The 72089-nt window shown below is 41.9% G+C and overlaps 1 protein-coding gene across 1 annotated transcript; it reads left to right on the forward strand.

Moving 5' to 3' along the window:
* The first annotated feature begins 7047 nt into the window (after positions 1–7047).
* Positions 7048–16261, forward strand: LOC125465162 (gap junction beta-3 protein-like). Its single transcript, XM_048558368.2, has 2 exons — positions 7048–7244; positions 11972–16261. The coding sequence occupies exon 2, from the start codon at positions 12000–12002 to the stop codon at positions 12762–12764; it is 765 nt and encodes a 254-aa protein (XP_048414325.1). The 5' UTR covers positions 7048–7244; positions 11972–11999; the 3' UTR covers positions 12765–16261.
* Positions 16262–72089: the final 55828 nt, after the last annotated feature.

Raw genomic sequence — 72089 nt, forward strand, 5'->3', positions numbered from 1 at the left:
GCATTCCAAAATGACCCTGGAGCATGTGTTTTAAAGGGTGACAAGACTGTTTAGCTCCAAATTCCTTAGAATTCCTCAAGCAAACTACTCCAACAAAGAAGGGGGAACTCTTGCGTTATTTTTTGGAACTCAAAGATTCCACACGCATCTATTTCATGAGCATTTCATTGATCATAACAACTATAAAATATTAAAAATGATCTATCAAAAACCTCTCACAAATGCACTTTCAAGACTACCATGACCAGTTATGAAGATCTAAGGGAATGACATTGACGTACTAAAGAAATCAAGCTGACAGTTGACTAATTCCTAATGCTTTGAGCTGACTGCCAAATCCGACTAAGAACAAAAATATTGTTTAGACCTGCAAGGGGATGTTATCAAATCTAAGTTACAAAATAGTGTCCATAATCTCGTCATAACAAAGCAGAGCAAATTCAGCAAGCTGCATCTGATGATATCCAGCTGCAATAGCTAGGGATGATTGTTATCTGTGGATGGTGCAAACACATTCAACAGGCCTCTGAACAAGCACATTTTAAGACGAACTATGATTCTCAAGGAATGTAATTTTCAAAGTCAAACAAGTGATTATTCCACAAAGTGTGCACCAAGAGATATACATGACTATATACACATTGGTCACATAGGCACAGGAAAAGCCAGGAGATTGGCACATGAATTCATCTATTGTCCCGTATCAATTAGGACATCCATCAACTTGATCAAGTCATGTGAAACATGTCAATTTCATCAGCATCAGCAATCTGGGGAACCTCATGAAATCCACATGATATTAACACAGCAGGCCAAGCAGCATCTAAGGAGCACAAAAGCTGAAGTTTCAGGCCTAGACCCTTCATCAGAGAGGTCTAGGCCCGAAACGTCAGCTTTTGTACTCCTGAGATGTTGCTTGGCCTGCTGTGTTCATCCAGCCTCACATTTTATTATCTTGGAATTCTCTAGCATCTGCAGTTCCCATTATCTCTCACACTTTATTATCTTGGATTCGCCAGTATCTGCAGTTCCCATTATCTCTCACACTTTATTATCTTGGATTCTCCAGTATCTGCAGTTCCCATTATCTCTCACACTTTATTATCTTGGATTCTCCAGTATCTGCAGTTCCCATTATCTCTCACACTTTATTATCTTGGATTCTCCAGTATCTGCAGTTCCCATTATCTCTCACACTTTATTATCTCGGATTCTCCAGTATCTGCAGTTCCCATTATCTCTCACACTTTATTATCCTGGATTCTCCAGTATCTGCAGTTCCCATTATCTCTGACACTTTATTATCTCGGATTCTCCAGTATCTGCAGTTCCCATTATCTCTCACACTTTGTTATCTCGGATTCTCCAGTATCTGCAGTTCCCATTATCTCTCACACTTTATTATCCTGGATTCTCCAGTATCTGCAGTTCCCATTATCTCTCACACTTTATTATCTCGGATTCTCCAGCATCTGCAGTTCCCATTATCTCTCACACTTTGTTATCTCGGATTCTCCAGCATCTGCAGTTCCCATTATCTCTCACACTTTGTTATCTCGGATTCTCCAGTATCTGCAGTTCCCATTATCTCTCACACTTTGTTATCTCGGATTCTCCAGTATCTGCAGTTCCCATTATCTCTCACACTTTGTTATCTCGGATTCTCCAGTATCTGCAGTTCCCATTATCTCTCACACTTTGTTATCTCGGATTCTCCAGTATCTGCAGTTCCCATTATCTCTCACACTTTGTTATCTCGGATTCTCCAGTATCTGCAGTTCCCATTATCTCTCACACTTTGTTATCTCGGATTCTCCAGTATCTGCAGTTCCCATTATCTCTCACACTTTGTTATCTCGGATTCTCCAGTATCTGCAGTTCCCATTATCTCTCACACTTTGTTATCTCGGATTCTCCAGTATCTGCAGTTCCCATTATCTCTCACACTTTGTTATCTCGGATTCTCCAGTATCTGCAGTTCCCATTATCTCTCACACTTTATTATCTCGGATTCTCCAGTATCTGCAGTTCCCATTATCTCTCACACTTTGTTATCTCGGATTCTCCAGTATCTGCAGTTCCCATTATCTCTCACACTTTATTATCTCGGATTCTCCAGTATCTGCAGTTCCCATTATCTCTGACACTTTATTATCTCGGATTCTCCAGTATCTGCAGTTCCCATTATCTCTCACACTTTATTATCTCGGATTCTCCAGTATCTGCAGTTCCCACTATCTCTCACACTTTGTTATCTCGGATTCTCCAGTATCTGCAGTTCCCATTATCTCTGACACTTTATTATCTCGGATTCTCCAGTATCTGCAGTTCCCATTATCTCTCACACTTTATTATCTCGGATTCTCCAGTATCTGCAGTTCCCATTATCTCTCACACTTTGTTATCTCGGATTCTCCAGTATCTGCAGTTCCCATTATCTCTCACACTTTGTTATCTCGGATTCTCCAGTATCTGCAGTTCCCATTATCTCTGACACTTTATTATCTCGGATTCTCCAGTATCTGCAGTTTCCATTATCTCTCACACTTTATTATCTCGGATTCTCCAGTATCTGCAGTTTCCATTATCTCTCACACTTTGTTATCTCGGATTCTCCAGTATCTGCAGTTCCCATTATCTCTGACACTTTATTATCTCGGATTCTCCAGTATCTGCAGTTCCCATTATCTCTCACACTTTGTTATCTCGGATTCTCCAGTATCTGCAGTTCCCATTATCTCTCACACTTTATTATCTCGGATTCTCCAGTATCTGCAGTTCCCATTCTCTCTCACACTTTGTTATCTCGGATTCTCCAGTATCTGCAGTTCCCATTATCTCTCACACTTTGTTATCTCGGATTCTCCAGTATCTGCAGTTCCCATTATCTCTGATAGGATTTTCAGGTAACTGTGTTAAATCCAATATTACTTCTCGAGGCAATGGTTTACCTCTGCCAGCAACTTTCAAGACTGGAGGACAGATGCATCTACTTCTTCCGTTACACAATGTATCATTGGAAAGAAAGGAGAAAATGGTACATGAGCCTCATCAACAAGTATGCAGAGGCATCGCAACTTGAGCCAGGACAAAGCATCAGTGTTCAAGACCTTTGCATGAGTATGTGGGTTTGTGGAAAGTTGGTGTAAGAAAAGTCTAGCTCTGGGCCTGGCGGCGCAGGTTCAAGTCCCACTTCCCCCGACACGACATAATGTTTCTGAACAGGTCGGCTAAAAATCTCTGCGATCTTCAAGCGGCACTTCTTTGGTTCCTGAATTTCTGCTGCAGAATGGCTGAATGTATTTGGCATTGGGAAAATATAAGATACCTCAGTGAGTAGCTCCAAGTAACTGTGACGACAGAAGGTGGCGAAATTGAAATTGAAATTGAGAAGATGCTGGAGGAATGATACCTTCACTAGATCCACCAAATCTAATGAGAAGGGTATCATCTTCCGAAGCCATTTGCTGAGCATCAAGGACTGAAAATTCACAGCCAGCTTCATTAAACATGTTTTTCATATGCCTGACACTATATTCCTGAGGCCATTGTTGTGGGAGAAGACTCTCAGGAAACCAGTCTAAAGGTTTTGGGGATAACATAGAATCCCTAAGTGCAGAAATAGGACATTCAGCCCCTCCAAAGAGCATCCCACCCAGACCCATTTCCCTACCCCTGTATCTGCCATGCCTAAAACAACTAACCTAAACATCCCTGGACACTATGGGCAATTTAGCATGGCCAATCCACCTGACCTGCACATCTTTGGATTATGGAAGGGAACTCGAGCACCCGGAGGAAACCCACGCAGGCACGGGGAGAATGTGCAAACTCCGCACAGACAGTCGCCCCAGGCTGGAATCGAACGCGGGTCCCGAGCGCTGTGAGGCAGCAGTGCTAACCACTGAGCCGCCCATCTTTAAGGAGGTGAAACATATCTGTCACACCATGGAGACCATGCCTTGTCACCCACCAAACTGCAGCAGGCTCATTCAGAAGGCACCAAACAATTGGAACGCTATCAGAAATGAGCTAAGGGAAAGTCAAGATGTTGACGTGAGTTCACAAAACCTCCAAACAACGACCTACCCAACCCTTCAAGTGCCACCTGTACATCATGGGGAAGAATTTACAGATCACACATTGGACTTATGAAGTACCTCAGAAATCATCAAACCAAAGTGAAGAAAATCAAGTCATCCATAATCCTAAGCGAGCACCCAAGAGATATGCGACAGCACCATCAGCAGGAAAGCAACAGTAACACAACAGAGACAGTAGGAACTGCCGATGCTGGAGAATCTGAGATAACACGGCGTGAAGCTGGATGAACACAGCAGGCCAAGCAGCATCACAGGAGCAAGCTTTCCTGCTCCTCTGATGCTGCTTGGCCTGCTATGTTCATCCAGCTTCACACCATGTTATCTCAGTATCACAACGGAGCATTTTTCTTCAAAAAATTACATTTATGTAGCATCTTTCACATCCTCAGGGCAATTGATAAGGCTTCTGTCTGATGAAGCGTTCTGAAAACATTGCTACATGTTGAATGTGTCAGCCATCATGTAATCAGTAGGTTCCATGAATGGAAATGAGATAAATGACCAGATTATCTGATTTATTGGTGGAGTTGGCTGCACAGGTTGGGGGAGAGGTGATTATGAAGGAGAATGCCCTTGCTTGCCATTGGAAGGTAATTTTAACATTCACTTGAGAATTACAGATTATTTTGTAACTGAAAAATAGACCACTTGCCAATGTAGTGCCCCATCGCTACTGCACTGACTATGAACTGGGATTATTTGTTCAAATCTCTAAAGTATTTCTCAAGCCCTCAACCTACTGACTCAGAATTGAAATTGCTATTCATGAGGTAACTGGGTAAATTATTTACTCATTTTTGACTGTCCTTGTTCATATTTTCCAGATGAACAATTTACTGAATTTACTTCCTCAAAGATTTTAAGAGTAAATTGCGGTAAAGGTATTTTCTGATCACACCTCTGGGGCAGGTGATACATGAAACCAAACCTGTGCCTCCTGGTCCAGATGTAGGATCACTACCATGGTGCTACAAGAGCACTACCAATTCAGGGTGAAGTTATGTTCTAAGCAACCTGGTCAGAGATGTCATTGCACAATTCTGGAGTGGGTGAGCCTTGAACACAGACCTCCTGGCTCATTGGGAGGGTCACTACTATTGCACAACAGCCACCATACAATGACTCTGTTCAAGCGGATGGAACTTGAAACCTCTGGTTCGGAGATAGGGATACTACCACTTCAACTCAAGAGCCCTAACAGTGAAGTTTTGAGAGTCAGGTACAGGTACTATTGGGATCTGAACTCAGGATTACCTTCTTACTTGACATTTTAACCAACTGTGCCACAGGCCAGTTCCAGCTCACAGTGAACAGCTATTTTTCAATCAAACTGTTCAGACAGGACTCTAGGCACCTAGTTCAGTGGTAGGGACATTACCACTGCCCCACAAGAATCCTCAGTTCAGTGAACTTTATAATTTAAAATGAATGATGCCTGTAGACCTTCTAAATCAATTGCAGCAGGTAGACTAGATGTCACCAAGTTTCTGAACCTCAGCAAAAGGCTGATGACCAAAAGTCCAGTAAATTGTGAAGTCGTTGCTGCCCCGTATTCAGCTCCAATGCTTGAGGAAATTCTTTGATCCAAAGTCAGAAGTTACATGACACCAAGTTACAGTCCAACAGATCTATTTGATATCACAAGCTTTGGAAGTGCTGCCCCATCATCAGTTGAAGGACTTTACCCCAGTCAAACACCGGCACCTCCACATCACGGTTTTGATCCAAAGCTTAATCTTTCCTGACTCCAATTAGTAAAATGCAGCCTGTTGACCATCAAAACTGCAACAATTGCTGCGGATGCAGAAAATCCGATACAGAAAATAATGGGAACACACAGTAATTCAGGCAGCATGTGTGGAGAAAGAAGCACATTTAATGTTTCAGATCGATGACCTTGCATCAGAACATAGTGACCTTCCTGACATACATTAGGCTATGGTATATATTTATTTTAATTGGAGTATTATTTGCTTGTTATTCTCATTTTAAAGCTATGGAACTCAAGTGTCCATTCAATTCTAGGACATTGTCGTAAATTCAGTTCAGTCAAATGAGTTTTCCCTCTGTTCCATCTAAGGATTCAAAATGAAGCTGACAATACTATTTAAGAGGTCATATGCCTGTAGGTCCTAAACCCTTGGATATTACACATCTCCTGCTCCCCATACATTCTTTCAGAAATGGTCAAAATCTAAAGTTTTGACCAATTTTGGTCGTCTGATTTCTTCTTCCGTGACTTATTGTGTAACGCTTGTGAAAAACACCTTCAGATGTTTTATCATTTATCTTTTCATCTATTTGCTAATTTTAATAGGAGAGGAATTGAAAAATAGTGTTTATCATGGAAAACATCATGTCGTGCTGATTCCAATTTGATCGGTAAAATTGGGGAGCAGTGGAAGGAAAACGCAAGATCGACACAAACAAAAACAGAAATTGCTGGAAAAGCTCAGCAGGTCTGACAGCACCTGTGGAGAGAAATCAGGGTAAATCTTTCCGGTAGAGTGAGCTTTCCTCAGGACTCAAAACTATCAGTCTTGTCACAATGACGTTTATTTGGTGAAGAAAATGGAAATGGAAATTGAAGATGGATTTGCCTCACTTATGGCTGAAGTAGGGAATGCTTTCTCTAACATTCAGAACATGCTGTAACTGAACTGGGAATGTTTGAAACATTTGCTGGTTGTAAGTGGTTAAAAGATTCTGTGAAGTGCACTGAAATTGTTCTTTTACAAAAAATGTGCAATTACCGCATAGCCTCAGCAAAGTTGTGAAACTTTCCACATCCCACTTCTGCGGTTTGTGGCAATAGCAGAATTGTCTTCAAATCCTCTTGCAAATGGCTGTTTTCCAAATAAAGCAGGAAAGTTATCCTCATCGCTGTGGATTGCTATTTCCAGGGGGATATTACATTACATGTTAATGACACCTTGCCTGTAAACTTGTAGCGTGACAGAAAAGATCCCCAGTTCTCTGCTGTGTCATGTAGTGAATTACATCATGACACACCCCGGAATAATGAGAAGTGTACGTACAACTTGAGTAGAACTGAAACCCAGCCAATAGATAGTCCGCGACCGACCGGAGCCTCTTCACTTTTCAATAGTTTCTGGAGCTTGGAAGCTGCTGAATTCGCTGGTAAGTTTTTTTTCCCGTGAACACACTTTCTGCTGTCTACTTTTGTGTTCCCCCTGTCCAAATCCGACTTGGAACAAGATAGAAAGGACTAGCCTGTCTATTGAGCCCGATCTTTGTCTTAGCTAATGTTGTAAATTCTTTTAAACTCGTACTTTCACATGACACAAGTGTTTGATCAGCGTTTTAAAAGTCTCCAATCTGACACCCTACCAGTCCGTGGAAATGAAAGTAAAGCTTGGGCACGGGAATGTTTACTTACAATTAATCAAAACTGAAGTATCTCCGGAGCTCAAAGAAAAGTGTATCACTTGAGTGATTTTAATCTCTTCAGACTTTCCTTGTTGAAACACATTAAGTTGAGGGATGTTGCATTTTAATTAAAAACAGGTACAGTAACAGCACCTAAAATGCCGCTGAATTGATTCCAAAAAAATACGTCAACTAAATTTAAACGAATGGTCACCAGAAAGAATCCGACTGGCTGATTTATTTATTCCACACTTTATGGGAACTGTCTTGCGTCTTGAAGTGGTGGCTGTGATATGGAGTAGAAAACTCCCGCTGACCATCCTGCTATGTTTCTGAGGTTTGCTGCTGTTAACATTTTGTGACGAGAACCCACTGAAATGCATTTAAGGGTTTCCCCAAACAGAAAGTCCACCAGTTTAAATCATGACTTTTATATACGTTTGATGGTGCAATGACGGTAGGCTGCTGCGCCATTAATTTGTTGTTTAATTGTATTTTAGTTTGAAAATATAAAGGACTTTGAGAGAAAGCTCTCCAGCCAGAAACTTGAATCCTGATTCTTCCTATGAGAGTACAATTTTCCAAGTTGCTGTGTATCCGCTAAACTATATTCAGATACTTGGCACCACACCTTTAATTGATGAAGGGTACTTGATTAAGCTTTTTCCGAGAGGATTTTGTCTCCCTCTCTTTTTACAATTCCAGATGGCGTGCCATTAAGGCTGAAAAACAGTTTAACTCCGAGGCCTCTGGCAATCTTACTTTAAAGCTGGCTGATGCGTGTGCTATCCTTTCCTCTGAATCAGCAATGAATCGGAAGGCTTAATTCAGATTTGGCCTGGAATAGAGAGCTATGTTGAACACAATTTGAGTTTGCTGTGTTGAGAGATTAAATGCAGCTGTTGTTTTTCACAGTGCCGCTCAATAATAATCCTTCTGTTGGCAATTATGACTCTTGCTAAACCGTCAACAATATGTGAATGAATCTCCCTTTCTCTCCCTTCCTATCAACCTTCATTAAGATTTATTTCAATATCAATTTCCTTACCTAACTGTGTCTACCACTGTCAATGCCTCCACAAGTCTTTAATGGCTTTTCTATTGGGGAAAGGATGCTCACCTGACGAAGGAACAGCAGTCCAAAAGATTGTGATTTCAACTAAACATGTTGGACTTTAATCTTGTGTCGTGAGACTTCTGACTAGGTTAGAAAGTAAAGGCTTCAACATTAGCTTCAGGAACCTTACCGGCACATTGCTGAGAGAATGCTATTCTGTCAAACCTGCTGTCTTTTGGGTGAGACCTGAAGAATATCTGCCATCTCAAGTGAACGTAAATGATTCCATTTCAAAGAAGAGCAAGAGAGCTGTCCTGCAGTGTTCTGGCCAGTGTTTAGTTCTCACCCAACATCGCTAACACAGATCATCCTCACATTACTGTCTAGCCTATTGTCTGTGGAACTTTACTGTGAGCAGTTTGAATGTTGTATTTCCTACCTTATAAATATGATAAGTCTTCAAAGTACTTAATTGGCAGTAAAATACCTCAAGACGTATTGAGTTTTTGAATAAATTCTTTGTTCCTTGAACTTGTTTTGGGTCAGAGGCTGTGATTTCAGTTCGGGTAAAAAGGACTTGGATTTATATGATTCTCCTGATGACCATAGGATAGTCCAAAGCTTTTTACCAACAATTATGTGTTTCAGTGTTGATTGATCGCTAATTGTTGATGAGAATACCATCGCTAACTCACTCACTGTACTTCCAAACAGTTCCTACAATCTGTTTCCAGCTGTAAGAATCAAAAAAGCTACAATGGCGAGTGTCATTAGGCAGCCTGGTTTCCGCACCATGCTACCAGGCCAGATACAGAATTTTAACCATTAGTTCAATCTACTTTTGGATAGCAGGCAAAATGCATTGGCACCAACATGGAGACCCATTTCAAGTGGCAATGGTCGCATTAGAATCCAAATCAGATAAAATTTACCCTGAAATGGAAAGCAATACATCTTTCCTGTCAATGAGGAAGCTGGTGAATAAGGTATAGTTCATGCCTAGTCATTTAGTGCTGTAGTCCAGAGCTTCAGTGTACTGCAGAGCATCATTACCACTCATCCTCAGTAGTATGGTTGTTTGGTGGGTATTAAAGGCTTGCCGCCTAGCTATATACACATAGCATTCCAATCACCACCCAATAGGACTATTGACCTTTAAAAGACCTGGCCAAGCCTGTTTACATATATCACCAAAACACAAAATAATTTGTTTTAGGAACCTCTAAATAAGAGCAGCCCATCACCCCTTTAAGCCTGTACTGCCATTCAATTAGATCATGGCTTGTCTATATCTTATCAACTTCCTCCCACTTCAGTTTTGTGATATTTTGTCAGATAGCCAAAACAAAAAGACATGCAGTTTCTGTTTTGAAATCTTGACTTGATTATGACCCATTACCTGGGCGAACATGCTCTGAATTTAACACTCTACCATCCACGCTCAACTCCCTCTCCAGAAGGATTAAATTCTCTGTACATGACCCTTTCATTTCTTTTAATCTTCCTTATAGATTATACCAATTACATTGCTGCTTAATCTTCTATGTTCAGGAAATAGCAGTTTAACTATTTGTCCTTGTAGTTTAATGCTTTTCATCCAACATTTCATTTTGTAGTGCCGAGAATGGATTGTACTGGTCCAAATGGAGAAACCACAATGTTGTATAGCTAGCAGAAATTTTAGCACTTTTTCAATCCAGCTGCCTTAAGATAAAGGTCAATGTTCCATTGCTTTTTGTTTTGTGGCTATGCACTAATCCTTAATGGTTTTAGCACTTGGACCTATGTTCCTCTTTTCCACACCTTTTTTTGTTCATCATTTAGAAAATAACCTAATCTACTTTTGTGAATCTAAAGTGGATGCCCTCACATTTGCCCACATTAAAAACCATCTGCCATAGTTTTGCCTATTCACTTAATCTAGTAATGTTATTTTGTAACTTCATTCCCACCATCACTACTAATTGTGCCGTCTAAATTGGCGTCTTTCGCAGACTTGGGACACATTTCTTCTGTCCTTTTGTAATACTTTGGGATCTGATAGAATTTTCCCCTTCTAAGCACAATGCCAGAAAAAGGAAAGAACTTCTACATTCCCAAGCTGGGTCAGCAAAAAGTTAATAGCGAATGTTTTGAGGTTGTGGTGATCTTGTTTAAAACAAAGCAGTTGTTAAGCTTGCTACGAATATTTTGCAGCTGTTTTTCCATCACCTGTCTTCACTAACACTCCTTTCCTTCCTGACTACTCTATTTCTTGGTGGCATCATCCTTTACCACACTGACCTGGTTATCATTATGAAATGTGCAAATTTTTTCAAGATTAATTCCCAAACAACTCTTTAACAGTAAAAATATAATTTTAAATTCAAGCTCCAAAACTTTAAGAATCCATTATCAGTTTTGACTTCCTTTCTGGGATTGGCATATTAACATACAATGTTATAAAAACTAGTGTAAATCTGCACTATTTTTGCTGAGCTAAGGATCTACTCTGATTTATGTAATCTATACATTCAATTATGTTAACTTTTTCAATCATATTATCATTTAATTCTCTTTCCACACTACAAACAATTCTACCTTCATAAGCCTGTGCTTAAGTCTTGATTTTTAAAACTAGGATCAATCATAGTCCTTCTCCACTCTATATTTCCCAGAACCTCAAACTTTCAAGTGCACAACAAGTAGAACTTACAGATTTCCTTTCACCTATTGCATATTCAATGGATACTGCCATTATTCTCAACAATTCTTTCATAGATGTTGGAAAATACAGCAACATTTTTGCTGCATCATCTAATTTTCCATGGGCCTCTGGAGAAGATTCTTATTGCGTTGGGTTGATCTTAGAACAAAATTCACCAAAGATCCTCAGACAGCATCTTTTGATCCCACAGCTGCTTCCATCTAGAAGGGCAAGGGCAGCTGATACTTGGGAACATCACCACCTTCGTGTTCCCCTCCAAGACAAAATCCTGGATTTCCCTCCTTAATAGCATTGTGGGTCCACCCACAGCAGGTGGACTGCAGTAGTTCAGGAAGACAGCTCACTACCACTTTCTCAAGGGCAACTGGGGACTAGCAATAAATGCTGGCCAGCCAGCGATGCTGAAATTTGAACCCAGCTCACACAGTGAAATTTGAACCTAGCTCGCCCAAGATCAATTGACTGTGAATGTATTGCGAGCTGTTACATGTCATGGATGCCAGTGAAGTGTAAAATTAGGCAGGTATAAAATGGCAGGCAATCTAATTGTGTTTTTAACCAGGTATAATTAAAATTGTCCCTCCAAATGCTTGGCTTTCCATGTGTCATCCATTCTGTTCGCCAATGTTAATATCTCGTGGACCTAACTCATCCGTTAAACAAATGAAACACGAAAAGCATTTGTTCAGTTTTTTGCTGTTCTTATTGTTTCAGATTGACAAGTGAATAAGTTCCAGGTGCAATGGACTGGGGGACTCTGCAAGGTGTGCTCAGCGGAGTGAATAAATATTCAACTGGTTTTGGACGGATCTGGCTGTCTGTAGTGTTCATCTTTCGAGTATTGGTTTATGTGGTGGCAGCAGAAAGTGTGTGGGGAGATGAGCAGAGTGACTTTGACTGCAATACCCAGCAACCTGGCTGTCCAAATAGTTGCTATGACCATTACTTCCCCATTTCCCACATTCGTCTATGGGCTCTGCAACTAATCTCTATCACCACACCTTCCCTGATGGTTGTCCTTCATGTAGCCTACCGAAAAGAGAGGGAACGGAAGCACAGATTGAAGTATGGTGAGAATTGTTCCCAATTATACAAAAACACAGGGAAGAAACATGGTGGGCTCTGGTGGACCTATTTGATCAGTCTAGTGTTTAAAACCGGTTTCGAAATCACTTTCTTATATATACTTCATCGAATTTATGATCGTTTTTATTTACCTCGCCTTGTCAAGTGTTCCATGTTCCCGTGTCCGAATATAGTTGATTGTTACATTGCCAAGCCAACTGAGAAAAGGATCTTCACATACTTCATGGTTGGAGGATCAGCTCTTTGTACCATCCTCAACATATCTGAAATACTATACCTACTTTTCAAACGATGCTTTCGATGCTGCAACAGGAGAAATGTAAGGGAAGAGGAGAGCATGGCAAAGTTAAGAGGAAAAGAGCTTCGTAAAGGTACTCTCGAGAATGGGATTATGCTGGAAGAATGCAACCACAAGGCCTAACAGGCAATGTTGCCAATCAATACCAAAATCGTTTTCAATGACGTATTTTGGAAAAGCTTAACATGAACAATGGCTTATTTTCACCAAAAGAGATACTATGCTCATAAACAAATAGGACTCAATCAGCAAGGACTGCACAAAGCCATCTGTATCAGACTGGCGAAGAATGAATATTCATACCAAATTCAGTTTGACTGTCATCTTTCTATGTCAGGTGAAATGCTTTTCATTGTATTAAGAGTAAGTATAACCTGTAGCTTCAACATAGTATTGGGGGCAAGTCTTTGAATTATCTCCAAGTTTTTCAATCCATGTCTTTACGAATGATAAGTCCCGAATGGAACGTGGAAACATTGCTCAAGTTTGTGTTTTCGTTGGACCAGCAGATGCATAGCTTATGGAATGTTACCACTGGATAAGCAACAATATGGATAGAGTCTGTTCATCAAGAGACAATCAAGGATTTGGAGAAAATCAGTTCATCCGTAGAGTAAAAAGGACATGAGCAGAGCATAGGCAAGCAAGTGAAGTGCTGAAAGCACATCATCACGGTAGATAAGATAGTTATGGCACTACAGCCATAGCTGAAATGTACGCAGACAAGAAGAACAATTGCTGCAGGCGATGTTGAACTATCAGTGGAAACCCTAGAAGTATTGTGGAGGATTATGAAATATTTGAAATAATAGACGATTTACACCATGAACTATATAAAATGCCAGTATAGAGAATCACAGAAAATCTCCGGATTAAAAATAGAACTTGTCTCCTACACTGTATAAATCAATGGGCCTTTTTGTAAGTGAGGCAAATTTCACAAAGTGATTCCAAGATACCAGTTATAGGTATTGAGATCAGAATTTGATTTTATAAAGTCACTATCGAATATGCCTCAGATTTTCAGCTCAGCAATCTAAACTGAGTATCGCAGTTCAGTGCTGAAACAATGCTGTAATGTTGGAAGTGCCATCTTGCTGATGAGATGTTAAGTCAAGGTCCTGCCTGCCTCCTCACATGGATGTAAGGGATTTTTATGTATTATTTTAAAAAAGCACTGAGTAGATGATTCCTGACTAATAATAATTCCTGAGTGAACAACACAAAACAAAGGTGTAATTAATTTGTGGGATCCTTCAATGCACAATTCAACCCACGTGTTCTACATTACAATAAGTGAATACAGGTGCAACAGAAATTAAAACATTTCTTTCTTGCAAATTGAAAAAGGTCACAGTGAACACTTTATTCAAGATTCAGAAACAAAGATGCAGCAGTTGTTTACAGTTTGGAAATACTTCTGGTAATATATCAAGAGGTGGGGAAAGAGGAATGTCACCATACTCCTACCAAACCATAGGGCTGCACTCTTATTAGAGAGAGATGATGGGAATGTGGTTTCATGAGTGATGATTGAAGTCTCTAGTATGTAGACAATCTGTTGCTGACAAGCACACACAGCACAGAAAATGGAAAGAATGGAAAAGCACATCACTGCCTAATTAGCATCCAATTTTTATTTAGCGAAGAGCTGCATATGCATTATCAACAGTTTTACACTGTCAGGGAAGAGCCTTAGTGCAATTTGGTTGGTCTTCTCGCTCAACTATCTTTACTAAGATTAAGAGAATGGCACTATGGCACAATGCATACATATGGATACCAGGTTAAGTCATTAAGAACGCCGACTGTAACAAAAACAATTGTATTTGTACTGCTCATGAAATAAAGACTTTAGCACAAATTGCCACACTGCCTGCAGACAGAGGACATTGCAGTTTTAGACAAATAATAAACAATTTTGTATATAGTGTTGTTTCTATTACTTTACATTTTTGTTTACAGAATGTGTTCATTATCACTGGCAGAGCCAGAGCTTGTTCCCCAACATTTAACTGTGTGGCTTACATAGCTATTTCATACTCATCCAGATTGTATTGTACTGCACATTTATTGCTGACGTGCCTACTTCAAAATAGAGAAGCCTTCCCTAAAGTTTGGATATTAATGAACTCAGGGAGTTTTTACGTGGTCACCATTATTAATAACAGCATTTTAATCTCATTTTTGTTTTTAAAAAATGAAGTTTAAATAAACCAGACGGCATAGTATGATTTGAAATCATGTTACTCAATCATTAGTCATGGCTTCTGGATTACTAGCTCAATAACCATAGTGCAACTATTGCCTCACCATTGAATTTCGTTGAAAACTTGCCCTCATTAAACCATTTCAGTGGTGTACATCATAATTCTTAATACAAAAATTGCAGATAGTTACAGGTTTTAAATCACTTGCACTGTTACAATTTCCTAGAACTTCTGCAGTGGTCCACAAAGACATTCATTGAGTGACTTGTTAACATAGCATGCTCCATTCAAATCAGTACAATATTGAGGATTCAGAATTAATCTAATTGTGATCTTTGTTGTCATTTGCAACATTGCAGAGTACTGCTAGAGGGCTTAGAATCAGAAAACAACTCAATCACTTGTCGGGCTTGCCTGAGGGTATCACTTCAAATGGCTGCTGTTATAAATTCAATTGTGAATGGAAGCCTCAATTAAACATTATAACAGGTGATTTGACAAATAGGCATGTGCTGATTTCCCCAACCTATACTATTTTATATTAATATTTATTGACCTTTTTGTACTAATCATGGATTGTAGAAATTAAATATGGCTATGATTATGCACAACACAGGCCCTCATGCTTCTATTATTTATTTATAGTAGGATTTCAGTACAAACTGTGTCAAATTGGACTTGGCCTGATATTCTGCCTGTACATACCGTGATCCATGCTCTTGTTATCAAAATGGAGCCAATACTCATGAGCATATCTCTGCAAAACAGCCCATTGCTGTCTTATTAGTGGAGCCCCAGCATCTTAAATGTACATCAGACATTTTCCATATCACTCTTTACCCACTATTATAACCACTGTGATGAATTTTAATTATCCTTAAGCACTGAGATTTTGGGAGGTCACTGACCTAGCTTAAGATTCTTTCGTTCTTTCAGAACCACAACCACTTAGTAAAACTCTCTTACATTAATGTCCTATGTACATTATACCATGTACATTCCATACCATGACAATACTAAGTCAACAAGTTGCTTTTGAAGAATAATTTCATGAAAGAAATTGCCATCCTGAATTGGGTTGTAGCTGCACATTAGAAAAAGCTGAATGTTGGAATATGAGAGGGCAATGGTGTTATTATCTATTATTAGATTTCATCTCTCAATGAAAAACTCAAGTGGTGTCTGGAAGTGACCATTCAAACTTTGTACCAATAAAAGGAAATAGCCCTGGAGCCTGAATTTCAGACATAAAGACTCTCAAAAAGTGTATATAATTTTTTTTCTATCTTTATGTTACATGTTACATTTGATATATTGTTACTGCTGTGTGCAGGTTGCAAATAAATAGTTTTAAATGTATGGAGTCACAAACATTATTTGTTTTGCTCAGCAAGAAGCTTAACACCATGTTTAAGAGTTTCCAACCAAGCTGCTGAGAGTTTAACTCTCATGTTGAACCATTTTCTCAACCTCTGCACAAGTTTTTTTTTGTGTGGAGAGATGCCTAACTAAGTCCAGGGAAGTTGGGCTTAGGTTGACAGCAGTCAAGGTTTTGGATCTTATGGTTTACCTTGACCAAAGACTAAACTGGGATAGCCATGCAAAATACTGTGGCACAGAGAACAGGTCAGAGATGGGGAAGTCTACAATGAGCAACTTTTCACTGAGTCACCAAAGCCCCATGTGGGCACAAGTCAGGAGTGTGATAGAATAGTCTCCACCTGCCTAGATGGCTGCAGCTCCAATGATACTCAAGAAGCTCAACAGCATCCAGGACAAAGCAGTCAATTGATTACCATTTTATCCATCTTACAAATTTACTCCCACCCCGTTGATGCATATACATAGGCAATTGCATGTCCACCTACAAGATGCACTCATCAAATCTCTTCAGCACTTTCCAAACCCACAATCTCTACTATCTCAAGGAACAAAGGCAACAGATGCACGGGAACACCACAACCTGCAGGTTTCCCTCCCATCCTGACCTGGTACTAGCTAACCATTCCTTCACTGTTACTGGGTCAAACTCCTAGGACTCCCTTTCTAACTGTCCTGTGGGTATTCATACGCCATCTGGATTGCAACTGTTCAAGAGGGCAGCTCACCACCACTTTGTCAAGGTCAACTAAGGTTTCACCTTTAGAACAATGGATTATATAAGCTTATCTGGAATTGAGTACTCTCATGGCACTCTTCATTTCAAAGTTTCATAATGAGCCACAAAGACTTGGTGCAATCTGCTATCGGGTTTTTTAATGCACAAATTTCAGCCCAATGAGTTATCTCTTGTTTGTAATAGACAACAACAGTTTATACTTAGATTATGCCTTGAAAACAGTTCACAAGAGCCTCACTACAGCTATATAAATTATCATTCCAATTTGAGATACATTTGGGGTTGTGGGGCAGGTGATCAAATTTGGTGAAGATGTTTTTAAAGAGCATTTTAAAGCAATATAGATGATGAAGTTTACAGGGCAAATTCTAGGGCTTGGGCCCTGGTACCTGAAGGCATAGCCACCCAAAGGTGCAGCTACTAAAATTGAAAATGTTCAAATGACCAAAATGGATGGAGTAAAAATATCACGGAGAGTTGTAGGACTGGATTACAAAAACAGGGATTTGGAAAGGTGGCTGAGAATTTCAAATTAAGGTGCTGCTTGACCTGGATGCAAGGTAGGTCAATTAGCACAGTAATGTTCATTGGTGAACTTAACCTGGACTAAGGTATAGGATGAAAGTGACAGAGGCAGATGACTGAATAGCCTTAATAACAAGGAGCTTCATGATCTCCTCAAATTGATGGAGGTGAGGTTGGAGACATTGACAAAGGTTTCAGAAGTTGATTTACAGTAGAGAAAGAAGAAATCAGGGTTAATCTATGCATTTCAGGATGAGCCTAGAAAGTGAGCAATTTTGGAAGACAAAGACTTTATGTTTTCCAGTCAGATCTGGCAGTGAATGGTTAAGCCAATTGTAATCTGTATTCATTCTGCATGCCTTGGATTTAATGGAATGGAGAAAGAGCTGTACCATGGGAACAATCAGGGTGAGAAAGATTTATGCTTGGAAAAAGTACTCTGGTGAATGGAAGAACAAAGGCAAAACAGTTAGAGTTTTACATTTGAAAGTGACAGCTGACAGGTATGGATTTGAGGATACATTATGTAGATTCTTCTTGGTGGGCTCAGAAAAAGAAAAGGAACGTGAACACATTGCAGCATTCTGGTTGCAGAATGAAAATCACTCCAATTCCCATTAAATTGTAGTTTTGCCATAATTTCAAACAATAAATATATCTTAAGATGCCATAAACTTTGGGACTTCATTGTCATCATGTTTTACTGTCGTTTAAGTCACAATTGTTTGAATAAATCAAATTGCTTATGTTATCTCCACAGATTCAAAGTCTTCATTACACATAACAAATAACAATTAATCAAAATATTATGATCCCAATTGATGTTATTTTTGGGGCAATTCAGGTCGCAATTGAAATCTGGTTGGATAGATCTTATTGTGAATTTTTTTCTTTGCTTTAATGAAGCGGTGCCTCTCAGAAATATAAATCTGTAATGTTGTAGTTTTTTTACAATAAAACAAAGTTTATTATGCAAAAGAAATGAAAGTAAAATAGTCCAAACTATTTACAAATAACACACATTTGAAGATTTTGTAACAGATTATTCCATTAATCCCAAAGGCACTTCTTTAATGTACTCACACCAGATAGAATTCCTATCTCGATCATCCCATTGGAGTTAATTTAACAGTAGCTTCACCTTCCAGGCTTGACCCTCTGATAGCCTCATTCTTCAGCCATTATACAACTAAAATTACACTTTTCCAATTTTAAATAACCCCTTCAGTGTTATAACCAAACACTTCTGGTACGGAACTTAACTCCTTAAATTGAGGAAATCTATTTTTAACAATTCTGAACAGTCTTTCTTTATCAGGAGAAACTGCAGCCAAAATCAAGCTTTAGCCAAAACCCAAAGAATCATCCAACTGACACTGTGTGAGAAAGTACTTTTTTTAATAAGTTATAATCACTTCATCTAATCGAAAAAAAAAAGTCACTCCACAGTCTTTTCCAAACTAGATCCTAATACACAACTGTTAACTTTGTTCACTTGTAAAATTCTCCCCACGTAAATAAAAATCCCTTACCTCATAGGAAGTCTTACTCTCAGTGTGTTAAAACAAATTACCATGCCTGCAGAAATACTTAAAAGTTCATCATTGAACCTCTTCAGATACACAGCATGCATGAAAATAAGTTAACAAGGGCTTTGTTATTTAAGCACCAATTGAACTATGAATTCTGGTGCTCATATGTTAAGTGTGTGTTTTACGATTTCTTGTGTTAAATACCACTCTCAGTGTGATATGGTCTGAGTATTTCTCCATATGTAAGCCAATGTAACACACAATGAATTGGTCCTTGTTAAGACAAATGTCGTGTAATTTATTAAATACACTGACTAGTTACACTGTTATAAGATTTCAGGCTTCCATACAGTCTGAGTTCTGTGCTAACTGATATTACAGCTACATTATAGAACATAGAACATTACAGCACAGTACAGGCCCTTCGGCCCTCGATGTTGTGTTGACCTTTCATACCGATCTGAAGCCCATCTAACCTACACTATTCCATGTACGTCCATATGCTTATCAAATGACGACTTAAATGTACCTAAAGTTGACAAATCTACTACCGTAGAATTATGACTGTAGCACTACAGATCTCTGACAGAACTTACTACATAATGCACTGACTCCATTGATCCGTTCTGTGACTACTGAGGTGGAACAAGGACTGTTATACTGGAACATCATATGTTGGAATGTTATCCAACTGCCGTAATGGGACACTGCTTGGCTCAGTGGTTAGCACTGCTGCCACACAGCACCAGGGACCTGGCTTCAATTTCAGCCTTGGGCGACAGCCTGTGTAGAGTTTGCACGTTCTCCTGTGTCTCTGTGGGTTTCTGCTGGGTGCTCTGGTTTTCTTCCACAGTCCAAAGATGTGCAGGTTAGGTGGATTCAATGTACTAAATTACCCATAATGTTCAGGGATGTGTAGGTTAAGTCAATTAGCCATGGGAAATACTGGGTGACAGGAATAGGGTAGGAGGATGGGTCTGTGTAGGATGTTGTTCGGAGGGTAGGAGGATGGGTCTGGGTAGGATGCTGTTCAGAGGGTTGGTGTGGACATGTTTGGCTTAATGGCCTGTTTTCACACTGTGGGGATTCTATTTAAAAAACCTGATTCGGGATTTGCTATCTGAGATGCAACCTTGTCCTCTTCAGCTGCTGAAATTTGCATTGCATCATTTGAGTCATTTTTTTTGATTATGTGAGTGAACTGAAAGTCCTCTCCTGCCGTAGTAGGTGTTGGTTAAATGCACCAAAATCAGACTGAATTTGCCCATTTGTAGATGTGCTCTACATTAATTTAGCAGTGTGGCATAATTATTGACAGACATCTTCTGAAACTAACTTTAACAAGTGCATGGCTGGATTTGGTATTCCTGACAATGGGTCCTGTTTCTGACTAAATAAATCGTTGAAGACTAACATTGGTCTGATAGGGGGAGACCTGACTAAATTAAATATGTCAAGCTGTCCCTAAGAGAGAAGTCCAATGTCCCATGAGTGAAACTGGCCTGTCAGTGATTGCAGCTCATACCATACCTACCAGCGACACAGCAGCAACAAGGAAACCAGGTCTCAAGTACGTGATTGAACAATGGAGGTTCCAAGGACTAAGTCCACTGGAAAAAAGGAGAGGTGACTCAAATGCAACACCATTAGATGGCAACCACCTCCCTACAATTTCCAATTCCTTGTCTGCCAATTTGGACACTTTGCGTCATTGAGAAGAGCCGTTCGGGCCCAAGCATCTTTTGCGGAATCCCTCAGCCACTTCTACATCCCACTGAGGTCAGGGATAATGACCTTTAAGTGGCTTACTGATGGGTGCCAGGTTTCCCCCATCAGCTAGTTGCCATTGTTAAGTTAATGGGGGTCAGTTTTCCCAGCAGAGGGAATAGGATTCAGAGCTTCTCCTTCAATTGTGGAGGTGTCACCTCCTACCGAGCCTAGAATCTGACTCCTTTGGGGCCCTCTTGTGGCATAGTGGTATTGCCCCCAGCCCTAGACTGGGAGGCCTAGGTTCAAGTTCCACCTGCTCTAGTAGTTTCTAATAAAATCTTTGAACAGGTTGGTTAGAAAAAACATTTTAACAAGAAATATAAAAGAATCTCATTCTTTTAGTTTTATATGTATTGCTGGGGATAAGAAAAAATTGCATTTTTAAAACAATTTGGTTTGATTCCTGACCTCTCTCTCTCTTAATATCATATTTAATTCCCTCTGTTTTCTCTTCTATGTCCAATATGATGTTAAATTTGCTTTTCTGACTTACACTGCTAGATCAGACTCTTCAATTCTCAGTAAAAGAATTGCACTGTCCATAGAGATCACAGATGCGATGTGGAGGGGTAATTGATTGACAGGAATATTCATCAGAAAGCTACAGAATGTCTATGACCAAATGCAACAAACAACATGTGCCACTTATCCTTTGGCCACAATTAAAGCTGCAATGATATCTGTCATTATTAATCTATCGTGTCATTCAATTTACAAACACCAGTGTTATCAGATATTGATAAAACTCAATTTCTTAAAATAACTTTATGGAAAGTGTTCACCAAAGACACTTAAGATAAAATACTTATCAAACACTTATTATTCATTTGCTTTCTCCAATGTTTTAGGGATATTTTCTTCAAAACATTGAACCTAATAAAACACACGGGAAAGTAGGATCAGAGATAGTAGGAACTGCAGATGCTGGAGAATCTGAGATAACAAGGCGTAGAGCTGGATGAACACAGCAGCCAAACAGCATCAGTGGAGCAGGATGTTCAGAGTGACTGCTCCCAACAACTCAACAAAGCTGAGCAATCTTTGTACAATTGACATAGCACAACTGTTGAAATTCTTCCTATGGGTTAAATCAGCACTGATTCATACTTCCCATTTATGTCATCAATGTCTGTTGAAATGGAAAACAACACATTGAGAGGCTTTTTGAACACAGCTATGCTGTAAAGCTGGAATAAGAATGGTAAAGTTGTCTCAGTCACTGTGTAATTTTCACTGGTTATTGCTCCTTTGCAGAAACTCAGTAATTCCTTCATGCTGTTGTTGCTATTAACACTTTAGTGTTTATGCAAAAAGATTTTTATGATTGCCACTTTCTCTTAAGCAGACTGAAGTGACAGATAAGGCAAATGCTAATGAAAGCGAAGTGAAAGCTGAAATAATTTGAAAGGAAAGGCATAAAATAGAAGTCACCAGCAAAATGTTAACAGAAGATTACAGGAATTGACTGATGAAATTCCTGAGGAACAATTTCAGGATCAATGTAAGGATTTATCCAGGAGTGATGCGTAACATGACATTTGAATACACAGAAGGCCCAAAGATCATGAGGCAGAGATTCATTATTCCATTGACATCATATTCTTACGTACAGGAATGGAAATTAAAAATAAAAACTATCTAAACTATGTGCATGGACTGATCCAGAACCTCAACATAAGCTACAAATCTTCTCAAAACTCACTGATCATATGGGTTACATCAAGCTGAGGAATTCCTTTGCGTATTTGCTCTCCCTTCCATCTGGGCTCTCTTCACCAAAGACATTCTTCCTTTTCGAGTGAGAATACTTTCAACTGCACTCGCTGTCCAGTCACACTTTCGCCTACTGCTGGTAGAGGTCCTGGAGGGCTGCTCAGCTCCCTTGCTCAGTGTCATCTTTTGCTTTCACTGCCTGCCACTGGCAATCCTGTTGTCCGCATGAAATTTGACTGTTTGCTAAGGAGTTGTGTGATTAGCAGGTCCAATTGTATCATCGTGGCTAGAATATTCAAGTTCAATTAATAGGAGTGCTCTCTTCTTGCAACACCGAGCTGAGCAAGTGGTAAGGGCCATACCCAGTATTTTCTTGAGAAGACCTTCTTATCCATACAGGTGCCTTACAAGGGATCCAGGCTCTGTGGTGTATTTCCTACACTGGGGTGCAAGACAGTTGGCTATCCCGGAGTTGTATAATAGGTGATACTTCTGCATCAGTTGCTGCCTCACATGCAGTCCCCTCTGCACCATTTTCCACTGTCCCCAATCCGGATGCACTCCCTGGATTCTCAACACTGATGTCACTCCAGGATTTCACAAAACCAACTAAGTCCACTTCACTCGAGCCATCAGACACCAACATTTCAAGTTCTGAAACAATTTGGAATGAGCTACTTGCTTTCACATCAGCCACCAGACTTCTGGCCTCAGTCAAATCCCCACTGTGAATCATTTTCTGAGGCTGTATCCCCAGCTACTAGTTCAACCATGCAAATGTGGCCACCTGTGCCAAATGGCTTGATAACTCTGTGGTGTTTAGGATTCCACGCATCTTGTATCTTATTCTGAGCGCTGATATTCCAATATTGAAGGAATCCCCTTGTACTGATTAAAAGATCAGTGCTGTTGGCCGTGTGATCTGTCAATAATTTTCTTCTCAGCACTTCTCTCTCAGGTTTCATGGATGCCATAATTGAACACCTGGCTTAACCTTATGTGATGTTTAGTGATCCATTCATTGACCTAATCATCCCCATCAAAAGCTGTGGCAAGACGGTGGAAATGGTCCACTAAAAGGACAGAATCTTGCCAAAAATGACATAGCAAAGCGAACAACTCACAAGCGTGAAGCACTAGTATATGCATAAACAAGCCCCGGAAGATACTCAGGTGGGCAGCACGGTGGTTCAGTGGTTAGCACTGCTGCCTCACAGTGCCAGGAACCTGGGTTTGATACCAGCCTTGGGCCACTGTCCTTCTGACTGTGTGGGTTTCCTTTGGGTGCACCGGTTTCCTTCCACAGCCCAAAGATGCATAGGTTAGGTGAATTGGCCACACTAAATTGCCTATAGTGTTCAGGGATGTGTAGATTAGGTGGTTTTTGTGGGGATTGGTCCTGTTGGGATGCTCTGAGGGTCAGTGTGGACTTGTTGGGCTGAAGGGCCTGTTTCCACACTGTAGGAAATCTATGAAAATCACTTTTGACTACTTTCAGAGGTGAGGTGTGCAGATTGTCATGCAGAATATGGTTGAACCTTCCCCTGTCCAATACCTTCTGGAGTTAGGGAGTGGTGCAGCTTTCAACAATGGCTTAGACCTGCTAAGCTCCTGTAGGGTTTTGTTCCCAATGTTACACAGTCAATCACTCTGAATCTGACATGGAACACAAATCAATCATGCACTAAACACTTGGATACAGTTGAGGCCTTTTGGTTATGAATGAAAATAGCCTGCATGAACTTAGTGAAGATATCTATGAGTATAAGAACAAGCTCAGTCCCATGAATATTTGAATCAAGGACCATGAAATCCATGGCAAGTACCTTTAGAGATCCCTGAGTGATCAGGGATCCCACTCTGAGGTGAAGTCGTTTCTCTGCTTTGGTCAAAGTATACCTCCCATTATTTTGATAGTAGTTATCAATATTAGCAGCTGTCGTGGACCAGTAACACAATGTTCTGGTCAGGGCAGTCATCTTTCCAGTCTTTTAGTGTCCTGTTTGATCATAGACTGTTACTAACATTTGACCCTTGAGGCTGTCAGGAAAGATGAGTTGCTTCACCTCTCTCTCATCATTATGAACCGAGTGACAGAGAATTCCATCCTTGCTTCCTGATTCTCTGCCAGAACTTTATTAGTTTCTGTGCCTGTTTGGATTCCCTCATCAGCTGGGATTGTGGATTTCTCAGCAATGGTGCAAACTAAAGATACCTACGTCAATGAGCTGAAGCAGTCTGTGCTCCTTCTTTGAGACTGAAACCACACCATGCCCTACCTTTCAGGACATAGTCTTGATTTTCCTGAAAAATACATCAACGTCACTCTGCTGAATCTTGGTCTGAATGGTCTAAGGATTTAGTGTTGGAATGCTGCTTTTAACTAAGGACATGGGTATGGACATGTTGTCAGCCACAGCCCCTTCATGTCAGGCAGGGGTTGGTTCACACCCATGTTCAGTCCTTCAGCCAAGGGCATTAGCATTTTTAAAACAGTTGCTGGACTTGTATCAATTCTCGAATTGAAACTGCATGAGGTCAGTGCCCCGTTGAATCTTTGTTGCTCCCAGCTTGGTGGACGTTTGAAAGCAGTTTAGTGGGTTAAGTCAGTAAACACTTCAAACTCTGCATCAATCAGAATGCTTCAGAACCTCTGAGGGATAAGTCACCTCAGAGCTAGTAGAAGGGTCCCGACTTGAAATATCAGCTTTCCTGCTCCTTTGATGCTGCCTGGCCTGCTGTGTTCCTCCAGCTCCACACTGTATTGTCTCTGACTCCAGCATCTGCAACTCCTGCTATCTCTGCTATCTTTTCAATGTCTTGTTGTAACTGTAGACCAAATCAAGGCTGCAGAAATACTTTGCATCTTTGAGGGCTTGCAATGTTTTCTCAAACCTAGGTGGAGTGTGAACGTCCTTAATGAGGCTTAGTGCTGAGTGCCCAATAATAAGCACTAATCCTCGGTTATCTGCCTTTTGTCCTCATGAGGATAATGGCTCTTGAAAATTGGAAGATCTGTCTGGATCTGTGAGTTACATTTTATCTAAACCCTTCAAGAGATCAAAGACAATTAAAAAGATGAGATAGCTCGTAAGTTAATCACTGTATTTAAAAAAGCCTATAGGTTAACAAGGCCTTTGAGAGCTCCATTATGAGAAGTTATCAAAGATGAACATGTATTACTGGTATTATTCCATTGCCCCATCACAACTTAATAAAAAGTGTTTGCCAATATAGGGCTCCAATCACACTTTTGTGCTGTAATAGTGAGTTATAGAGTCAAGAAGAATTTGATTGATGCATGGGATTGAGTCACTGGTATAAATAATGTACAAAACAGCTCAGCGTTCACTTCCTGGGAACAATCTAGCCATTAAATCTGGTGGTGTAGTGCTCATTGTTTTTGACTGACACAGACACACACACACAAACATACACACACGCACAGATACACACATAGACACACACACACACACACACACCAGTGAACTGTGAACAGTTTAGGTCCTCTTATCTGATGAAAGATATATTGGTGTAACAGTCCAAAGAAGGTTCACAAGGTCGATCCCAGTTATGGAGGGACTGTCTTATGAGATAAATTTCAGAATGTTGGACCTGCACTCATTGGAGTGAATGATCACCTCATTGAAACATTCAAGATTCTTAGACAACTTGATAGAATAGTTCAGTGAGGTTGTTTCCTCTTGTGGGGGAGTCAAATAATCTTACAGCAATGGGTTGCCTATTTATGGCAGAGATAAGATGGAATTTCTTCTCTCAGCTGGTAGTGAATCTGTGGAAAACCTTACCACAGAGGGCTCTAGAGACTGGGTCATTAAAGGCTAAGATATACAGACTTTGTAAACAGTCATGGAATCTAGGATTATGTGAAAAAGGCAGGATAATAGAATTGAGGATTATCAGATCAGCTATGATCACAATGAATAGCAGAACAGACACAATGGGCTGAGTGGCCTAATTCTGCTCCAGCTGATTGTAGTTTAAGATCCATCTGGTAGGTTTACTGCTACCGTCCTTTCTTCTGGTTGGAATCTACAGGGCCTAGTTAGTCTACAGTGACAGAGGAAATGCCCCTGGTAGTCTAATGAGAAAAGACTGTTGTCTCAAACAAATGTAGTTTATTGCATGACAGAACCTATGTACAAGTTATTTTTGTATAATGGACATTGCTACAAAGATCAAGAGGAAGACCTCAATGTGAGGTCTTACTCCTTCAAGATTCAAATCTGTTTCCCTGCCAAAATCTGTGTAACATTGGTGCTATTTAATGTATTCCTCAGCATTAAGCATTTCAGACCCTTACAGCTTGTGCAATACCATAGACTTCACACATGTGCCACATTGCAACCGCAAGAAATGGTCCCTTGCTGAGCACGGGCAGGCTCCACATATATGATGGGAACAGTCATGATGGTTTTACTGTTTGCCTCTCTACTGTGCCATAAGCTGCCACAGGAGCTTTACAGGATGGCTACACAATCACAAGGCCCTATCTGCCATCTAGCTGCCTCATAAATCTCAATATAAAAACAAAACATGGCAGATGCCAGTATTTTTTTGAAAAAAACAGATGGAGCTGGAAACACTGAGCAGATCTGGTGGCATGCATGGACAGAGAATCACAATGACCTTTTCAGATCTCTGGGCATCATGCATGTAATATTAGTCACCCTACCATACAGAACATAAGTTCAGCAGACCAGCAGGGTGCTCAAACAATGCTTCTGCTGCCAAGACTGCACAGGAGAAGCCCAGCATTAATCATTAGAGCTTATCTCATGAGTTATTGTGGTCTGCTACATCTGAAGAATACATTCCTTTGCCACAAGTGATACAAGAAGCAGCTGAACAGCAGCAGCAGCAGGAAGGGTGGAATTAACCAACACACACCCTTTCCATTTATGCTGTCAGTTTATCTGCTGTTCTGATCATAATAAGAAAGAATGCAACGCCAAATCTCCATTCAGCAACAGTCCCACACTTCTAACTTCCTTTGTAACTGCCCATCCCTGTATTCTCTAGGGCACAATGATACGAGAGAAGCTGCTGCAAAACAACCTATTATAAATCAATTTTACCAATGCTAAATAATAAAATGCCTTGTTGCCTTAAGGAAGGTGAAAGTTGAATGCTGTTATTCTGGACCATTAATCCAGACACCCAAGTAATGTTCCCGTGGCAATAATCCCGTCATGGCAGATGGTAGAATTTAAAATCAATAAAAATTTGGAATTAAGAATATCGTGATGATTATGGAACAGGCATCAGAAAAACCTGTCTGGTTCACACCTTTAGGGAAGGAAACTCATCCTTACTTGAAATGGCCGAAATGTGACTCCAGATGCAAAGCTTAAGATGACTCCTAACTGCCCTCTGAGCAATTCGCGATGGGCAATTAATGCTGGCCTGTGAATGAATATAAATAAATAACTTCAACAAATAAATCATTCTTGTGCCCTCCCTCTGTGCCAGTCTTCCATTTCCTCCTCCCTTTCCCTCTATTCTTACACAGTGCTAGTCCAATGGCTGCAGTCTGGCTGGAGGAAGGCTGGGGAATTTCATTGGAAGAGACTGCAGATGGCTGCAGAAGATGGTTTTGAATAGCCCAAGGTTGAAATTAACTGCTGTACACCAAGATGGGCCCTCTGCGAAGGTTGGCTGGCAGGCTATTAGCAAGGACATAGTGGCTCAGTTGTCAGGACTGTTGCCTCATAGCGCCAATGACCTGGGTTTGATTCCAGCCTCCGGCAACTGTCTGTGCAGAGTTTGCACATTCTCTCCCTGTATCTGCATGGGCTTCCTCTGGATGCTCCGGTTTCCTCCCACAGTCCAAAAATATGCAGGTTAGGTGGACTGGCTGTGCTAAATTGCCCGTAGATTCAGGGATGTGTAAATTTGGTGGATTACAAGGGGATGGGTCTGGGTGGGATGCTCTGAGGGTCAGTGTGGACTTGTTGGGCTGAAGGGCCTGTTTCCACACTGTAGGGAATCTATGAAGGCCACTGGTGGAGTGGAACGACAATGCTGCCATCCTGAGAGAGAGCAGTAGGGTTTTGCTCCCTGGAAGTACTGTCATTGCCCCGGAAGCAATGCGTCAGCAATCCAAGCAATGTACTGGGTGATGGATTACTGAACCAGTGTAACAGTCCTGTTGAACACTGACATCTGCAGCCATGAGCCAATGCAGCACTCAGTCATTCCGGGGCAGAGGTGGGGAGATTAGGCTGGTGCTACTTTAGAAGCTGCACCCTTGGCCACCTGACACTACACCGTGACTGATTTCATGAGGGCGTCAATGATGCCGGCCACACTGAGCACCAAACTGTGCAAATCCTTGTGTGGGCCTACTGCTAACTGGATTCGCTCCCATTCCTTAACATGGCTCTAGTCCTTGATGCTTGGCCTACTGTGTTCATCCAGCTCCACACTTTGTTATCCAGTCCTTGGACTGAGTGAAGCTACTGAGGCTGAGCTGTTTTGTGCTCCTTCAATCACAGACCAGTTCTCTCCCATATTTGCTGCTGTTAGGTTCACTCATTAGCCTATTAGAAGCAAATAAGAGAGAGAACTAACTTCTAATTGGAGGAATAGCTTAGTTCAAAATCTTCCATTTGATGTTATGATTCCAGACTGAAACCTGGCTTGGTAGATCATTTATTCGTTCCATTTAACAAGGTGGTCTTTCAGTGACACAGGCACACAACACTACAGTCTGATTTTAACGACGAACCTACGCTATTTACAGATAACATGATTTGAAAGAATTTGAAACATAATAAAAATACAATCCTATCTACCCCATACCATCATCACAAATATCAGAGAGCATTCCCTTCTCCAACGCATTTATAGTTTTGACTTAACCATATTTTTCAATGTCCGCTCTTCAGAGTTTAATGCCCTCTTCCTTGGTAATTCACACAACTGACCCCAGAGATCCTCAACTTTGAATAATCTCTTCAATGTTCTAACCAAACACTTCTGATCTGGAACATTCAAACTGAAGTCTTAATACTTAGGTAACCTGTCTCTGAATTGTTCTGAATTATCTCCATTCATCAGGAGGACCTGTATTTAACATTAGGGTGGCTTGATGGTTCAGTGATTAGCATCACTGCCTTACAGTCCCAGGGACCTGGGTTCGATTCCACTGTTAGGTGACCTTCCGAGTTAAGTTTGCACATTCTCCTTGTGTCTGCATAGGTTTCCTCTAGGTGCTCTGCCTTCCTCCCATAGTCCATAAGATTAGTTTAGGTGGACTGGTCATGCTAAATTGTCCATAGTGTCCAGCAATGTGCAGACTAGATAGATTAGCCATGGGGAATGCAGGGTTACAGGGATAGATCGGGTCTGGATGGGACGTTCTTTGGAGGGTCATTGTAGACTCGAGAGGCTGAATGGCTTTCTTCTACACTGTAGGGATTCTATGACCTAACTCCAACCAAGATCTCCGCAAGCTGCCAACAAAAGCTTCCCAAGCAATGGGTTTCCCTCCCAAGCAAAAGAAAAATGAAATTCCTCATTCTTCTCAACTGAAGGCAAGCTAATATTTTCAATGTTTACTCTCTCTGGTGCAAACAAATCCCCATTACCTCTCCAGGAATTCTTTCTCCCATACTGGTTTAAAAAATCATGGCTCTTGAAAGACGAACAATTTAATCATTTCTCTCTCTCATATACACAGAACAAAACCAACATGCCATTAGTTTCAAAACTCGAAAACGGACAAGATGTATCACACAGCTTGCATTATAGTTGCACTTCTTCTTCAGAAAAATAAAGGAGGTGATCACTGACTGCCGGAAGTGGAGTGGAGGGTATGCCCCTGTCTGGATCAATGGAGCTGAGGTGGAAATGGTTGATAGCGTCAAGTTCCTGGGAGTGATGATCACCAACATTCTGTCCTGGTCTATCCACATCAACATGACAGTCAACAAAGCACTAAAACATCTCTACTTCACCTGGAAGTGAAGGAAATTCGGCTTGTCCACGAGGACTCTTACCAATTTTTATAGATACACCATAGAAAGCATCTCATCTGGATGCACCACAGCTTAGTTTGGCAACTGCTGTTTCCAAGACTGCATGAAAATACAGAGAGTCATGAATACTACTCAGTCCATCATGCAAACCAGCCTTCAATCTACTGTTTCCATTTACACTTCCCACTGCCTCAGGAAAACTACCAGCATAATCACAAACCCCTCCCGCCCCAGTTATGCTCTCTCCCACCCGTTTCCATCGGGCAGAAGATAAAAAAGTTTGAATACACATATGAATAGATTCAAGGACAGCTTCTTACCCACTGTTCTCATATTTTTGAACGGACTTCTCAAATGTTAATGTTGATGTTGATCCCTCTCTCTACACTTTCCCCGCAGCTGTAATGTTCTGCCACCCTCATCCACTTTGCATGGTATGATCTACCTGTATAGCACACAAAACAATACTTTTCACATGCAGTACATGTAACAGCAATAAATCAAATCAAACCTAAACAAATATTTATATTGCAAACAAATGCTTGAAGGCTCACAAAGGTCAAAGTATGACCTGTGGAGCTTTTGAGAAAGGTGATTGACAGCTAAGTGAGATGGATGTCCAAACAATTAGACAAAACACTGTGTAATCCAACCAGTTCAACTGGTCTTATGGAAAATGTTTGCAAAGGCAGAAACTAAAATTAACAAGCCAAGGAGTAAGGAGTGTCTGCTGAACGCTGAAGGGTCTGAACGATAGGTTGCAGAAATATTGCAGGGTGAGTAACTTTAGCATGGCTTCCCTGGGCCCTGGCTCCAGGGTATGCAAATAGCAGCTATACCAAAACCTCTCCTTGTAACTGGCTCACTGCAGCTCCATTTGAAGTTTCCCCAAGGATTAGATAACTCAGTTAGCTGGACAGCTGGTTTGCAATGCAGAGTGACACCAGTAACATGGGTTCAATTTGCACACTACCTGGGGTTATCATGACAGACCCTCCTTCATAACCTCTCCCCTTGCCTGAGGCATGATGATCTTCAGATTAAACCACCAACAGTCATCTCTCATTCACAGAATATCCAATGGTCTGGTGAGGCTTCTAGCAGCCTCCTGACTCCTAAAACACGAATAGATCGCTAACTCGGCCAAACAGCAAAGGATGATGGGTACATCAGCCAAGTAAAACTCCTAAGTCACAAAACTCACATACCAGATGCAGTGCAAACACAGCCAGTTGCTAACAACAATAGCATAATGTAAAAGACAACAGCTATCCTGGACGGGCATATTCCCCCACAACTTAGCACTAAACATGGAGGGGCCCTGACAGAAGGGCACCAGGTCCTGCTACACAAAGAAACAAACAGTAGCAAGCCATCCAAATGATTAACAATGTCTCAAACTAGTAAGCGAGTCTCCCTGTTTCACCAGAACTATAGAAAGTTGCAGAAAACCATCAAATAAGGTATACAAATAGGGTTCACCAGCAAACCACTCTTTCTTGGACCCTCTTCGATCTTCTGAGGAGACCAGCATGACCAAAGGCAGAAATCCACTGGTTGCCAGAGAGAGAGAGAGAGGGAAGGATGAAGACAGAAAGCAACTTCACACTCCAACAGAGGGAAAGAGAGAGGGAGAGCAGCTGTGCAAACCTCCAAGAGACTCGGGAAGTATGGTAAGCTTAAGGATCCGAGTAGGTTTACTGACAGTACTGTTTTGTATTAAAAGCTATTGTAACATGCTTCCTAATAAAGATGGGACTATTTTGCATTGGTACCAGCTTGAGCTCATAGAGATTTGACTGCTTCGGTATTGTGGGACACCTGGGCAAATTCATTCATAATGTTCTGGTTGGAATGGTCTAACTTGTTTAAGGGGGAACAAACAGACTCTGCTACATTTAAGGGGAGCCAAGACAGCAGACTATGGCAATTTTACTCTGAGGCTGAGTAAAAGAAATTGATCTTCAGCCTTTGACTGAGACATTCTGCCTGTGTACAAAGTGAACTGGTCCTCTATTGGTAGGCTGGAAGCTTTTCCAGAAACACATGTGGGAACCCTGCCAGGTTTCAACTGGTACTCAAGATGAGGTTTTGCTACATCAATTTCGCATTGAATTAGAGTTCGAGTGGGTGAGGGATGTTCTATAATAGACACCTTACAGATTGGCCACAATGATTAAGCAATGCTGCCTGGGAAGAGGTATTAAACCTGAAGGATAGCAATGAAGGGACTCATTCCTCAGATGATGAGCAGCAGTGGAAGGTGGAGGAGGCAAATTTTCAAGAGCAGGAATTGATTGAGAAACAAGGCTCACCAGTGGAATCCCAGAGATGGGGTGGGTAACATCGCCATCTAGAGGCTGAGACGTTCATTCAGGACAACACTGGCTGGAGATTTGCCGACATTCACTCTCATGATGGACACTTTCCAAGAGTCCAGAGGTTGACCTGGAAGAAGAGGAGAGTTTTTTTGAAGACCCCAAGGGAAAAGCATTGCAACTATTTATGTGGATTAATGAAGGCCAACTGAATTCTGTGTTGTCGCAGTGAGTGAGAAAATAAAGATGTTTGATGCATATAAATTGCAACCATATTTTGTAAATGATTGTTCATTACATTACATGCATGTTTCATGTTTTACCATATGCAATATAACTTATCTAAACACCACACTGATCTGACTCATGCTCAAACATGAGTCGAACATGATCTGACATGTTATTCTTGCGTGGACCAGGCCAGACACCTTCAAAATACTTTCAGCAAGTAGCCTAGACCCTAACTTTTCCTTATTTTAAAGGTAGATGTGAAGTGGGTTTTCCAGGTGTGATGTAACTAGTCAAATCACTCAGCTTTAAGCAAAACACAATTTATTTAAACACCACAGTTGAAACGCAAAGAAAAGAAAGCGGAATTTAGAATAATTTAACTATTGGAAAACTTAACCAAATACTTGCTATGGTAACTTAACTAATTAACTTTTCCAATATAGTAACATATAAGTAAATACAGCCCTTGGCAAAAAGGTAGATGAAACATAGATTCTTACAGGCAGGAATCCAATCCAGGAGGGAACAACAACCAGAGAGATTTCAGAGGAAGTCAGTTAGGAATCATTTACTGAAGCTTACAACCCTTCAGGTACTCACACATCTTTTGACTGCTACTGCTAAAAAATTCTAGGACCTGAACTGGGAGAACTGGCCACTTTCCTTCCATTGTTAAACTGTTTCAAAGAAAACACCATTGATTCAGGCTGGCTCCCTAGCCACTTTGGTACCTCTGCCTTCACAACCTCTCCTTGAAACAACGCAGGACAGCATCGTCACAGTACGGAGGGAGTTTCTTATGAGGAGGCGGTGAGCAGGGTGAGCTTGTACTTGTCAGAATTTCAGAGAATGAGACAAAACCTCATTGAAATATGTAAGATTCTCAGGTAGCTTGACAGTTTAGGCAGGTGGGTTACTTTCCTCTGTGCATGAGTGCAGGACCAGAGGTCGCAATCTCAGAGTAAGGAGCTGCCCATTTAAGTCAGAGGTGGGGATGAATAACTTCTGTCACAGGATTGTGAATCTATGGAATTCTTTACCACAAAGGACTGTAGAGGTTGGGTCAGCATGCCGACATGGATTGCAGCATTAACTTCCAATTCCAGAAAACGCTGCCACTCATAGGCCTTGGAGGTCCTCGTGGAAGAAGGAAACCTGAGAAGGAAAGCTGGTTTTGTCTGCAACACCTGCTTCCCTCCAGGAGCAGGAGCCCTAGCTTGGAATCATCTAACACATGATACGTTTGGTTCATGGGATGAGGAGGTTGAGGAATGAGAAGAGGGTTGACGAAAAAGACACCCACTCAAACTGCAAGCAGTTTCTTGTTCTGATTGTTCAGCTCTCAGTGGGTTGACCCAGTGCCTGGATGGGTATGGTCCTGGGGCATATCTACCATCCTTTGATCTGCTACTGTTGAGGTAGCGTTGTTGTGGAGCTGTAGCTCCACTTCGATTATTGCCACAGAGCTTGTACCAGTGATCAGGAGGTCTCCCACCACTTTCATGCACTCTATCCACTGCCAGATAGGGAACACCCCAAAGGTGGACAGTCTCTCATGGTTGCTCACCATATTTGCCCAGACCCAAGCATAGCTAACATCATTACCAACGTGGACTCCTCCATCTGGCCTGCATGAGCTCACATTGCCTCAGGAAATTCTGTCATATTGGCTACTTACTAGCTCCTGCAGGTCCAAATAATCAGATCCAAAGGGACTCCCAAGTCAAAGGTACATAGCTTTTCAACGAGATTTTCTTAATTTATTGCACTGTATTTCAAATCAGTAATGGCTTCGGCTCTTCTCCCTCCCTGTACACAAGAAGTCCAGGAGTTGACTTGTTGCTGCACTGTTTTTCAATGCAGTATGGAATCTCTGCTGGAAGAGCAGGTATGTGATCATAGAGCCACCGTGTCTCTCTCCTGTCAGTGAATATTAATCTTATCTCATTCCCCAGCCACATTTATGAAAATGTCAAGTGACAAAGTTGGAACAAATCAGAATTTCCAAACAGAATGTTTCCATTTTGCAGAATTCTCCTTCTTATAGGTTCAAGGTGTTGTGATATTCACCCTTCGTCAAGGGGAGAATTTGTATGCCTACAGGGAAAGGATGGGGGAATGATGCTAACAGAGTTGTTCTTGTTTAGATACATAGAAAATGGAAGCTGGAGTGAACCAATTCCTCATTTGAACTAGCTTCACCTGTCACTATGATCATGCCTGATCTTCAAAATCAGTCAGAGATAATGGGAACTGCAGATGCTGGAGAATCCGAGATAACAAAGTGTGAAGCTGGATGAACACAGCAGGCCAAGCAGCATCTCAGGAGCACAAAAGCTGATGTTTTGGGCCTAGACCCTTCATCAGAAAAGTGTTTCAAGGCCGAAAAGATTACAGGAGAGTTGTAGTGGGAGAGAGATCCCCTGAGGTTTGTCCGGAGGGAGGAGGGTAACTTCTTCAGGTTAGGCATCCCTGGAAGAGGTTTCGCAGTGAGGTTAAAATTGTATCAGAGATAATGGGAATTACAGATGCTGGAGAATCCAAGATAACAAAATGTGGAGCTGGATGAACACAGCAGGCCAAGCAGCATCTTGGGAGCATCTTAGAAGAAATTTCTCTTCATTTCAGAACTAAATGGCCTACCCTGCATCCTCAGACAGTGGCCCCTATTTCTGGACTTCTCTGTCATCAGGCTAATCCCTTCCTGTATTTATCCTGTCTAGTCCTATTAGAATTTTATAAGTTTTGCATATCTCTCACTCATTCTTCTAAATTCCAGTGAATACAACCCTGACCAATCCACTGTCTCTTCATGCATGAGTCCTGACGTCCCAGGATTCAGTATGATAAGCCTTCATTGCACTGTCTCCATAACCTTCCGGAGCATCGTTCCTCAGATAAAGAGACCAAAACTGAACACGGTATTCCAGGGTGTTATCTTATCAAGGCCATATACAATTGCAGCAAGACATCCCTACTCCTGCACTCAATTCCTCTCAGTTTAAAGATTAATATACCATTTAACTTCTTCACTGCATGCTAAACCTGCATGTTTACTTTTGCAAAGTTTCAGGATGGACCAGACTGCCTCTTTCTGAGCTGTAACCATTCTACAAAGGTAGCAAATTACATGGTAAGACAGGCTTGCGGTAGTCTCACATTTCAGAAGCCACAAGTTGGTTGCTAGTGAGCCATCATCCGCTTAAGAGTATCAGATGTTCTCCAGATACAGCAAGCGAGGCCAGAGGCCATACAGTGCTAAAGGCTCGGCAATACCATCCAAGCTCAGGGATGAGATGCTGCCCCTAGTCCTGGTCACTGTCCAGACTAGACAGCCAAAACTATGGGGCTGAAAACCTGGCTGCCAAAATCAGTGCTGATTTTATGACGTAAAAACTGAAAGAACTGTGGGTGTTGTAAAGCAAGAACAAAAACAGAAGTTGCCAGAAAAGCACAGCAGAAAAAAAACAGAGTTAACGTTTCGGGTCCAGTGACCTGTTCTGAGGAAGAGTCACTGCACCTGAAATTTTAACACTGATTCTTTCCTTCACAGATGCTGCCAGACCTGCTGAGTTTTCCCAGAAACTTCTGTTTTTGTTCCCGATTTTATTAGGCCAATTTTTCCAAGTCAATTGCACTGACAGTCATGTGCTGCTGCTTCCGAGTCTCAGCCAACGTTGTGGTTTCAAATTTATTTTTGAAAAGCCTGTCAAGCAACCACAAAACTTTCTGAAGGTCAGCAGCTGCAGTGGTTTCTTGCAGCAACAGTTGCTGGTCCGTTCTTGACTGAGAATCTAAATGGAAGTGGTCAGTGGAATCCCCGAATCCTTCAGCGAGCCAATCGGATGTGTCACGGTGAGGGTGACTTTACAGTCTTTAATGGATGAGATGAGCAGGAATAGACAATCGTTATCATTGATAATTATTTTGCAAACTGAGAATGGAATCATTGCTGGGGTTCTGTTGGTTTTGTCCCTGATGGGGGTTTGCTGTGAGCACATTTTGTGGGATGAGAACACTAGAAGTGTATACTGGGCTCCAACTGAATCAAGAACCTGTTTTACTCTGCGCATGTAGCTTGGGGGCAGCACAGTGGTTAGCACTGCTACCTGACAGTGAAGGGAGCCAGGTATGATTCTACCCAGAGGTGACTGCCAGTGCGGAGTTTGCACATTCTCCCCGTGTCTCCCTGGGTTTCCTCCAGGTGCTCCGATTTCCCCCCACTATCCAAAGATGTGCAGGTTAGGTGGATTGGCCATGCTAAATTATCCATAGCGTCCAGGGATATGCAGGGTATATGGGTTGGCCATGGGAAATGCAGGATTGCAGGGATAGGGTAGGGGAGTGGTTCTGAGTGGGAAGCCCTTCAAGACGTTTAGTACAGGCTGAATGGCCTGCCCCAAGCTGTAGGATTCTTTGACACTTCATTAGCTTCAATTTTGTCTACTTCCCTGTTATCCCACTATAAGCACAGAATCTTTCCATCCCTTGAATGCTGTGGGCTTTGGGAAGAAATTTAGGAGAAGCGTGTGAAATGCCCAGCAAGGCCATTCACAATGCCAGGAGCAACAAATCGCATTTACCAACAAAGTTTCGGATGTCGAGATGAAAGTCTCACTAATGAGCAGAAAGTGGGTTGCTAATTATTCATTCTCACTCACGTTACTATCTAATCTGATGTGCAGATTCCGATTCTACCATTCTGATTCTGCCAGACAGAAATTAGACACAGACAATTGCCAACATGAAATCCAGAGCATTTGCCTGGGGGCTCCAGCTCTCTGCTTGCTCATTCAGACATCCATCTTGGCCACCCAACAACCATATGTCAGTGCATGCTCCAGGCCAGTGACAGCATGCCCCTCATGTCCACAGATACTGACATACAACATGTGCCAACTTCTCCACACTACCCCCTGGCACAGCCCCCTGATCCACATATAGCCTGTTCATGCACTTTAATGTTGCATTTTGGAGTGCACAGGTACCTCACATTACAACCCTGCTGCGAGGATACTTTGTGTGCAGAAAAAGGAACACAGCTCATGAACTGGACCAGAGTGTATTTCGTTGCTGTTCACTTACTCTCTTCATGCTCACTCACTTAGCAACTACCCATGCTTACAGCATCCCTTCTTTGCATTTCCCCTTTGTGCTTCCTGTCCCCCTCAGTCAGAGCTGAAAAGCAGCTTTATTGCCTTGCTGTTTAGCACAGACACAAAGCAAGGCAGCTTGTTATCTGTCAAGATGTTGGATACACATTGATGTCTCAATCTCACAGCTGCATCAAGTATCAGCAGCTTGTGTGGCAAATACATTGTGAGCAGACAGCCATGTTGCATAGTCGAAAGAGGTTGGTCCTCAGTGTCGTCCTGGGAGACACCCACCAGTTGGATGATTGATTGATCGATAATTGTCACATGTACTGGAATACAGTGAAAAGCTTTGTTTGTGAGCAGTTCAAGCAGACCATCGTAAGCCAGGATGCACAAATCAGAGGTTGTGAAAAGACGTAGACTTAGACAGAGGTATACAGGCTATATTGCACAGGGCATGCGCTCGGCAAGATCAATTTAGCAAGATCAACATTAGCACAATCAGCATTATTCCATTCAGCAGTCTAATAACAGCTGGGAAGAAGCTGTTCCTGAACCTGTTGGCACATGTGTTCAGGTTCCTGAATCCTCTGCCTGACAGAAGAGGTTGTAGGAGATCATTATCGAGGTGCGTTGGGCATTTGATGATGTTGGCAGCCTTTCTGCAGCAGTGAACCATGTAAGTGGAGTCCATGGATGGAAGGTTGGCTTCTGTGATGGTCTGGGCTGTACACATGACCTTCTGTAGTTTCTAACAGCCTGGGCAGAGCAGTTGTCTTTCCACGCTGTTATGCATCTGGACAGTATGCTTGCAATGGTGCATCTGTAGAAGTTGGTGAGGATCCTTACAGACATGCTAGATTTCCTGAGCCACTTGAGGGAGAAGAGGCATTGTTTTGCCTTCTTGGCCATCGCATATTCATGAGAAGTCCAGGATAGGCTGTCAGTTGTTGTCACTTCGAGGAACTTGACACTTTTCAGCCTCTCAATCTCAATTTCATTGATATAGATGGGAGTGTGTTCTTCTGCTTTCTTTCTAAAGTTGATAATCAGTTCTTTAGTTTACAGCACAGAAAGTCAAGGGCAACCTTTAATGCCAGTCTGGGGGGCTTGAATGTTGTCAGCCAACCTCTTGGGCAGTCAGAGTCTGCTTCCTCTCCTTGAAGGAGCTGAGCAGACAAATGCCAGTTAGCTCATCACCCATCTTGTCTCTTTCCATCCAGTTGTGGGCCGTGTCCATTCTGAAGTGCAACAAAGGGAGGGACTGAGTGAGTTCAAAGTGGCCGACAGAGCTGTTAGTGCTGATGCAGCTGGAACCGAAATGGTTAGGCACCCCCAGTGAGTGTGTTGGTAGTGCAGAGTGCATGCATGGTTATCAGTGAGGGAAGCTGCTGCATGCTATAGTGAGAATGGTAGACCATAAGGCTCAGTGAAAGGTGGGTGCAGTGGCAGGGATTGTGAATGTGAGATAGCAGAGAGCAGATAGTGGCACTTACCCTGGTAGATCAGAGCGAGGTCATTATCTTTTCCTATATTGCTGGGCATTCTACACTGACCCACTGGCAGTCACAGATCAGGTTAGCCAGGTCCAGAGTTGTGACCTGGTTTGGCAGTCCTGGGGGCTGAGGATTGTACATCCACAAGGGCCTTCAGGCCCCTGTTAGCAAAGTGAGACAGTGATTACCCCTTGTCCTCCATATTTGGGGCAGATGTTCACAAACTGTACAGTATAGCTCCGGACTGATAGCATTTCACCAGGTGCAGAACAGTGGTTGAAATATGGCACCAGTGTCAGGAATGACAGTGAGTCTCAGGATATCCCCTCTCAGTGGCCTATATTTCCTGCTGCAATGACTGAGACGATTCGACTAGCATCAGATAAGAGGTGTGCCATAGGAGTGTGGCAGGTAGGTAATGCTTCAGGGTCAAATGGCCTGTCAGTTTGGGGCGTACATTGAATGTGTACTGCAGAGACTGAGTGAGAGACTGTGAGGGGATGCACTGAGTGGGTGGACGAGTGATAATTGATTGGGGCTGGGTTCAGTAGATGATTGAGAGATTGGGAGGGTGGCTGGGTGAGTGGCTGTATGATTCAGGATGTTGAGTGGGTGAGTGACTTAGGGGGCTTGGAAGGGGCATCTGAGGGGTGCTTGGTAGATGAGTGAGCGATGGCAGTGTAGGTGGGGGTGAGTGAATGCCTAGGCTGGGATGGAGAGGCATGTGGGCAAATGAGTCATGGGAGTTTGGAGGAGCAAGTCAGAGAATCAGAGCATGGGGTGGAGGGGACAGACAGGTGTGGTTTGCTGGATGGTTAGGTTAGTGACTAGGAAAGACACACTCAAAGACGGGCACACACAGACATAGACACACACACACCCACACACACACACACACACACAAACACACTCTTTGCCTCCTGCCCCTACCCTTCAAAAATCTAGCAGCCTGAGAGAGGAAGAAAACCCATATTAAAGGCAACTCCTTTCCAATGTCTTCTTGCAGGTGAATTCTGCTGAAGGCAGTTTAAAGTGTGCTTCACCAGAGGTGAGCCAAGATCAATGCTAGCTTAACTCAACTCCTGTCAGCCCTGGTCTCAACCCCTTCCCTGGTGCTCAGGATTTGGGCCCAAGTCTGTCTCGGAGTGGATAGGTAGAGACGAACAACAAAGGGATTGTTGACAGTGAGCCAAGGAAGTAGAAAGTCAGATATTGGAGAGTGTGAGAAGTTGAAATGGGTTAGCTGTGCTGAAAGCAGCCCATGTAATTACAGGCCCTGGGGTGTTGAGAGTAGGTAAAAGGCATGGAAGAAAGTGTTCAAGCCCTACAGTTATTGAAAGTGTTCAAGCCCTACAGTTATTGAACTCAGTTTTGTGACTGCAGGATCTCCAAGTGGAAAATGAGATTCTGCTCCTCCAGTATTCACTGAGCCTTGCTGGAGCAGACAGCAGTCCAAGACCTTATGCTGCCTGCAACACAAATAACTTTACCCAAATAAGTAGGGAGTTTTGATGTCGAAGACAGGCTAAAAGCTGCATACTCAGATAACTCAGCCAAAAATGATTGAGACAACAGCTGAGGGTGCTCAGGGCTGAAGTTGGACAGGCAGCTATCCTCCACAACCTGCAATAAAACTGCAGAGATTTTCCAGCAGATTAGTCAAACAATCCTGCAGAATAACTCCACGGAAAAATTCCACACTGGCACCAGTAACAAATGAACCATCCTTCCTCAACACTCAGGGCTGAGAACAGTGTCTGAATTGGATTTTGACAGGGCAGTGGTTATGGGTAAACTGTTTGCTGTTAATTGTGAAGAAAAAAATGATCATTTTTAAATAAAAATAATAATGGTTAAATGATAATGATTTAAAAGGGATTGAATGAAGACTTGGTGGAGCAGATACAGAATAATGGTTAAGCCCTGTTATGTTGATGAATCGTATACACCACACTGACATCTGTGCACATGGAGCCAGAAGATGAGCAGCTTCAGAAAGTTCCTTCCTACTTTGTAAATATTGCATTTGGTCTAATAAAGGTGCTTTGTTACATGGAACATTTATTGTATTAGTCCCATGTCATGTTGGGATTTCTGATAGAAGTCAGACATATTTTGTGCATAGCTGCTTGTGAATATTATCTGTTAATAACCCTACCTTCAAATTTTAAAAAAATTACTTCACCAATTCTTTTATGTAACTGGTACATTTACATCTAAGGGAAGAACCTACTAAATTTTTGATTCACTACTGGTTGTCTGATACTCATAGTTCCCTAATATAACCCTACCTTCAAATTTTAAAAAAATTACTTCACCAATTCTTTTATGTAACTGGTACATTTACATCTAAGGGAAGAACCTACTAAATTTTTGATTCACTACTGGTTGTCTGATACTCATAGTTCCCTAATATTGGATCGTCCAGCTAAGTCAAAATATCTTGTTTATGTTTACCCAGTTGAACTCCTTAATAATTTTAATGACAATGACCAAGTTGCCTCTCAGTCTTCTCATGAAGGAAACTCCCTTTCCCTTCACTCTGAAGGAAGGCTAAAGAAACTGAAGGATTTCTTCCTTGGAAGGTGAAGGCCAAGGAAGAATTGAATAAAAAGATTTAAACTGATGAAAGAGATTGTGTCCACTGGTTAGTGATTCAGAAGAACACTTTTTCCTGTTAGAATTATTCGGAATGAAACTAAGGAAGGGTTAGGAACAGATCATTTATAGAGCCATGGAATCATACACCTTGGAAACAGGTCCTTTGGTCCAACTCATCCATACTGACCACATTTCCCAAACTAAAGTACATTTGCTATCATTTGGCCCATATCCTTCTAAACATTTCCTATCCATGTCCAAATGTCTTCTAAATGTTGTACTTGTACTCATCTCTACCAATTCCTCTGGCAATTCATTCCACATATGCACCATCCTCTAAGTGAAAATTTTCCCCTCAGGTCCCTTTTAAATCATTCCCTTCTCACCTTAACCCTATACCCTCTGGTTTTACAGTCCTGCACCCTGGGGAAAAGACCTTGGCTATTCACTTTATCCATGCCTCTCACAATTTTCTAAACCTCTCTAAGGTCGCTCCTCAGCCTCCTACACTCCAGGACAATAAGTCCCAGCCTATCCAGCCCATCGTTATAACTCAAGCCTTCCAGTCCTGGCAACATCCTTGTAAATTTTATCAGCATCCTTTCTAATTTAGTGACATCCATCCTACAGAATGACAGCCAGAATTGTGCATAGGACTCCAAAAGTGGCCTCACCAATGTTCTTGACAGCTGCAACTTGACATCTCAAATCCTGTACTCAAAGTACTAACTAATGAAGTCAAACGTGCCAAATGCCTTCTTCACCACCTTGTCTACTTGTGGTGGATAACATAGGAAAAGAACTGGGACATTGGACCAGTTGGTTGAAGTGCTAGTGCCAGTACAATAATAAGAAATTCTCTGGCCTCTTGCTGTGCTGTAAATAGTATGATTAATAGAGTCATAGTGTCTTGGAGATGTACAGCACAGAAACAGACCCTTCAGTTCATCTTGTCAATGCCAACCAATATCCTAGTTCCAATTTGCCAGCATTTGGCCCATATCCTTCTATAAGCCTTTCTTATTCATATACCCATCCAGATACCTTTCAAATGTTGTAATTGTACCCTCCTCCGCCACTTCCTCTGGTAGCCCATTCCATACACACACTACCCTCTACATGAAAAAATTGCCCCATAGGTCCCTTTTAAATCTTTCCCCTTTCAACTTCAACCCATGACCTCTAGTTTATGACTCTCCTACCCTGGGGACAAGACCTTGACTATTCGCCCTATCCATGTCCCTCATGATTTTATAAACCTCTAGAAGGTCAACCTGCAGCCTCTAATGCTCCAGGAAAATAACCCCAGCCTATTCAGCCTCTTCCTATAGCTCAAACCTTCCAACCCTGGCAACATCCTCGTAAATCTCTTCTGAACGCTGTCAAGTTTAAAAAAATCTTTCCTATAACAAGGAGACCAGAATTGCACTTAGTATTCCAAAAGTGACCTAACCAATGTCCCGTACAGCCACAACATGACCTCATAACTCCTATACTCAATGCACTGACCAATAAAGGCAAGACTGCCAAATGCCTTCTTCGCTGTCACATCTACACGGGACTCCGCTTTCAAGGAACTATGATCCTGCACTCCAAGGTCTCTTTGTTCAGCAACACTCCCCAGGACCTTGCTGTTAAGTGTATAGGTTTTGCCCTGATTTGCCTTTCCAAAATATAGCACGCCTCGTTTATCTAAATTAAACTCCGTCTGAAACTCCTAGACCCATCTCATCAAGATCCCATTGTTCTCTGAGGTAACCTTAAATAAAGACCTATTTATAAAAGCCTATTTGGAAATGTGCCCAAACCATGGAACATCCCAAAACAATTGCTTGCAAAGATCATCCAAAAAACAGTTTCTACTTAATTTGCATCAAAAGTGGCCAAGTGTATATTGATTGTTAAGGTGACACTTTAGTACCCTGAAGAATAGATACATGCTGAAAATTGAAAAATGACACTTCATCCAACTTCATACATCTTCACATGATGTCAATCTGAAGCTGATAAACAACTATAAAGACCTTATAAGCCATTTTTTCGTTATACTTGCAGAGCTCTCTGAATTGAGCATAATGTGGTCCAACAAACCTGCTGCAGATTTTTTTACCACTGGATGGCAATGTCCGCAGTCATATTTTTCAAGCTCATTCCTCATCCCAGACAACAGAATGGCTTAGCGCAGTCAGCACATTCAGACAGTGTTTACAACTGAGTGACAACCAGAGCAGTTCAGGCATATGGAAGAAAAGCAGGCATGTGCTATTTCTCTGTTATTGTCATGGAATGCTCAGGTCAGTGTTTGTAAATGCACAAAGATTGATAATGACACCTCAAATCCCTTCAGTCGCTCTTCAATTTTCTACATGGGCAAAACATGAACAAGCATCCAGTTCTGCTGATAAGTTTTTTTTTGAAATCATGGTTTGTGGGCATCACTGGCTGGGCTAGCCTTTAATGCACGTCAGACAGTTAAGTTAAGCCATTGCTGTGGTGCTGGAGTTACATGCCAGACCAGATAAGGTCACACAGCATTGGTGATAAGATTTTGCAACAATGTTATAATAGTCAGTGGTTATAGAAGGTATGTTATATGGTGATCATTACGCCATGTTAAGACTACTCATAGCTAAAGCAGTGTAAAAGGAAGCTGAAAGTGCTTCTCAATTGACATAAAATGACTGAGAAAGGTTTTTAAGTTGAAACTGAAGTTTCCATTGTCTGCTATTGAAGTTAAACTAGAGCAATTCTAGCCTTTATGGAAGGAGTATATCCAAGGTAACAAGGTTAAAATGACACACAAAGGGTCTTTTGAAATGCATACAAAAGGATCTTGTTGAAGAAGAAGCAAAAATGCTGTCACTGTTTGCACAGGGACAGTGTGATCAGGTATGTCCTTGAGAAAATCTGATAGGAGGCTCGATCCCGGGCCGTTCCAAAGTCTTATCATAGGATGGAAGGGAAAGGTCTGACCCATATCAGTTAACAGCCCCAGCTAATTGTAGCCACAGGTTAAATATAAAACTATAGAATTTTAAGTATACAAGCTTTGAAGGATTTAACTGCATTCCTATGGATATTCAGTCGCAGGCAGATAGGAGGAGCCCTACACTGTGAGCAGGAGACTACTAAATATCCAGTGCAGGAACTAAAACTTGAAAAGTGATTGAATAAAATGAATAGTGAAGACCCAAGGATAATTAATAATGGGGTCTGGTAAACATCATGAGATCATCAGTCAGCCTCGAGCTGTCCTTAGATCACACAGGCATATGGTTGGATGTGTATGTAATTAAATAACAGCCAAAGGTGAGCTAAAAACGAATGTATAAAATATCTTGCTTTGTTCAATGGAGAAACTCCTGACTGCCCAGTGGCACCCTCTCAACTGGTATAAAATAATGAACTCCTGATGCTGGAAAAGGACCTAGAAGTTGAGTTATTCATTTAGTTATCTGCCTAAACAAACTAGTTCTCCTTTCCAGATTTTTACTCAACTTTCATCACTCACAGTGAGGCTTGAACCCATATTCCTCAGGACTTTGGCCAGTGGACCTGGATTGCTAGCCTGATGAGGTTACTGGTAGGCTGTAACACAGCATCCCTGCCAATTCCATTGGAAAGTATGTAGCTAAACTGTGGTTGTAGATCCGTACCATATTTCCAGTGATCAAATGTAATTGAAACAATACCAGTGGGCTTCAAGCTGCTGGAAGGGCCAGCAATATTTGAGATAAAGGTAGTTTCCTTTACTGCAAGGCTGAGGAGTGTGAGATAAACAGCACACAGCTCACTGTTGTAAAATTTCTTTTTTATTTAAATCTGTAGACACTCGTTTGTCTCAAATCTTTCCCTTCCCATGTTTGATTACTTAAGAAATCGTGGATAAAGAGATTAGATTAGATTCCCTACAGTGTGGAAACAGGCCTTTCAGCCCAACAAGTCCACACCGCCCTTTGGACCATCCCACCCAGACCCATCCCCCTATAACCCACACACCCCTGAACACTATGGGCAATTTAGCATGGCCAATCCACCTAGCCTGCACATCTTTGGACTATGGGAGGAAACCGGAGCACCTGGAGGAAACCCATGCAGTCACAGGAAGAATGTGTGAACTCCACCCACACAGATGGCCGAGGCTGGAATTGAACCTGGGTCCCTGGTATTGTGAGGCTGCAGTGCTAACCACTGAGCCACCGTGCTACAAGAGGAAAGAAGACTGTTTGAATATGTGCTATATCCAATGTTAATTTTCATTTTAATTGGCTGGATCCACTTTTCAGACTTTTACGAAGGGGATTTCCAACTGGGGAAAGGACTTTTCACTGAAACAGTGTAACTCTGGCTCACACTAACCTGGCTGCCATTCTCTACTACCTTATCCACATTGTAACCTTTTGGGCTGGATTCTAAGAGCCTGTAAGACCTCACCAGAGACAATCAATCCCCGGAGAGATGGGAACAGATTCCTTCCTGCATGTTTCTGCAACTGGCTAGTCAAATCTAATCAACTGTACCTTTGGCTGTAATGGCTGTGCTCATGTGAGCAAATCCAAACTGCTTTGTTGAAATATGCAATGACTTTTTGATGTTCTAATGGAAGTTAGAGGGAAGGTATGTAACTAACCCAAGGTTTGTTCTTGTTCCTGGTCTTGACCAGGGAGAGTGTATCAGTAGCAGTGGGGAGAAATTTCTTCCCTTGCTTTCTCACCGTTCCTCTGCCTCCAGTCATAACAACCAAGTCTTGAGCCTCTCCTGCTGAACTATGCCTAATCCCTGCAAGTTGTTAGAGAATTTGTCAGGAAAAGCCTTTGAATTTCTCAAAACAGCTCCAGAGGAACAACCACATCTTGAAAAACCCATCCCAGCTGAGAATCATTAACCTGGCAAAAATCTACAGCTAGGATGGGCCACCCACCTCAAACCGTCAACTGATGCTTCTATGATGTTTATGGCTTGGCCTTTAGCCAAACTTACCTTCAAACTTCTACTTTTAAAATCTGCAATTATGTGTGGGGATTTTAAGGGCATAGGTTACATTTTCAGGACCTTAATTACATTTTTAATCTTTTTTAACTTATAGATTTAAGAATAATGAACATGACAAAAGAAAATCTCAAGAAGAAAACATACGAAAAAGCAAAGATTAGTGAGAAACTAGTAGACTGGGAAATCTTTAAAGGCCAACAGAAAACTACTTCGCAGGTAAGGCTTTTCAGCGAGCAGGCAAAGAGTTGAGTACATACATTGGATTAGCAGGTCCATCTTTACAAATTTTAACCTCACCATCTACAATCAAATGAGGAGAAACATAGAAATCACAGATTCCATTCCATTAGCATTTCTGAAGAAGGGTTTCGACCCGAAACGTCAGCTTTCCTGCTCCTCTCATGCTGCTGGGCCTGCTGTGTTCATCCAGCTCCTCACCTTGTTGTCACAGATTCCATTCCACCCTCTGTTACAAACAAAACAAGAAGTTGCTGGAAAAGCTCAGCAGTTCTGGCAGCATCTGTGAAGACAAATCAGAGTTAACGTTTTAAGTTCGCTGGCCCTTCTTCAGAACCCTTTTCCAAAGCTGATCATAAAAATGAGGCAAGCCCCTCCTCACTCCCACACTGCTGCTGTCATGTGGTCAGGATGTTAATGTGAACAGTGCAGCAGAGGTACCAGGCGACAGAGCAATCCAGCCTTCAGAGCAGAACAGGGAAGATGTGACACCCGCAATTCTTCCCTTTTCTCATTTTGCATAGTGTCGGCACCACACTCTGATCAGTGGCCATTTAGCAGAAACCTCTAGAAAAATGCACATCAGCTGTACCGTCAACAATTTCACACAATAAATAGCTGCCCAATCTCCCCGTGTTTTGAACAGAGGATAAGGCACTGCTTTATACCAGAGAGGGATCATAGGTATGGCGTGCGGAGATCCTCAAAAATCTTACCTCTGTAAATAACTACATCCTACTCTATAAGACCATAAAATATTGGAGCTGAATTAGATCATTGGCGCTGCTCCATCATTCGATGATGGCTGACATGTTTTTCAGCCTCACCCTCCTGACAGCTCCCCATAACCTTATAACTTATCAAGAATGCCACTCACCCAAACCACCCATATACATTTGCCGCCCACACTCATGCACCTGACCCAGCCGTCTCCACACACAAACACACATATCCTGTCCCCCAGCACCCTCATACACACATGCCCTGCCTTCTCATCGCACCAAAACACACACACCGTCCACTTCCCAGCACCTCCCAAAAACACATACCCATGTATTCTCCTTTACACAGGCATTACACACATGGTCCCTGCAGCTGCTAGGATGATTTCAGCAAACCGCAGCTGCAATAAATTGAAATCCTGTCCCTTTCTCCTCTTTTCACTTCCTGCAGGAAGTAGCAATTGCCTCGTTGTATTTTGAATTATGTTCTGTCATGTTCACTGCTAATTACATCATTTATCCACTTTAAAGTTTTCAGCAGCAGAACAAAATTCCTCAAATTTACTCAGGTTTCTAACAGTTCTGAGACTTTATTATTATTGATGATGAAAGGTTTATTCTTGTAAAAGGTTCTTCAACTTGCTAAAAAGGGTTTAATATTTCAATAAAAGAGATATGCTTCAATATGATTCTCAGGGCCCATCTTTGACATTTCTAAGCATATTTCAATTAGGTTTTCAGTAACATAAAAGCAAAATATGCTCATTTTGTAGGTCTGAAATAAACACAGAAGTTGCTGGAGAAACTCTGTAGCTCTGGCATCATCTGTGGAAAGAGAAACAGGGTTAATGTCTTGAGTCAGTTATGATTTTTCTTCAGAACTGGAAGGGTCAGAAAAAGTGATGGTTTTTCTACTGTTGACAAGAGGAGTGAGTGGAATAAATGCTGAGGGCGCCAACAGCAAATAGCAAAGGGAATGTTAATGGTAATAAAGGAGAATTAAAAATGCAAAGAAGCTGCCAATGGTAGGTGTGAATAGTAAAAACTAGGTTGGTGTTTGCATCTAAATCTCTCCTATATATCATTAACAGTCCCTTCACTTTTACTCTGGCCACCCCTTGCTATCTGTTCCACTTTCTCCTCTTCCTCCCTTGGCAACAACAGAAAATCTACCATTTTCAAGCACCCGTGGGTTTCCGAGGAGAGTCATACTGGACTTAAAGCATTCATTCAGTTCATCTCTGTGTCGATGCTGCTGGACCTACTAAGTTTCTCCAGCATTTTCTGCTTTTATTAGTTCTCCATATTAATTTGTAAGAATGTGCACTTCAAGTTATGATACAATTTTGCAATGAAACAATATTAAAGTGAAAACAGACCTTCCTTTCTGCAATGAAGACTCTGCACTGTTTCATGTCATGTGTTTGATGGCTTCTCGTTCTACAGTGAAAGTAACTTACAGTGGAAATCACATGACTAAGACAAACTACATGTGTCCATTGCCCTTACAAGTGCATTTCTCCAAACATTCCCCTTTTCATACAAAGACAAAAAAGAATTGCACGCACTAAAATTTATAGTTATAACTTACCCAAGTTACATGCTCAACAAAGAACACTATCATCTCTTGACAAAAACTATGCTCATGCTAAGCAGTCCCTCTTTTGTTAATCTCTGCATATGCCTTTCATCTACAATTTCTAAAAGGCTCAGGTTTTTGAATGGCATCTACCTGCTATCTGCTCCTTCCTGATATAATGTTCCTTCTCTGAGGAATACTATTTCTATGGTGAGTGCTTGATCAGACCAAGATACCTCTCTTTTAACTTGAATGTCTCTGTTTGGTTCGTAGCATTCAGAGTGTGTCATGGTATTATTGTAAATTTCTTCATGCAATTGAAGTCTTCTTCTGTTTCTATGCCCTAATACCTTGGCATCCTTAACAGTGAGTTTAAATGAAGGTTCATACTGTTGACAAATTAGGTAATAACTTTGCCAAATAGTAGTTCATGAGTCCAATAACTTGTTACACACTTTGCCCATCTATTAATAACTGTATCTTTTCTACAGATCCTACTTCATCAGGATCTGAGTGAAGTTCTTCTGCTGTCAGTACATGACCTATGTACTGGAATGAAGGGATCTTTACTTGCACCTTTTTCTTGCTCAGTTTCAGGTTCATCTATCCAGCTCTCTGTAGTGGTTGCTCTAGATTCTGATCAAGGTCTATGATGGCTTCTTCCATTGTGTCTCCAGACTGGAAGATCATCCACAATAACTTCCACTGCCAGATAATCATTATCACTTGCTCTCTGTGTTAAAATTCCTCTGCAACAGTGGAAATGCTAAATAGCATGCACAATCATTGGCCTGTCCCTAAAAGCAATAAAAACAGAATTAGAAAACTATTGCTTTCATTTGGCTTCACTTGCCAATAACCATCCATGGCATGTGGGGTACTAGAGACCTTTGCCTTAGTAACGATTAGAAAATTATTGTATGTATGAATCCAAAGCATTCCAAATCTCTTGAAGAAAGTTTGGCCCAGGATAGTGAGTTGTCTTCAAAGTTTTATTGGGATGCTTTGGATCCATACATACAATCATTTCCCAGTTTTATTTTAAGTGCTGCTGATCCATTCTGTTGGAGATGTCATTTTCATGTTCATTATTTTTTCCAAATAATCTAGTTTGACTTTCATGGTAGACTTGAGGGCAACTGGAACTCTCTTGAGCAAAATTGATTAGTGTCACACTCTCACCTACTTTGAGATGATAGTCACAAGGAAGGCATGCAAGGTTTGGAAATAAGTCATTGTTGTAACCTTTTAGAATCTGTTCAGCAATCAATGACATAGTGAGCTGCCTGCTACCTGCCCATGCTCTATTCTTTATTCAACTGACATTAGTGGATTTTGCTTACACTCTAAAATATCTGGAACTACAGATCTTCATTCTTATCAATATATTAGGCTGTCAGTTTCTTTTGATTTCTGAGAATGGGTGTTGTTTCACCATATCACCTCAATCTTATCTTTGAGCTTTTCATTTTTGTTGAGTCACGTTGCATTAGGTCTGTGAGGCTCATGATGTAGCAAGATGCACTAGTGTCCATCTGATATCCTCCCTCTGCGGCTTTCATCTAAATAGCCACAAACAATTTAACGCTTGCTAACCTGTTCTGTAGTGTAGAGTGATTCATGAGAATCCTCAAATGACATTTCTCCAGCAGTCAGCATATAACCTTGCTTTATAACAAAGTGTGGAGCTGGATGAACACAGCAGGCCAAGGAGCATGTCAGGAGCACAAAAGCTGACGTTTCAGGCCTAGACTCTTTGGGTCTAGGCCCAAAACGTCAGCTTTTGTGCTCCTGAGATGCTGCTTGGCCTGCTGTGTTCATCCAGCTTCACACTTTGTTATCTTGGATTCTCCAGCATCTGCAGTTCCCATTATCATTATAACCTTGCTTTGCTTTATTTCTAGCTAAAAGCATACATCATAGAGATGTATGGCATGGAAACAGACCCTTCCGTCCAACTCTTCCATGCTAACTAGATATCCTAAATTAATCTAGAGCCATCTTCCAGCATTTGACCCATATCCCTCTAAACCATTCCTGTTCTTGTACCCATCTAAATGGCTTTTAGATGTTGTAGCTGTACCAGCCACCACCACTTTCTCAAGCAGCTTGTTCCATACACACACCATCCTCTGTGTGAAAAGGTTGCCCTTCAGGTCCCTTTCAAATCTTTTCCCTCTTACCTTAAACCTATGCCCTCTAGTTTTGGACTGTCCTACCCTGAGGAAGGACAGAAAAGCAATTCAACTTCTTGCAGTCAGTTGCTTTCCCAGCATTGGACATGCTTCCATTCCTTCTACAATATTTACATTTTGCCTCCAGTTACTGTGAGTTTTCTGTGAGCCCTTCCACAAATATTTCTTCTTTTATTTCCATCATGCTTTTTTTGTTAGGCCTAGAATGTCTCTCTGCATAATGCAAACATTTGACCCTTGCCCCTCAATACTGTATGGCTGATGACTGACAACCAATGAATTTCTGGCATGTCAATAGCTTCCTTGAAAATAAGTTTCCCCTCTCTAGGTAGGCATACTGTCACAGTGGGATTTCATATGCCTAAAAAAACCTATCTTTTTTCAGTTGCCTTAATTCATAGGATTCTGTTCAATATATCAGTGCCATCATATTCTGATCAATATTCTCCCTCACCCACAAGCTCTGATATTGAACTCATGCCATTTGATGAGCAACATTATGTGAGAATTCAAAATGCATGTTCAGGGCCTTTAGCATTTCTCCAGTATGCTTTTATGCTTCTTAGCGAAGTCTGAGTTTCAATACAGCTTATGGCATGTTTTCCCAACATACAGCGGCTACTCCCAGCTGTTCTGGTTTCTTGTTTAATTCTGTAGCTATTTCACAAACTTGTCATTGAGACTGGAATGAAATCCAATTCATCTTATATGCCCTATCCATTACACAACAGCAGAGACAGGGAGATTCACAGCCATTCTGACTCAATCAGTATATTTTTAGTTCTGTCTTACTAAAGTTCTCTTATAGCTGTGAATTTCAACTGCATTATTCTGACACTATTTTTCATGTCGTGTTTAATGGCTACCTGTTCTAAAGTAAAAACAATTTACAGAAGATATCCATGATAGTAAGAACTGCAGATGTTGGAGTCAGAGATAACACAGTGTACAAAATTTTTCTGAAGAGGGGTTCCGACCCAAAACATCAACTTTCTTGCTCTTCTGACGCTGCTTGGCCTGCTGTACTCCTCCAGCTCCACACTGTGTTATCTATTACAGAAGATGTCATATGACTATGGCAAACACAAGTGCATAGTATCATGATAAATTGTAAAGACTACATCTTTTATTTTGGACTGCAGACCGAAAATAAGAAAAACAGACACTGCTTTAAAACATAAGTATAAAAATAGGAAACCGCAACTTAGAAAAAAAATAAGCTCGGAATGATACGTATGAGACATTGTTCCATTTTTGGGACAGCAAATCCAGATGGCACCATCTGTTAGTGTGTTCATAGGAGTTCAGCACGGTAACAGTCTTATGATTGGTCTGTTTGCAGCTTAATGCAGACCCTGTTAGTGAAATGCAAACAAAAACCACCAGGAACTGACTGCAATGACATCTATATGTCTCCTTTCTCTGTTGAGTGTTCTCTCTCACGCACTGTCAACAAAACAGGAGAAGATTACATTCAAAGACATAAAAAGAAAGAATTCTAACATAAAAGAGAAGGAGACACCCCAGATCAGACCAATCAACAAGTAAGTTAAAGACTGGCAGGGCTCTTGTGTTGCAATGATGTTGTCCTTACCTCTGAACCAGAAGGACTGGGTTCAAGTCTCACCCGCTTCAGAGGCATGTATTCACATCTCAGCTCGCATTCATTTAAAAGATAACTAGAAGTAGACACAGACTAAAACTGGCTGTTGGCTAATGGGGCCTTTCCTGGTAGTGTGTAAATCTGTAAATAAAATATGAAGAGATTGTCACTTTGCAGACAACATCATGCCATAATTGACAAGAATTAAAAGAATTGTATAAACAGCTTTTGTGGTTTGGATTTGTGATACAAAACTGTGTTTCCCACAAGATATTTATTCCCACCTGTAATATTTGAGTTAAACTATCTGTCCTTTCTGTTATCCATGACTGCACATTAGGGGAAAACAGAAATAGTTTAAGTTTATGAGCAATAATTTAACCATTAATAATCTATCTTCTTTTGGGGTTGGTTCAGTGGCTAACACTGCTGCCTCACTGCACCAGGGCCCTAGGTACAATTCCTGCTCTGGGCGAGTGACTGTGTGGAAGATAGTGCATAGAACAGTAGAGTGGTGAGCATGTGGAAGGCTCTGCTGGCAGTTGTAGTGGAGCCAGATACTTTAGAGACTTTTAAGCAACTCTTGGATAGGCACATGGATGATATATAACATCAGGTATGCAGGATAATTTGATCTTAGTCAGATAATAGATCTGCACAGCATCGTGGACCTAAGGGCTTGTACTGTGCTGTACTGTTCTGTGTTCTATGTAAAGGAATGGGCCCTTCAGCCTGTTATTTTGTGTCAAATTAATCCCGTCCACCTGTCTTTGCTCATGTGCTTATCTAAAAGTCTCTTAAACGTCCCCATCATAACTGCCTCCACCACCCTCATTCTTTTTATGTCTGTTTGTGTTCCTACTGGATGCTCCAGTTTTGTCCCACAGTCCAAAGACATGCAATTTAGGTGAATTGGCTGTGTTAAATTGTTAAATTGGGATGTGTAGACTACATGGGTTGGCCATAGTTAATGTGGGCTAGGGTGATAGGGTAGAGGGCTGGGGCTGGGGCCGGGTCTGGGTGGGATGCTCTTCAGAGGATTGATATAGATTTGACGGGCTAAATGATCTCTTTCTGAACTGTAGGAATTCAATTCTATGATTCTTTGGCATTTTGTTAAAGTATAAGCATTTATGATAAAAGTGTTATGTTTCGTTTTTATGACAAAACCTGGTACATTTTACTTCTGCAGTTAGTCAGTCAGCTAAATTAATTTCTGTGGTTTAAATGAAATTCACACACATTTGTTGTGGCTTATGGAATGATAAGGCTCAATTCCCACTTGGGTCATGATAAAATGCATTTCTCCAAACATGCAACTTTGGGACCTAAGCTTTAAATCATCTTGCATAAAGTCCTCTGTGAAGCAGAGCCAACACACACTCAAGTCCTCAGATATTTCTTAGGAGGCAGTAAAGGTCTGTATACTCATTGGACTGGGTATATCGCCCAGTGGGGTGCTGTCTCCACTCATGGTGGTTCATTCTTGGGATCTCCTGAATCTGCTTCCTTTCCTTTTCCTCCGTTATCATTTAAAGCAAGGATAAAACAAGACAAGTGAGGTTGTTGACTTGCTGGCCGAGCTGGCTGGTTTACGCTCAGACATTTAGTCACGATGGTCAGTGGCATCATTGGTGAGGCCTCCGATGAAGCAATGTTGTTCTAGTCCGCTTTTATTTTGTACTGACGGATCCGTTATGGTGACTTGTTTCATTTACGGGTCTGTTCTGTATGCGTTTATATATAGGGTTTAATTCTATATGTTTGTTGATTGCATTATGGGTTTCCTCTAAGAATTCCTGTACATGTCTATGTTTGGCTTGGGCTACAAGGGTTACCTTGTCCCAGATAAACGGATGGCCTTCATTGTCCGAGTGTGCTGATATTAGGGAAGGTTTGTCGCATTGCTTTCCTGCTAGCCGATGTTCTTGTATTCTGATGGCTAGGGACAACATAACCAAGCCCAAGCCAAGCGTAAATACGCACGGGAATTCCTGGAGACATGGTTCTCCACCCATACTTCAATCAACAAACATATAGAATTGGAGTCCATACACAAACCCACACAAAACAGAACTGTAAATGACACAACTCACCATAGTAGACCAGGCAGCATAAGTCCCAGGCAGAGTAGAACAACATCGCTTCATCGGAGGCTCCACTGATGATGTTACCTAACATGATGACAAAATGTCTGAACGAAAGCAAGCCAGCTCGGCAAGCAAGTCAACAACCTCATCCACAACCCGAGCTACAAATCTTTGCAAATAGCTTAAACTATGCAAGTGCTACAGTTTGATTTTATCATGCAGCTGAGTGGAAAATAGCTCTCTACAGTCGCAAGGGAGGATAATACATTCAATCCTTCCTGTGTCAGCTGATTTGGGTCTTTTATAGGTGATGAAAACTACCTGTACATCGACTAAATGATTGCAATTTATAAAGATTGCCAATTAAGCACAATTGCAGGACACCCATTTTTGCCAATTTGGACTATGTCCAGTTTTATGAGTAGTGATACATTGAGGCCAAGGGATTTATCAAAGGCCAAAAAGACTGCGGAACGCTGAGCGTCTTATATTTGCTCACAAAACTCAGCAGCACCCAAAATTCTGATATCTGTTAGGTGGTCTCATTGATTTTCACACTAGTTACATGTCTCTGGGTTCAAATTCAAAAATAATGCAAAATATCTGCATTCATGGAGTGCTTTTAAAAATAACTTAAGATGTTTCACACAGATGCAAAAAGACAAACAAGGATTCTAGGGTCTTGAATGACCACAGAAAGTTCCAAAGAGTTTTAAAGTCAATCAAATCCTTATTGATTTCCAATTAAATCACAAACAGCAATATCCACATATCTGATTTAATAATGTTGATTGGGAGATAAATATTGGCCAGCATACTAGAAATAACTCCCATGCTCATCTTCCAAATGTCTTCACAACATTTTGTACATCCACCTGCAAGAGCAGGGGATGCTGCAATTTCATATCTCAAAAAGGTGATGTACCTGAAATGAATACTAAATCCAGCAATAAGAATTTTGAATGGAACTCAAAAACTAGTTAAGCCAAAGGTATGTGTTTTGAGAAGGATTCAAACAAGATAATAAAGATGAATATACAGAAAATGTTATTGTTCCTAGGAAACTTAGATTTTTTAATTGAGGGTAGGGAGTAAACAGGATGCTGCAGTCAGAGGGACCGTACATTGAGAAGGGATATTGAACTGGATAAAATTGAAGTGATGGGACAAAAGCAATGAAAGCAGCAACAAGAAGCTCATCAAGAAAATCATCCTATAACTCACAAACCATTGGTTAGCTCTCAGCTGGATTTCTGTGTGCAATTCTGGCACCACAAGAGGAAGGACATCGAAGCAATGGTGATATTGTAGAGGCAATCAATTCTTCACAACAAGGATGGCTTAATCGTGTGGAAAGATTAGAGAAGTTTTCTTCAGGATAGGGAGTGTTAAGGAGACATCTAATGGAAATATCCTACACTATGAGAAGATTTTCTGTCTTGGGGAATTGTTTCCTTCAGCAAGTTGCTAGCAGCCAAGGTCTCGGATTTTAACTAATTGGCTAAAGAATAAGATGGGACCTCAAGTTAAAAGTCTTCATACTGAATGTTATTAAGATCTTGTCCTCAGTAAGTGGAATCAAACTCCATGGGAATTTTCAAAACACTGATGAACAATTACTGGAAAATCTCAGCAGGTCTGGCAGCATCTGTGGAGAGAAATCAGAGTTAACAATTTGGGTTGAGTGACCCTTCCTCAGAGCTGAAACCTTAACTCTGAATTCTCTCCACAGATGTTGCCAGACCTGCTGAGCTTTTCCAATAATTTCTATGTTTGTCTCTGATTTACAAGTGTCTATAGTTCTTTTGGTTTGTAATTTACAGGGTTCTGAGGAAAACACCGGGGTGCAAGAATTTCAAATAGAAGTCTTCTGTGATCGACAATTTTATGATTATATGACATGATTCCAGTAGCCGGGCCCAAAGGTGACATCAGCTTGAAGAAGGACCATAGCACTCAAGGAATTGAGGAAGGGTCAGTTGCAGAATTGTTCTTCATGACAAACAAGTCATGGGATGAAAGTTCAGTCTGGGGTTGAATGAAGACTGAAGCTGTGAATGCTCATGTTCAGCCTGAGTTCAAACCCAGCCTAAGGCTCCAAGTGTGAAGCAATACCCCTAAAGGGAGTTTAAAAAGAACATAGGAACTGAGAAATGCATCCATAAAACCCAAAGAGCTTCCAAAATCTCATTTGTAAATGAATAGCCATATATTTTACTCACAATCCCAGGAGTAGGTAACAAAGAGTCAGTCAGCCTAAATTATATAATGCAATGGTGACGCAGACAAGGGACATTTGTACCCACTCTAACAAGTATTGTTGGAAGACAAAGGCATACATTTTTAACATTGTTTGTTGCCATTTTGTGTACACACAGGCGATAAATTGATGGCATGGTGGCTCAGCAGTCAGCAGTGCTGCCTCACAGCATCAGGAAACCAGGGTTGACTCCAACCTCGTGTGACTGTACAGAGTTTGCACAAGTCTGCATGGGTTTCCTCTGGGTGCTCCAGTTTCCTCCCATATTCTAAAAGATGTGCGGGTTAGGTGGATTGGCCATGCTAAATTGCCCACAGCGTCCAAGGATGTGTAGGTTTGATGGACTAACCATGGGAAATGCAGGCTTATAGGGATGGAGTGAGTCTGTGTGGAATTCTCTTTAGAGGGTCAGATTTGATGGACCAAATGGTTGCTCCCACATTGTTGGGATTCTATGAATTTTTTTTTTGTAAAGTCATATACACTCATTACCGACATGTTTACATCTGTAGGACTGTTAGCAGATGTCTTTTTTCCCCAAATAATAGGTTTTCATGGGTACTGTGATCTAAAATTCATAACCTTTTCCAGTCTCAACAGCCATTTCATCATTATTGTGCATTTTTCTAATCTTTGTCCTCCCCTTTTCCTGATTATGATTCGTCTGTACTTCTGCAATTTCCATTCTGAACACTGACATATTAGAAGTAACACAAGTTAAGGACATGCCGTGCAGCTGTACATTTACTTAATGTGCCACAAAACACATTTCGTGTTTCAATTCCTTAGCAGGTACAGAGGTGGTAACTAGCTCAGGATAAAGTTAGTCTTCACTGCTTGAGCAGCTGTTGGTTGGTGCTTGATATGAGTTGGATAAATGTCAAGTGTGTTTCACAATGAGCAGCTAATGTGAACAGACCCGTGTGGTATGTTTGAAAATAACTCCCATCAACAGCAAAGGAAAGATAAAGCAGGGTAAGACCAATGCCAAGCCACTTCTGCACAATTCCTAACAGTTTCACTAAGAGTAATGCAGGTCAGCTTCTGAAACCGCTGAGGGAAACAACCAAAAGAGTTTCAAAAAAATTACAGCAATTTATCTGATGGCTAAATGGGTAAATGTCATCTAGCAAACCTGGTCTGGCAGGATTCTATTCCTAATCTACATTTGATGAAATTAGAGGGTGAAGCACAAATGTAATGTTAGCTTCATTTCCCCCGCCATCATTGTTTCATTAAACCCTTCATCCCTGCTCCTTCTGCCCTCATTTCCAGCAATTAGTTAGAGGAGGCCATTGACTTAATTGTCAGGAAGATTCAAACCATCTTTGCCATTCACATCGCCCCCAGTACCTAGCTACCAGCCAAACTCTTCCTTCTCCTCCACCAGGTCTAGTCTTCTTTAGCTTTTATCCAGCTGCTCTGAGTTCATCCTGTTCATAGCACCTTGATCCAGCAAAGAAACTGTCTGTTCCAGCCCAGTCATAGTTTATATTCTAATTGGTTCCTTTTCCCCAGGTACATTACTCTCCAAAATGATTTGCATCAGCTTTCCTCCTCAAAAAGAACCCTCACATCTGTCACTGCATACGTCCACCATTCATCTCCAGTGCCCTTGGGAATTTACTGCCCCTGGAATCAAAGAGCTTCTTTTTCCTTCTTGGTAATAGACCTGGTAGGGCGGCACGGTGGCTCAGAGGTTAGCACTGCAGCGCCAGGGACGCAGGTTTGGGTCACTGTCTGTGCGGAGTTTGCACATTCTCCCCGTGTCTGCGTGGGTTTCCTCTGGGTGCTCCAGTTTCGTCCCGCAGTCCAAAGATGTGCCAGCTAGGTGGATTGGCCATGCTAAATTGCCCATAGTGTTCAGGGATATTTGGGTTATAGGGGGATGGGTCTGGGTGGGATTCTCCAAGGGGCGCTGTGGACTTGTTGGGCCAAAGGGCCTGTTTCCACACTGTAGGGAATCTAATCTAATCCAATCTAACCAGCAGCCTTGCAAGTTACACTCAGCACTGCACTCAAGTGAACCCACTGCCTTCTGATTTGGAGGTGAGAGAGAGTTACCAACTGAACCAAATAAAAACCAAAAGAACTGCAGATGCTGTAAATCAGAAAACAAAACAGAAATGGCTGGAAAAGCTCAACAGGTCTGGCAGCATCTGTGGAGAGAAATCAGAGTTAATGTTTTGGGTCCAGTGAGTGGGTTCTGAAGAAGGGTCACCGGATCCGAAACGAAAACTCTGATTTCTCTCCACAGATGCTGCCAGACCTGTTGAGCTTTTCCAGCAATTTCTGTTACCAACTGAGCCAAGCTGGCAAAGCTCAGATTATTAAACAAAGCTTACTGCATTATGTTTTTACAGGAATAAAAGTCTTTTTGAAATTTTTGTTTCCCCTGGGAATAATTCGTTCAGGAGGTGCTTTTGTGCCCTGACTGCTGCAAATGCCTGTATTTCATGGGTATCTGATTTAAAAGACACAGGGCTCATGTCTGTGACTGGGACAGGAAATGGTAGCACAATGTAATCGGCAGCAGCCCTGCCTGGCTGCCGTGAGAATTCCAATATCTGTCCACTTTCACAGTACTCTAGACATCCGTTTAACTCAGTCAGTCTTGAGTCAACACTCTTGCTGGGTTTTCTCCCCTCTGACTCGTGCCATGGCTTTGACAGCCATTCATTACATTTCCCCCTGTGATTGTTCTCTATGTGTGAACCAGGATAGTGAACGTCAATAGGCTATTCAAACGTGGAGGGCCTCCCTGTCTTGAATCTATTTTCAATTAACGGATAGGCAGACATCTCCCAGAAGGGGATCGCTTGATAACATTGAGTTAGATCATAGGAACATAGCTCCAGTAGGTTGCTCGACCTGTCAAGCCTGTTCCACCATTCAGTTAGATTTTGCTTGGCATGTATCCCCTTTAACCACAGCACCTCACAACCCTGCCTCTTGGTTTCAGGTCTCTTTATATGATTTTCCATCAAAACTCCAACAGGTTTAAAATTTTCAATTACCCTACCAACTCTTTGGGAAGAGATTTGCAGATTCTTACCACTTTTTGCATGTGAGTGCACATTCTAACATTATCACAGAAAAGCCCAGCTTGTATTTTGTAATACGTCCCCTTATTTCTGGGCTCCTCCACCAGAGGAAATAATTGCTCTTTATTTACCTACCAAAACCTTTAATCATCATAATCATCTCAATTAGATCAGCCTTTCATCTCGTACACACAAGGGAAACAAAGTCTACTTCTTGCAAGCTTTACTCGGAAATTAACCCTTTAAGCACTGGTACCATTCTGATGAATCTACTTTGCACCTCCTCCAAGCTCAATTTACCCCCTTTAGGCATGGAACCCAGAATTGAGCACTCTATTTCAGACGCAGTCTAGTAAGACTTTTACGTCCTTCTTCTTGAAAACTGAAATTTTAAAATGAATTCAATGAGAACAGCCTAGCAGCGTCTGACTTGAGAACGTGCCAGTGGGCAACGACATAAGCCTCAACTATTTGGGTTCTGATCCCAATCTGACTGTTATGAGTAAAGCTTAGAGGGAGGAGAAAGAAAATACATTTTTCCAATGAATGAAAACAAGATCAAAACTAGCTGTCTGCCTGAAATAACAAACCAGGCTGTCTCAAAGATATTGTATAATCCCTTTAAACTAGACTGGTGAGAACCCCTTTCTACCAGTTGGCATTTTGAGTTGCCAGGCAAGGTCAGCAACTGCTGCACTAAGCGCTAGTGCTTCAAAATCTGAAAATTGCTGCCAATAAGTTCAAAGTAAATATTATTCATTCTTTTATGACACAGTGTGGAGCTGGAGGAACACAGCAGGCCAGGCAGCATCAGAAGAGCAGGAAAGCTGGACGTTTCGGGTCAGGACCCTTCTTCAGTTGAGCATTTGAAACTACCCGGAGATGAAAGCTGATCCCACTCACTCATTCTTTTAACTGCTTTGGCTGCATGCACCTGAAACCAGTAGACAAGTGCTAACCCTGATTTGGAAGGTTTCGGGTACAGCCCTTACCAGCTTGGCTCAAATCCACTGGTCAGGATATGGTGTTGGTTATAGAGACATAGAGCACAGAAATAGACCCTTTGGAGAAACTTGTCCATGCTGAAGATGGTGGGGGACAAGGTGATTTAAGCCATAAAATTTGTACAGTTGCAATCAGGGATTAGCCCAAATTCACCAAGTCACCAACTGTTGGAAGTATTTATCAAACTAGGCAGATTCTGCTCTCGGTATAGTTGTGCATTTCAGTCTGGATTGCCCCAGTCAGAATCTGTGGTAAATGGAATGATGAATGCTCAACATGACAAAGAAAATCAGTGAGTTGCTTACCTTGTTGCGCAATCTTACTTGCACATGGTGTAAAAACCACATGATTTTACTTTTAATTATTTCAAACTGCAGACCAAATGGGAAAAGGACTGCCTTAAACCAAGGACTGGTAGCCGTGATGCAGGGGCACAGATGTTGGACTGGGTTGGGCAAAGTCAGAAGTCACATGACACCAGGGGATAGTCCAACAGATTCGTTTGAAATCATACGCATTCGAACAGCTGCTCCTTTGTCAGGTGAAGTGTCACTTTTAACAAAAGTTCCGAAGTTACTCATTGTGAAATTTGTGAGTGGCTTTCTGGCTCAGTGGTTAGCACTGCTGCCTCACAACACCAGCTACCTGGGTTTCATTCTACCCTCAGGTGACTGTCTGTGTGGTGTTTGCACGTTCTCTCTGTGTTTATGCGGGTTTTGTCTAGGTGCTCCAGTTTCCTCCTGCAGTCCAAAGATGTGCAGGCTAACTGGATTGACCATGCTAAATTGCCTGTAGAGATCATAAGACCATAAGACATAGGAGTGGAAGTAAGGCCATTCGGCCCATCGAGTCCACTCTACCATTTAAATCATGGATGATGGGCATTTCAACTCCACTTCCCTGCACTCTCCCCGTAGCCCTTGATTCCTTGTGAGATCAAGAATTTGTCGATCTCTGCCTTGAAGGCGTCCAACGTCCCAGCCTCCACTGCACTCCATGGCAATGAATTCCACAAGCCCACCACTCTCTGGTTGAAGAAATGTCATCTCATTTCCATTTTAAATTGACCCCCCCTAATTCTAAGGCTGTGCCCACAGGTCCTAGTCTCCCCGCCTAACAGAAACAACTTCCTAGCGTCCACCCTTTCTAAGCCACATATTATCTTGTCAGTTTCTATTAGATCTCCCCTCAACCTTCTAAACTCTACTGAATACAATCCCAGGATCCTTAGCCGTTCATCATACGATAAACCTACCATTCTAGGGATCATCCGTGTGAATCTCCACTGGACACGCTCCAGCGCCAGTACGTCCTTCCTGAGGTGTGGGGCCCAAAACTGGACACAGTATTCGAAATGGGGCCGAACTAGAGCTTTATAACGTCTCAGAAACACATCACTGCTTTTATATTCCAACCCTCTTGAGATAAACGACAACATTACATTCGCTTTCTTAATCACGGACTCTACCTGCAAGTTAACTTTTAGAGAATCCTGGATCAACACTCCCAGATCCCTTTGTACTTCTGCTTTACAAATTTTCTCACTGTTTAGAAAATAGTCCATGCCTGTATTCTTTTTTCCAAAGTGCAAAACCTCGCATTTGCTCACGTTGAATTTCACCAGCCATTTCCTGGACCAGTCTCCTAAACTGTTGAAATCTTCCTGCAGCTTCCCCACCTCCTCAGTACTGCCTGCCTGTCAACCTATCTTCGTATCATCGGCAAACTTTTCCAGAATGCCCCCAGTCCCTTCATCCAGATCATTAATATACAAGGTGAACAGCTGTGGCCCCAACACTGAACCCTGCGGGACACGACTCATCACCAGTTGCCATTCCAAAAAAGAGCCTTTTATCCCAACTCTCTGCCTTCTGTCAGACAGCCAGTTTTCAAGTCCTCAATCAGTCCTCAGGGATGTGTAGATTAGGTGGGTTATAAGGGAATGAGTCTGAGTGGGATAGCCAAGGGTCAGTGTGGATTTGTTAGGCTGAAGGGCCTGTTACCACATTGTAGAGATTCTGTTTATTTACACTGTTGTTTTGTTCTAGCTGTAGGGGAAGATGTTTGAAAAAATGGCACTCTGCGTGTGCGTATTTCCAAAAAGGTTTTGCTCGGAGTCACACTGCTGATTAGGTTTTCAATTAGGACTGATTGTGCGAGCTAGAAGTGACAACAGCTGTCTGATTTTCCCCTGGGCACCTGGATAACTTGCGTGTGAAAATACCATGGCAGGTAGACTCCAGTCTGGACGAGTCAGCATCTTTTTTCCATCTCTCTGCAGTGATTTAACCAAAAAAAGCTAAAAGCTAACCTCTCCCACAATTTGCTGTGGACTGCAAAGGATGATGATCGAGGGTTGCTTTTGTGACTGGAAGCCGGTGACCACCAGTGTGCCTGCCACAGGGATTGGTGCTGGGGCCCTTGCAATTTGTTGTGTACATGAATGACTTGGATGTGAACGTAGAGAGTATAATTAGTAACCATGCAGGTGACATAAAAATTGGTGTTGTTGATAGTGAGGAGGATGGTTTCAGGCTGCAGTCCGAGATTGATCAGCTGGTAAACTGGGCAGAGCAATGGTAGATAGAATGTAAATCTAATAAGTGTGAGGTGATGCATTTTGGGAGGGCTAATGAGGGAAGGACATTCACAATGCATGGTATTTCACGAGGGAATACTAAGGGACAAAGGGACCTTGGTGTGCATGTCCACAGATCCTGGCATGCCCTTCTGTACTCTCCATTGAACCAGAGTTGATCCCCAGTCTTGTTGGTAATGGTTGAGTGGAGAATTGCCAGGCCATGAGTTTACAGATTGTGCTAGAGTGCAATTCTGCTGCTGTCGATGGCCCACAGCGCCTCATGGATGACCAGTCTTGAGTTGCTAGGCCTATGCGAAGTCTGTCCCATTTAGCGCAGCGATAGTGCCACACAACAAGATGGAAGTTATTCTCAATGTGAAGGTGGGACTTCATTTCCACAAGGACTGTGTGATGGTCACTCTTACCAATCAGGGACAGATGTAACTGCAGCTGGCAGATTGGTAAAGATTTAGTCAAGTATGTTGTTATTGAGGGAGTCCAGCGAAGGTTCACCAGATTTTGATTCCTGGGATGGCTGGACAGACATATGAGGAAAGACTGGATTGAGTGGGCTTATATTTGCTAGAATTTAGAAGAATGAGGGGGGTTCTCATTGATATAAAATTGATATAAAACATATAAAATCCTGGTGGGCCTGTTCAGGCTAGCTATGGGAAGAATGTTCCCAATGTTGGGCAAGTCCAGAACAAGGCGTCTCAGTCTAAGAAAAGGAGGTAAGCCATTCAGGACTGGGAGGAGGAAACATTTCTTCACTCGGAGATTTGTGAACCTGTGAATTTCTCTCCCACAGGAAGCTGGTGGGCCTGGCTCATTCTGGTATATTCAAGAGGGAGCTGGGCATGGCCCTTGCAGCCAAAGAGATCAGGGATATGGCGAGACGGCAAGAATGGGATACTGAGATTGCATGAACAGTCATGATTGTACTGAGTGGTGGTGCAGGATTGAAGGGCTAAATGGCCCACTCCAGCATCTATATTCCATGTTTCTATGTTTCTAAGTGGAATCCAAGAATTCTGGCAAGGGGCAGGCTTCCCGTCCTCCTGCCCGTAATTAAAAAAAATCCAGGTAGTTCTGTCCTTGCACATTCTTTAGAATTGTGCCATTAAGTATACATTGCTTCCTTATCCTTTCTACCAGCATTGATCTGAGTATTAAATTCCATCTATTGGTTGACTACCCATTGGGCTAGTCCCTCTATGTCCTATTGCAGTGGCTTGGTATTGTCCTTACTGTTTAGTGCTGCTTTATTGAATCAGGTTCCAAATATTACTGAGGCAAAAGGATGGACGTGTTACCAAGTTTGAGGCTGCACACTGGATTGAAACATTGGCCCCAATTTTATCAAGAATGGTGCACCAGCAATGGACCTAGAAGTGAGGGTGGGTTGCTTGCAAAATGCCCAGGATGTCAACTTGTCCATGGCCATTTATATAGTGCTGGTTGGCAGCAGCCAAATCTGAGGCTGGAAAGACATGTTTCTTAGCGCTGAGGTAAGCAAATGAGGTGAGGTTCACCCTCTCTCTGTCTCACGGCTTCTAGTGCACAATCTGTTCCGTTTCAATAGCGTTCAAAATAATTCATGTAATGCTAATTTTCATGTTGCCAGAAGGAACCTCCAGCTGTGAGGATGTATCCCTTCTGCTTGTGATTTGAAATCAAAAATGATCAGGGTGGGAGAGGGGTGAGAAAGTCTCTCACCCGACTAATTGCTTTCATTTGTGGCTTCTCCACCCATTTCCTCACTGACAGCTGTGTTACCTGTAAATTTAATAAAGGGTTGTCTTTGAATGCTCCTTCCTGTGCCAGTCTTCTCCTCCTCCATGGTCATAATATTTACATTTGCATTCCATTACCCTGTCTGAGAGTGTCAGGGTGTGTTCATGGTTAGAAATATCCTCATGATTTCCCATGACTTGAACCAATGATAAACAACTCCAGGTTCTATAAGACAGAAAACCAAAATCAATGAGGTAGAAATTCCTCATGCTCATAATTGCCTTGTGATCGCACGTCTCAGATCCAGACAACGGCTATCTTTTTAATTCCTTTTCAATGCCCTCCCTCCGGGATGCATTTGAAATATAAAGTTAGGGCTGAAAAGTCAATGGTCTTCACTATACAGAGGAAATATAAATATGTAAATAAACTAATGAATGACATAGCTGCTGTAAGTTCAAACAGCATAATGGACTTCAGATAGAAATCAGATAACCAACATAAATGGCTTCTGAGATAATGGGAACTGCAGATGCTGGAGATTCCAAGATAATAAAATGTGAGGCTGGTTGAACACAGCAGGCCAAGCAGCATCTCAGGAGCACAAAAGCTGACGTTTCGGGCCTAGGCCCGAAACGTCAGCTTTTGTGCTCCTGAGATGCTGCTTGGCCTGCTGTGTTCATCCAGCCTCACATTTTATTATAAATGGCTTCTGCCTTGTTTTGCTGCCAAAATCTGCAACTTCCTGCAGTTATAGTATTATGACGTCTATACTCTATGGGTACTCAGCAGCAGGCTTTGTTAGTTATAACAATCTGATGAGAGTGGGAAGAGAGGGCTCCTGGCTTGAACCGAATACATCCAGGCTGCAGTTCCATGTGATCTGAAGCCACAATGACATAGTCCCCTTCTGACATGGTCAGTAGCTATACTTAGAGAATCGGTGCAATTCTGTTTACTCTATACTGGTGAAAGTTCAGGCAGCATTTCTGATGCCAATGGAGAAGCCCAAAGCAATATAATTGGCACTGATGCAAGTGCACATGCCCACCATAATGGAAGTTGAGGATGCCCAAAAAATGGATGCAACATGCCAATTTCTAGGCCAACATTGTTAGGAGAATGCCAGTGGATGCTATATTATTTTTCCGTAGCCACTTCGGGTAGTGATGTGTGAACTTATCAAGCAAAGGTGGAAACTTTCAAGCAAGGGCTGTTTAAAACTCATCTCATAAACACAGTGGATACAAGAACACGTCAGAAGCTGAGAATACTGCAGGGAGTAACTCACCTCCTGACTCCTCAAAGCCTGTCCGCCATCTAAAAGGCACAAGTCAGGAGTGCGATGGAATACTCCCCACTTGCCTGAATGAGTGCAGCTCCAACAAAACTCAAGAGGCTTGACATCATCCAGGACAAAGCAGCCCAATTGATTGACATTACATCCACAAGCATCTGCTCGCTCGACCACCAATGCTCAGTAGCAACCGTGTATACTATCCACAAGATGCACTGCAGAAATTCACCAAAGATCCTCAGACAGCACCTTCCAAGTGCACGAACATGTCCACCTAGAAAGACAGGGACAGCAGATACATGGGAACACCACCATGTTTAACTTCCCTTCCGAGCTACTCACCATCCTGTCTTGGCAATAGATCACCGCTCCTTCAATGTCACTGGGTCAAAATCCTGAAATTTCCTCCCTAACAGCATTGTGGATCAACCCACAATAGATGAACTGTGGTGGTTCAAGGAGGCAGCTCACCACCACCTTCTTCAGGGCAACTAGGGACAGGCAAGAAATTCTGGCCAGCCAACGATGCCCAAATCCCAAAAATGAATAGCAAAAAAAGCGACAATGTCCTTCTTCAGACTAGGAAACCAAAATTGTACACAATACTCAAAGTGGGCAGGGGGGGTGCTCACCAAAGCCCTGTATAACTGCAACAAGACATCCTGACTCTGATACTCAAATCCTCTTGCTATGAAGGAGAGAAAGGCACGAGCTTTCCTCACTGTCTGCTGCACCTGCAAGTCAACCAATAACACCCAGATCTTGTTGCATCTCACGTTTTCCTAAACTGTCAACATTCAGATGATAATCTGCCTTCCTGTTTTTGCGATCAAATTGGATATCCTCACATTTATCGACATTATATCGCATTTACCAAGTATTTGGCTGCTCAGCTAATCTGCCCAAATCATCCTGCAGCCTCTTAGCATCCTCCTCACAGCACGTACTGACACCCAGCTTAGTGTCAGCTGCAAATTCAGAGATATTGCATTCAATTCCTTTGTCCAAATTGTTAATGCACAGTGTGAACAGCTGAACCCTGTGGCACCCACTCATCACTGCCTGCCACTCTGAAAAGGACCCATTTGTTCCAACACTCTGCTTCCTGTCTGCCAACCAGCTCTCTATCCATGTCAATACATTACCTCCGGTACTATGAGCTTTAATTTTATTTTCCAAGGAAACTTGTGTGGAACCTTGTCAAAAGAGTTTTGAAAGTCCAGATACACAACATCTACTGATTCACCACTATCTACTGTACTGGTCAGATCCTCAAAAAATTCCAGAAGATTTGTCAAGCATGATTTCTTTTTACTGAATCCATGCTGACTAGGACCAATTCTGTCAGTGCTTTCCAAATGCTCAGTTATTACATCCTTAATCATTGACTCCAGCATTTTCCCCACCACTGACATTAGGCTGACTGGCCTATAATTCCCCATTTTCTCTGTCCATCCTTTTTTAAAGAGTGGAGTTACATTAGCTACCCTCCAATCCATTGGAACTCTTCCAGATATACAGAATGTTAGGAAAGGATCACCATTGCATTCAACATTTCTAGAGCCACTTCCATGAGTACTCTGGGATGCAGGGCATCAAGCCCTGGATACTTAATGGGTCTTAATCCTATCCATTTCCCCACTACCATTTCCTGACTAATAAGGATTTCCTTCTGTTCCTCCTTTATGCTTGACCCTCTGTCCCATAGCATTTCCTGAAGATTATTTGTGTCCTCAATGAAGGCAGATCCAAAATATTTGTTCAACTGGTCTGCCATCTCTTTGTTGTCCATTTATGAATTCACCTGATTACCAGGCACTTACTGGGCACGACCTTTTCAAGCATAATACATAATTTACGACAAACTATAAACATTACTCAACCTCTGCTCATCAATACACCATCTCTTGGAGATATTAGAGACCCAGCAAAGAGTGGAACCAAACTTTAGCAACATGACCCTAGATGTCCTGTAGACCATCTACCAGGGAAGAGATGTACCATTTTCAAAGTAACCAGAGATCTTCCCAAATGGCAAAGGCAGCCTGGACTGAGGTGGCTATGGAGGGATAGAGCTGTGAGACCATCAACCAAGATTGGATCCAGTGTCACAAGAGGATAAATGATCAACATAGACGAGCCATTCAGTGACACTTGTAAACGAAGGACTGAGTCATGCAAGCGCAGGCCCCAGCTGTTTCTAAAACAAAAACAAAGTTTCTGGAAAAGCTCATCAGGTCTGGCAGCACCTGTGAAGAAAAAGTCAGAGTTAACGTTTTGAGTCCAATTCTGAGGAAGGGTCACCGGACCTGAAACATTAACTCTGATTTCTTTCTTCACAGATGTTGCCGCACCTGCTGAGCAACTTCTGTTTTTGCTCCTGATTTACAGCAATCACAGTTCTTTCAAGTTTTAATTCTGAAACAAACTCCATCCTGGCTCCAGCCAGGAAACTGAACAGCTGGTTATTGGTGCAAAACTAACAAATGTAATGACAGTCAAAGTGTCTTAATGTTTAATATTTTAGAAACAAGAATTTTCTTGACGGCAGCAATGTCTCTGCACCATAACTGACTAATAGTTCTGTGTCCACAAGTGTTCATGCACAGTCATTTGCCTCAAATTTAGTCACTATCAGGCTTTCTGGGGGTCTGCCAGCCTTATCTGCCACCACTGGCATTCTCAGCATTCTTGTCATCAGTCCTAGCTCCCTCGGCTTTCTCATCAAACACCATTTCCTTCTCATCTGATGGCAGGTCCATCACCCCCTTCTCTTGGTTCTAATCCCATCAATGAGCTTGGGCTTTACAGGGGCAGCTAACAATCACTATTCGGGAGTCCCTGTCTAGCACATACTTGAGCGATCATCCTGAACGTTCCAGGAAATAAAAACACTGTTTTCAGAGAACAGTTTTCTGTTCAACGATGGCCCTAGTAGCAGAGGCAGAGTTTGCACCATCTGGCATCATTCTGGGGGTTTTGCACTGGGGTCATTAGCTATACTTTCTGTGAATATACCTTCACACCAGCCCTTGAGATGATGTGGGATGGTAAACATTTAAGAAATCTAGGACTTGAGCAGCATATAAGCATTAAGACAGCTTCCTGCAGAAGTGGGTGCATACCTGAAGGGATTTATTTTTAATTTGTTGATGGGATGTGTGTGGCGCTGGCTAGATCAGCAATTATTGCCCATCCCTAATTGTTCAGAGGGCAATCAAGAGTTAACTGCATTACTGTGGGTCCGGAGTCACATATAGGCCAGCCCTTGTGAGAGTGGCAGTTTCCTCTCCTAAAGCACGTTAGAGGGCCAGGGGGGTTTTTCTAACAATGGATTCATGGTCATCATGAGACTCTTAATTCCAATTTGTATTGAACTGAACCTCCACCATCTGCCTTGGTGGGATTCAGATCTGGGACCCTAAACATTTCCTGGGTCTCGGGATTAATAGTGTAGTGATAACGGTCTGGAGATTATAAGTGGCCGGGGAAGGTACAGTTGGGAGGGGGAGATAAATGTGGGGTCAGTTTGATAGTTACTCAGGAGTTTAAGTGAGTTACTATTTTATTTCATTTCATAAGGGCCATGCAAAGTCTCAAATTTAAATGGAGACTTTTGGAGGGTTCCAGTCATAGAAAAATTGCCCATTGGAATCTTCAATTTCCCAGGAGATTCCACCGGGGTGTGCTACAATGCAGATTCTATAGGGCGTCTGCTATCTACTCCAGAACAATGATTGGTAGGCCATTGGAAATCCATCCCAAAGTGACTGGTTGTGGTTGCCATACTTTCAGAAAGATGTATGGGTCCTTGAGAAGGTACAGAGGAGGTTTAACAGGAAGTTTCAGAAATGAGGGATCTTGGCTTCAAAGTTAGTTTGGAGTTGTTCTCCATGGAGCCGAAGAGACCTGATAAACAAATACAAGATTTTGACAGGTTTGGAAACGATAGACAAACAGTTGTTCCCAATAGTGGGACTAAGGGACACAGATGTACAGTTTTGGAGAACAGACTAGGAATGAAAATGAACTTTGTCACACGGCAATGGTATTGACCTGGTACTCAATACCTACTTGGTGAAAATGAAGACAATGCATGATTTCAAAAGGAAAACATCTTAAAATAAACAAATTTGCAGAGCCACAGGGATGGAGTGGGAGGAATAATACGGACTGGATTGTTCTGGAGAGAGCTGGTATTCGATGGTTGAGTGACTGCCTTTAATGCTATAATGATTCCCTAGGTAAAAGAAGTGCACCCTTTGACTCTAGTCTCATGAATGGCAGAGGAAAATGCCTGTGCACATTCAATTTTATGACAATGAAGTCCAACTTGATGTGGAGCCAACCTATTCTTTCCAAACACAACATTTTCCTCATCTGTCTCCATGGGCCTTTCCTGCATTTATTCGAGCACTTCCGCAAGGTGGTTGGTTGCTTGTGTTCCACAAAATGCTCTTGTGACATTCTGTCCCAGCAGATCACTTCTGGC

This window comes from Stegostoma tigrinum, chromosome 24, assembly GCF_030684315.1.
Source record: "Stegostoma tigrinum isolate sSteTig4 chromosome 24, sSteTig4.hap1, whole genome shotgun sequence".
Lineage (NCBI taxonomy): Eukaryota > Metazoa > Chordata > Chondrichthyes > Orectolobiformes > Stegostomatidae > Stegostoma > Stegostoma tigrinum.

What these genes read in the sequence shown, in the direction of transcription:
- LOC125465162 (XM_048558368.2), top strand. Translation starts at nt 12,000, where the DNA reads ATGGACTGGGGGACTCTGCAAGGTGTGCTCAGCGGAGTGAATAAATAT.